The sequence below is a fragment of the Trifolium pratense genome, linkage group LG5, assembly GCF_020283565.1.
Source record: "Trifolium pratense cultivar HEN17-A07 linkage group LG5, ARS_RC_1.1, whole genome shotgun sequence".
Taxonomy (NCBI): Eukaryota; Viridiplantae; Streptophyta; class Magnoliopsida; order Fabales; family Fabaceae; genus Trifolium; species Trifolium pratense.
Genome location: NC_060063.1, coordinates 42,290,722 through 42,351,669, shown reverse-complemented (window position 1 = coordinate 42,351,669; position 60,948 = coordinate 42,290,722). Strand labels below are relative to the sequence as shown.

The following is a 60,948-nucleotide window of genomic DNA, read 5'->3' as shown; positions in this document are numbered from 1 at the left end:
TTGTCCAGCGTCGCGTTCATATTCGAGGACGTGTTGATGAGATCCTCGAATTTTCTTTTTATTGATCCGACGGTGTGCTTGTCCATGTGACCGCCGGATATGACGAGTGAGTCTGTGAAGTAGTTCCCCGTGGTAAGCGTAGGACTAGTATGGGTGTCCCCAAAACCGCTGGGGATAGCAAAATCTTCTGGCCGGGAGACGCTCATAGCTATCTGCTTGGCGTTGTTCTTCCCGGCTGGTTGGGGAGGTACTTCCTCGACCGCGCGTGTCTCCGCGGCCTCTGGTCGAGGGTCGTTGTTTCTTTTCACGAACTGTCTTAGTTGTCCGTTTCTGATCATGATTTCAATAGCATCCTTCAGTTGGATGCAGTCGTCGGTCCTGTGACCATAACTTTTGTGGTATCTGCAATACCTATTTTTGTCTTGGCCCGGCTTCAAGGGGGTTGGCTTTGGTTGCTTCACATTTGCTCTGTCGAACTCAGAGATGTGAACCTCAGCGAATATCTCTCCCCGTGATTTGACGAGGGGGGTGTAGGTGGCGAATGTGCTTGGAGGGCCACGAGGCTCTCGTCTTTCGCCCCTCCTTCTGTCTCTGCCCCTCTCACCACCCCGATCGCCGCCTCTACCATGGCCCCTGTCGTCGCCCCTATCATCGCTCCTATGGGAGGACTCGCGGGCAGGGTGGCTGCTTCCAGGTCGGGCAAGGCGGGCGACATCAGCTGCCTGGACCTCCTCGTACTCGATGTACTTTTGAGCCTTTAGGAGGAGGTCGTCCCAGGTGGGTGGTTTCTCTATGCCCACAGCTTTAGCAAAATCGCTGCCCGGGCGAAGGCCTCTCTGCAGCAAGTACTTCTTCATGTCGTCGGTTGTTTCGACCTGCACGGCCTCTTTGTTGAATCTCTCGACGAAGTTGCGGAGAGTTTCGTCTTCAGCTTGGTATATGGCCTCCAAGGCGTGCACAGTCTTTGGGTGCTTGCGGGAAGCAGTGAAGTGTCTGCAAAACTGTTCAGTAAGATCCCTCCATGAATGGATGGATTGAGGGGGCAGGCTTTGGTACCATGCCATTGCTCCCTTCCTCAGCGTGGTTGGGAACAGTCTGCACCTAATGGCACCGCTAATGTTCCTGAAATCCAGATTAGCGTTGACATTAGCTATGTGGTCATCGGGGTCTGTCAAACCGTCGTACGCGGGGAGCGTAGGGGGTCTCTCGAAGCCCTTTGGAACACGCTTCCTTAGAATGTCGGCGGACAAGGGGCATCGGGGATCACCCTCGTCGCTCCCGTTGGGAGAATGGTCCTCGGAAGACCGGGGAGAATAGTCGCCGGGCATGGGCGTTGGACTGCAAGATTTCCGAGGACGATAGCTGCCCGACGCGCCATGCTTGGCCATGTTCGCCAACCCTTGAGGTGAATGGCGGCGCGGAGCTTCGTGTTTTCCTTTCTTGCCCGGGGAGAGCCTACCCTCGCGATGTGGAGGAGTGCGATCCCTCTTCCGAGGAGTAACTTCGACCCTCTCTAAGTCGGGGCGTCGATGTTTGACGGCCGCCGGTCGAGGAGGGGAAGGAGTAGCCTGGTGTCTCCGCGGGGGAGAGTTGGTCTTTCTGCGACGCCGGCTTTTCTCCAGCGCGGCGATTCTTTCGCTCTGTTCGTCCAGTCGACGATTTTGAGCCTGCATGGCCTCCGTTGTTTGTTTGAGGGCAGCGATCAAGGCTGCGACCTCAGAGTTGGCCAAGACGGCGGGCTGGTCGGCGTTGTTTGCCGGAGCTTCTTGTTTCAACTGCGGGCGTTTGCCCAATCGACGATCGGTTAGGTTCTCGACGTCTTCTTCATCGGAAGAGAGTGAGGTTTCCCGTCCGTCGCGGGAGTCGATTTCTGGACCGCGTGTTACGGTGGTATCGTCGCGCACCGGTGATAGAACGGTGTTACGCTGCGGCGGCGGTGAGGGTGGAACGTTGAGCACGTTCTCGTCGCCGGTATCGGTGTTGAGTTGCTGTGATGAACTAGCCATGGTGAAAGTTGTTGAAGAATGGAATCGGTTTTGATCTTTGTTTCTTTAGGAAAGATTAAAGAAGGGGAGGAACTCAGTCCCCACAGACGGCGCCACTGATCGTACCTGGTGATCAGAAAGGTTGATGGCCGGTCCGTTGAGCAAGCTTCCACACCGAAGGGGGGGTTTGTACCTGCAGGTGCTCCGATGCCTAAGTCAGCAAAGAGAACGAGAGATACAAAGAAGAGAGAGAAAGAAAGTGTAGAATGGTTTAGAATACCTGACTCTCCTGTCTAGGAGAGCTTATATAGTGCCCCCAGCGCTGGGCCAAAGGTTGATCTATTGGGCCGGGATAACCGGCCCAATAGACTCAACTGCCAAGATAGTCCCTGTATCGTAGGGGAAGGCCGTTATTTGCCTCTATCTTGGTTGGAGCCGTTCCGCTATTCGCGGGTAAGGGATAGGCTCGATGACAGGTGTACTTGGATAAAGGAGCACGTGTTAAACGTGCTGCTTAGCTGTTAAGCTAAGGCTGAATGAGTCATCGTGGATGGATAGACGAGCACGTGATTAGCGTGGAGCTAATCCGTTATGTCGAGCAGGACACGTCATTGACTGACGTGTCGGGGAAGTCTCCCCATTTGGGCCATGCCCCAAATGTCGGGCATAAGTGATTGGGCCAGCTCTTGGCCCAGTCCAGAACATAAACAAAATAAAGGAGTTAATATAAATATGTTCCAAGACCAAAAGTAAATTAAAAACAATGCATCACAAAAACCAAAAATGCAACGACCACAAATAAGAACTATAAACTAAAACCTAAACAAATTAATACTAGAAATTACTACCATCAAGCCAAGGTGAAACAACTTGAAATTTATTTGTTCTTCCTCTCCCCATTTTCAATAGCATTGAGGAGAACAATAGCAGCTTCATCCCTCATCAGACGTATTCCATTCATTTTTTCCATTCTAAACTCAATACTCCTCACATTAAACCTATCTTCTTCTCCATCTTCCCAGTCACACTTCACCTTTACCTTAAACTTCACCATCTCCGTATAACACATCCTCGGCATCACCGTCTCGTACACCGCCTTAACTAATCTTTTCGCCTTAGGGTTTCTTTTGTTAGTTGTAAATGAAACAACAGGTTTACAACTAGTACGAAACAAGCTCCCTGCACGCTTTATATTTGGTTCCATAACCACACAACTCAACCTCAACTTTTCTTCCAAGTATTCCACACACCCATGTTTCTTTACCTTAACAAAATCCACATTGCCACCAGAATTTACTTCACAAAATGTAGGCCACCAATAATCATATTTTTTTATGGTTATTTTTTGGATTTGAAAAAATGTTCTAAAAGGTTTTTGTTCTCCCAGTAAATATATATCAACAGCATAGCATAGAGATGTATCTTGAGGAGGAGGAGGGGGATTATTACGATAGCGAATGGAAGGGAATGCATCGTAGAAGAAGGAACGATGACCACCGGGGAATTTGGAGATGGCCTGAGAGATGGAAATTACTTTATCAGACAGATCAGTCAGCAAGGAAGGCCACCTGGAGGTGCAAATTTTTCGCCATTGATCGTCGTAGTTGTTGTTTTTGCAGATCAAGCTGTGGAATTCGGAAGAGACCGATGATATAGAGAGTATGGATTTGGCGTCGAGGCGTGAAAGGATGTGTGTAAGAATGGTGTCTGGAGGTAACCTACTGAAATAGTTCATGATTGATGGAAGAAGAAGATGGACAAATATGTTGAGGAGGCGGTTTAGGGTTTGAAGCTAAGATACTAGCAGATTTATAGGGTTTGACATAACTGCTTACAAGTTGCAATATCATGTCACATTGTGGCTTTTGTTAATTTATTTATTTTATTTTTTTTGCAAATTCAAGATCTGATTTGAACAGTTTTTATTTTTTTTGCAAATAACTTTGTTTACATTTTTTATTTTTGCAAATTCATGATCGATTTGAACAGTTTTTATACAAAAGATTTAGACATAAAAAAATATATTAAACAAAGAAGTCAATTTTGTTAGGGTTGGCTCAACATTGGGAGGCCTAAGACAAAATAAAAAATGGGACATATTGAAATTTCATAATAGTATTTCAGCAAAATTATTAAATTTTATTATCAATGTTATTTTTTATACATTTTAAAAACAAATTAAATTATTTATTAAATTAATATAATCAATTTTATTTTGTATTTTCTTAATTCATAATAGATTCAATTAATTTATTTAATCTTTGGTGAGAGAATATTTATTTTAGATAAAATTTTATTAATTTTAGTTTTGAAAATAGTAGAACATGAGGATTTTTAACAAAAATATGAAGAATATGAGGCCATTATATTAAGTAACTCAGTAAGTCCACGTATAGTTTTCTAGGATCACTTGCCAACGCGATCTCATATGTCTCTTCGATGGAGAGAGTGTTTTTCGTTGTTGAAGGTGACAACTTTCGTTTGGCAACTGTTGTTGGATAGAATCCGCATGCGTGTCAATTTACAACGACGGGGAGGGAGTAGTGCTACCTATTGAGGGCTGTGTGTTGTGCGGTTGTAATGCAAAAAATTCAGTTCATCTATTTCTCCACTGTCCGTTTTCATCGAAGGTGTAGTATAAGATCAATGTGGTTTTAATCCTACCCCCAAACCTTTTCACATTACCGAATTATTTGTGGGGATTGGGGTTTCGGAAAAAACTGTGGAAAATATTGATTTGGAATGCGGTTCTTTGGTCTTTATGGCGTAGGCGAAACTCCAGCATTTTTGAAGGTCAAGATTACAAAGAAGTTGTAGAGGAATCTAAGTCAACTGATCATTTATTCGTTACATGTAACTATATGTCACTTGTCTGGTGTGTTATATCCTTACCCACTCACTCACACATTCCCTATATATTTTGAGCATAACGATGACACATACTCTAAAAATATTTAAATATGCAGCACTTATTTCAAAATGTGAGCATCAGAAAAAGGATCTTCTGAATATTGGGTAGCTGTCGTTAAACTCGGCAAAATACTTATGAAATGGGAGGGTTCCCTGAAAATATAGCTAAAAAGGCTATTTCAATAGCGGCGAATGTAAACAAAATGAAGGACTAAAATACATAAATATGTTCCAAGACCAAAAATATAAATTAAAAACAATGCATCACAAAAACACAAAATGCAACGACCTCAAATAAGAAATATAAAATAGTATAAAACTAAAACCTAAACAAATTAATACTATAAATTACTACCATCCATCCAAAGTGAAATAACTTTTATTTCTTCTTCCTCTCCCCATTTTCAATAGCATTGAGCAGAACTTTGGCAGCATCCTCCTCCTTCAAACGTTTAGCAATCATGTCCATCATTCTATCTCTCTATCTCTTACACACAAATTACTTCTTTTTCCCATTTAAATCCAAACGTTATCGGCTTATGTTGAAAAATTGGAGAATTCGAATAGGATCGTTTAAGGAAAAATATAAGCTTGTGTTAAATTTGTCAAAAAAAAAAGTTTATGTTGAATCTAGTACTGTTGAAGAAGAGGAAGAAGAAGACCTTTGATTTATAGGTTGAAAGAGAATTCTAACAGTCTCTATATCAAAACAAGAAGAAAAATATGTTTTTGGGTTCAATTTTGTTTTTTTGGATTTCCCTCTTTGCATTTTATTTTTGAATTTGGTCCTTTGAAGTTAATGACTGGGCATCATCTTTGACATATCACCATCGCTTGTCACGTCATACGCTGCCACATTAACCCTTGTTTGCCACATATGCATTGTTTAAACAGACTTTGACGGGACCAAAATCAAAATAATTTGCATATTCAGAGATTTTTTTAAACAAAAAAAAAAAACTAAAACCAATAACTCGCGAATTTACGTAAAAAAATTAATCATTTAAGCCTTAAAAAATATATATAGGTAACATATATGATTCTTTCATCACAGTTTTATTTGTCTGGCCATGAAGTCAAAAAGCCTAGAAGCTATTCACTTCGGTCTAAGCAAAATAAAGCATATAAATAATTAAACCTTGTTAGTCATTATACCGAACAGTGAGCAGCATAATAAGGCTGCACATTAGAACATCTCTAATAAAGGTATTTAAAAGAGTTTCATAGATTAATGATACCGTACCTTATTTTTTCATTATTGAAGTTTCATGACGTGACATATAGGGTATCAAAATTGATGATACCGGTACCTTAAATAAGGTACCGTATCATCAATTTAATATTACTATGAGCTTCCATATATGTCAAAATATTACCGTTAACATTGAATGACAAGATCTTTTTCTTTTTTTTTATATAGGGAAGTTTTTTCTTTGTTACCTTTCATTTCATAAGTTTTCATTCAATTTTGTTTTTTCAACAACAATGTAGAAAGGATTTTTTTCTTCTTGTAGTTGGATGTTAATTTAATGATATTTCATATTATTTTATGAGTTATGATCCGTTGACACCAGGTGTCAAACTTTAATTTGACACCAAATCTCAACCATCTATATTTTTTAATCAAAAGCTAATAATAGTTTCCTATATTAACTCATGTGCATATCTATTTAGGATATTTCTTATTTTTAGGTTGCATAAAAATTTGATTTATTGTTCTACCAAAAAAAAATTGATTTTTTTTAAACATAAGAGCCTAAGCCCGTTTTTATTTTTTTATTATTTGTTGTTATTCTCCCCAACATTACCTTTGTGTTTTCATTCCCATGGTGTCTGAATTGAGTTTAGGAATCACATATAAGTTATAAATCATCGAAAGCAGGTGCATATATGAATCATCAATCATGGTATATATGAGTATAAAAATTCAAGTTATGGTTTTAGTATAGAAAATCCTTTTAATTAAATTGAGTTGGTAGTCGGTTATTTACCTGCATAATTTGCAATTGACATTGATTTTGGCAGTTAACCAAAGGGGAATGAAAACGCAAGAAGCATAGTAACGATGGGGATAACAACATTTTTTTTTTAGAACAACAAATCAATTTTTTTTAGAACAATAAATCAATTTATTTTTTTTACTAAATAAATCAAATTTTTATGCAACCTAAAAATAGACGGTTAAGATTTGGTGTCAAATTAAAGTTTGACACCTGATGTCAACGGATTGTCAACGGATTGTCAACGGATTCTAACTCTTATACACAATTTTTATTTGTTTTGTTCTCAAGTTATTTTTTTTTTCTATCAAATGGATCCTAATATATATAATAATAAAAATTAATTATTATATTTTTCATTATATATTTCCCGTCATATTTATGCATTTTTCACCATTTTTTATTTATTGTCATGTATTTTTCATTATATTTAATTATTACTTTATCTATCTGCGTATTTATTAAATTAAATCATTTTTATTTTTATTTAGACAATAAAAAAAATATATAGAAGGGATCACTTGTTATTAATGTATGATACTCAAAAAGTGGTATCACCATTAGAGCAAAATATGTATGAGTTGCATAAATATTACATGACATTGTAGGGACCATTTATTATTAATGTATGATACACAAAGTTGTATCACCATTGGAGATGCTCTTAAATCAAAGACGGTGCATAAGCATCAAAAGCGGAGCATGAAACTTAACCTGAACCCAAACGCAAGCAGCAACGACATAATCTTATGTAGAACAACCAGATCACGAAGATAAGCCACAGACGCAATCCAAAAAGAAAAACGCTGCAACGCGACGGAATATTTCTTGTTGTTTTGTGTGTGTTTCTATGTGTAATTTGTTGTTGTTTTGAGGTTCATTTGCGGTTCTGTTTTATTCCTGAGATAAGCAGTGTAGGAGCCTTTATTTTTGCTGGGTTTGTTACCACGTTTATAGTGGTTTGTTACCTTGTTTACCCAAATACATCTTGTGTTTTGGTGACTGTTTTTAATAAAATTATTGCTGATTAAAAAAAAAAACTTAAAATTAATTTAAAACAGATAATAAATATATATAATTTAGCCTAGAAACCACAAACAACAATAAATTAAAAACAAAGAACATCACAAAAACCAACAAATATAAAATAAAATGTAAACAAATACGGTAAATTACCATCAGACCAAAGGTGAAACAACTTGAAATTTATTTCTTCTTCCTCTCCCCATTTTCAATAGCATTGAGCAGAACTTTGGCAGCATCCTCCTCCTTCACAAGTTTTCCATTCATGTCTTTCATTCTAAACATAATATAACTAACATAGAACCTATCTTCTTCTCCATCTTCCCAGCGGCAATTAACATCCATCTGAAACTTCACCATCTCCGTATAATACTTAAAAAGCCCCGGCATCACCGTCTCATACGTCGCAACAGCCCATCTTTTGCTAGTTGAAACATAAACATCAGGTTTACAACTAGAACTAAACAAGCCCCATGCACGGTTTCTTCTAGGTATTAGATCATATCTAGATGATACAAGCACACAACTTAGCTTCAATTTTTCTTTCAAATATTCCTCACACCCATCTTTCTTTACCGGAATAAATTTCAAATTAGGATATAATGAATAACAAGTATTAGGAAATAATTTAAAAGCATTGCTGCCACCTGTGGATACGTTTTTTTGTTTTTTTTTGTTTTTCTTTGTTGAATGCCGACATGTTTTTATGTTTATGTATTGATATTGAACATTTGCATACAAAGGTTGTCGTTCTTCTTCTTGTTCTCCCTGTAAAAATATATCGATGGCATAGTTGAAATTTGCACGGTGAGGTGGAGGAGGAGGAGGAGTATTAGGATGGTGAATGGAAGGGAATGCGTCGGAGAAGAACGAACGGTAACCATCGGGAAACATGGAGATCATCTTAGAGAGGATTTTCGGACGATACAACAGCAAGCTAGGCCATGTGGAGATGCAAATGTTCCGCCACTGATCCTCGTTGATCAAGGGGAAGAATTCATAGGAGAGTGAGGATAAAGCGATTAGGGTTTCGCCATCGAGGCATGGAAGGATGCATGTATCAATGATGTCTCGAGGTAACCTACTGAAATTGTTCATCATGATAGATTGAATTGAATTGAGGGAGCGGCTAGGTTTTCATGCTAATATATAGCAATGAGAATGGGCCGCCATTTAATTGCCCTAACTGCTTTTACAGAAGAAAAAAATATATATATATTTTTTTTTACTAACTTTTGTTTAACCAAAATAGATACACAAACTCAATCTTAAATCTAGAACAAATCAAAATAATATAAAATATATATGATCTTAACAGATATTCTAATTTATTTTTTACAACAGAAAAATATTAATAATAATAGTAGCCAAATCCAAGAAGTATATACGACACAAGTAACAAGTAATTAAACCTACTATCCCAGAACCATAAAGCCCCCCTTAAAATATTAAACCCGAATCAAAGCAAAAACTAAGAGTTCAAAAAAAAAAAATATATATATATATATATATATATGGGGCTGCTAACTTAGACCCAGTTGGGTCTAAGTTAGCAAGGTGCACCTTTTCAGTTGGACCAAAATACCCATTCTTTTTAATTAATTAACCAAATTACCATCAATGGACGCGGATCCAGTGTCGCGCGCGTACCGCAGTACCATGGTTACAGGCTGTTGATTTCCATCAGACAGCCAAGATCTGATCTCATCAAGACTGTCTGATCAATCAGACAGCCCAGATCATCCGAATCCATCAGATTCCAGCGCGTGCACCACACTGGATTACACCCTGGAGAGAGAAGAATCTACTTTTTAAAAGCAGGACACGTGTCGCTGTCTGATTGGCTGGGCGTGATTTTTTTTCCATTTAATATTTTGAACTCAATTATTTCGTTGTAAATTAATTTTTTATTTATTTTTTTTATACCAAAATTCATAATTTTTTTTCTCTACAAATAGAGACTTGGTTCGTTTGATTTGGACACAGAAAAAAAACCCAATTTTTCACTATCTTAATCTCATTTTTCACTACCTTACATCAACTCACTGAAACCATTCTACCAGCAAAATGGTTTCAGATTACAACTCTCTGAAACCATTGTACCAGATAAATGGTTTCAGAAGCAAACACAATTAATAAATTACTCACTGAAACCATTCTACCAGTAAAATGGTTTCAGAATACAACTATGTGCAACCATTCTACAAGCTAAATGGTTTCAGAAGCAAATAACTAATAATCAACTTACTGAAACCATTCTACCAGCAAAATGGTTTCAGATTACAACTCTCTGAAACCATTGTACCAGATAAATAGTTTCAGAAGCAAACACAATTAATAAATTACTCATTGAAACCATTCTACCAGTAAAATGGTTTCAGAATATAACTATGTGCAACCATTCTACCAGTAAAATGGTTTCAGAAGCAAACATTAGTTTTTAATTACCGTTTTATCTCATTTAATTAACTAAAAATAGTTTCAGGTCTCCAAAAATTTCATAAAATATACCAAAAGTTCCAGAATATTATCTACTATTTTCCTGGTATAATGGTTTCAGTGAGTTGGTTGAGTGGTGCGTGTTAAATTACAACACACAAGTAACGTATTTAGTAGACAAAAAATGAGATTAAGGTAGTGAAAAATTGCGTTTTTTTTTCGGTGTCCAAATCAAACGAACCAAGTCTCTATTTGTAGACAAAAAAAAATTATGAATTTTGGTATAAAAATAAAAAAATAAAAAATTAATTTACAACGAAATAATTGAGTTCAAAGTATTAAATGAACAAAAATCACGCCCAGCCAACCATTGTGTGACACGTGTCCTACTTTTAAAAAGCAAATTTTTCTCTCTCCAGGTTGAAATCCAGTGTGGCGCAGGCGCTGGAATCTGATGGATCAGGATGATCTGGGCTGTCTGATTGATCAGACAGTCTTGATGAGATCAGATCTTGGCTGTCTGATGGAAATCAACGGTCTGTAACCATGGTCCTTCGGTACGCGCGCGACACTGGATCTGCGTCTACTAATGGGTATTTTGGTTAATTAATTAAAAAGAATGGGTATTTTGGTCCAATTAAAAAGGTGCACCTTGCTAACTTAGACCTAACTAGGGTCTAAGTTAGAAAACCCCTATATATATATATATATTTTGATTATCAAAAAAAAAAAAAACTAAGAGTTCAAGGAAAAACAAAGACATAACACAACTCCTATAATAGTGGTTGATGAGTGCTCTAACCTACTGAAATAATTCATGATCGATGGAAAAAGAAGATGGACAAATATGTTGAGGAGGCGGTCTAGGGTTTGAAGCTAACTGCTTACAAGTTGCAATATCATGTCACATTGTGGCTTTTGTTAATTTTTTTTTTTTTTTTTTTTTGTAAATTCAAGATCTGATTTGAACAGTTTTTATTTTTTTTTGCAAATAACTTTGTTTACATTTTTTATTTTTGCAAATTCATGATCGATTTGAACAGTTTTTATAAAAAAGATTTAGACATCAAAAAATATATTAAACAAAAAAGTCAATTTTGTTAGGGTTGGATCAACATTGGGAGGCCTAAGACAAAATAAAAAATGGGACATTTTGAAAGTTCATAATAGTATTTCAGCAAAATTATTAAATTTTATTATCAATGTTATTTTTTATACATTTTAAAAACAAATTAAATTATTTATTAAATTAATATAATCAATTTTATTTTGTATTTTCTTAATTCATAATAGATTCAATTAATTTATTTAATCTTTGGTGAGAGAATATTTATTTTAGATAAAATTTTATTAATTTTAGTTTTGAAAATAGTAGAACATGAGAATTTTTAACAAAAATATGAAGAATATGAGGCCATTATATTAAGTAACTCAGTAAGTCCACGTATAGTTTTCTAGGATCACTTGCCAACGCGATCTCACATGTCTCTTCGATGGAGAGAGTGTTTTTCGTTTTCTATGGAAGAGTATGTTGAGAATAATATGCCTAAATATTTTCTGAAGATCTTATATTTAAATATTATTTAGATTTATATTTAAAATATGATAATATTAGGTTTTATGATTTATATTTCTATTTAGAATATTTAAGATTTGTTTAGAATTTATTATAGGATTAGTTTTGTTTTAAAAATATATGATTTGTTTTTTATGTAGCTCTATATATAGAACCATAAGCATAATGAATAAAACAAGAACTTTAGTATTCTTCATATAACCCTATATTTGAGGAGAGTTTTCTCCCTAAATTTATATCTCACCAAATTCCGCAATACAAAAACACAAAAAATCATATTAGTGGCATCCGAGCCAACGTTCATAAGGACCTGTGAAGATGGATTTTTCAAAGGTTGCTCCTCCGATCTTTGATGGAGAAGACTATGATCTTTGGGCGGTGAGAATGGAGGCATTCTTAGATGCTCTAGATCTATCGGAAACTGTGGAGGATGATTACGATGTTTCTTCGTTACCAAAAGATCCCACAGCAGAACAGATGAAAACTCATAAAGAAAGAAAAACCAAGAGGGCAAAGGCAAATACTTGTTTGTTTGCAAGTGTCTCACAAACCGTCTTTATTAAAATCATGACTCTCAAAAACACCAAAAGAAAGTTGGGATTACCTAAAAGAAGAATATAAAGGAGATGAAAGGATTCGAAGCATGCAAGTTATGAATTTATTGAGAGAGTTCGAGTTGCAAAGAATGAAGGAGGATGAAACAATCAAGACATACGCTGATAAATTATTGGGTATTGCTAATAAGGTACGATTACTAGGCACTCAATTTTCTGATTCCAGAATTGTGGAAAAACTCCTTGTAACGGTACCTGAAAGATATGAAGTCTCTATAGCCGCTTTGGAGAACACAAAAGATTTGAGTAAAATCACTCTGCCAGAAGTGTTACATGCATTGCATGCACAAGAACAAAGAAGACTTATGAGGGAAGAAAGAACTATAGATGGTATATGTCTAGCAAAAGGTTTTGGAAAGAAATACCAACACAAACCATGTCCTCATTGCAAAAAGGATAATCACTCACCAAAGAATTGTTGGTGGAGGCCTGATGCAAAATGTGAAAAATGTGGTAAATTAGGTCATATAATGAAGGTATCACAACAACAACAAGGAGATGTTAACATTGCTCATGAACAATATGAAGAAGACCAGGAACTACTACTTGCAATCTCAGGTTTTACAACCAACAAACCGTCAAAAGAATGGCTCATTGCCAGTGGTTGCACAAACCATATGACTTATGATCGAGATCTTTTCAAAGAGCTCAATAAAACTTCTATTTCCAAAGTCAGAATTGGGAATGGAGAACAAATTGCAGTAGAAGGCATTGGAATAATTTCAATTAAAACTCATGCAGGTATGAAACAAATTTCCAATGTTTTATATGTTCCTGAAATTAATCAGAATCTTTTAAGTGTTGCTCAGTTGTTGGAGAAAAATTATAAAGTGATATTTGAACATAAAAGTTGTGTGATTAAGGATCAAAACAATAAGGAAGTGATCACATCTCAGATTAAAGGCAAAAGATTTGTTTTAGATTTAATGAAGAATGATCATATTATTGAAGAGAAAAAAGAACTTAAATTCAAAGAAGATCGCGAAGATTCAGGTATTTTGAAGAAATTTCAAGTTAAGGAGGAGAATAAATATGCTTGTGAAAAATCACCTAAAAGTCATAACAAATGCAATGTTTCTACCATGAAGTCCACAAGGCACAAAGATGCTAAAGCTTACGATAAGAAGAAGAATCAAAACAAGAAGAATAATTTTTCAAGAAGCTCAGATTGGATACGCACAAAAGATATTCAGTCAAGGAGGAGTGTTGAGAATAATATGCCTAAATATCTTCTGAAGATCTTATATTTAAATATTATTTAGATTTATATTTAAAATATGATAATATTAGGTTTTATGATTTATATTTCTATTTAGAATATTTAAGATTTGTTTAGAATTTATTATAGGATTAGTTTTGTTTTAAAAATATATGATTTGTTTTTTATGTAGCTCTATATATAGAGCCATAAGCATAATTAATAAAACAAGAACTTTAGTATTCTTCATATAACCCTATATTTGAGGAGAGTTTTCTCCCTAAATTTATATCTCACCAAATTCCGCAATACAAAAACACAAAAAATCATATCAGAGTAATGCACCGTCGAAGGTGACAACTTTCGTTTGGCAACTGTTGTTGGATAGAATCCGCATGCGTGTCAATTTACAACGACGGGGAGGGAGTAGTGCTACCTATTGAGGGCTGTGTGTTGTGCGGTTGTAATGCAAAAAATTCAGTTCATCTATTTCTCCACTGTCCGTTTTCATCGAAGGTGTAGTATAAGATCAATGTGGTTTTAATCCTACCCCCAAACCTTTTCACATTATCGAATTATTTGTGGGGATTGGGGTTTCGGAAAAAACTGTGGAAAATATTGATTTGGAATGCGGTTCTTTGGTCTTTATGGCGTAGGCGAAACTCCAGCATTTTTGAAGGTCAAGATTACAAGGAGGTTGTAGAGGAATCTAAGTCAACTGATCATTTATTCGTTACATGTAACTATATGTCACTTGTCTGGTGTGTGTTATATCCTTACCCACTCACTCACACATTCCCTATATATTTTGAGCATAACGATGACACATACTCTAAAAATATTTAAATATGCAGCACTTATTTCAAAATGTGAGCATCAGAAAAAGGATCTTATGAATATTGGGTAGCTGTCGTTAAACTCGGCAAAATACTTATGAAATGGGAGGGTTCCCTGAAAATATAGCTAAAAAGGCTATTTCAATAGCAGCGAATGTAAACAAAATGAAGGACTAAAATACATAAATATGTTCCAAGACCAAAAATATAAATTAAAAACAATGCATCACAAAAACACAAATTGCAACGACCTCAAATAAGAAATATAAAATAGTATAAAACTAAAACCTAAACAAATCTATATATATAAATCCTAGATAGTTCTCCTACCACTAATCCTAACCCTAATTATATCAATCAATCATAGCCTTTAGATCATTTCTTTTTGTGGATAAATCAAGAGTTAGATAATAAGTGAAACAATCACATCTTTTAATATTTTTAGTGTCAAGCCTTTTGATTGACATTCCCACTATAATAAAAACGGTTTTGTGAATTAATTATTTTATAATATACATGTCTTATATCCCTCCTCATACATATATGGGCATGTGAAATTTCTATTTGGAAGGGTTATTAGTGTTGTAGAAGAATGATATATTTCTGAAATTTTATGATTTTATTGTATCTTTCTTTTTCTTTGTATTTAACGAGTGAGACTATATTGTTGATTTTGCAAGTATATATAGATTTTGATGCTCTTTATTCTATTTTAACACTTTATCATAGTCATTGTATAACCCTTCTACCCAACCCTCTTTCTCATCCTTATTTCTTCATTTCTTTCCCTTTTAATATTCAATATTTATTTTTTTTCTTAGCATTCTTATTGTCTAATTTGTGATATTTCTGTAGTGGGACTTTGCATGATATTTACGAAACACTACAAATAAATTGTTTGAAATGCAATTACAAATATAATTCATATTGTTAATATTTTTAATTAAGTTTTATTGCTAATATTATTTTGATAACATCTATTGTTTCAATTATTAATTTACTATTTATACAAATAATATTTTGACGCTTCATTATAAAACAACGCATAATGTCCGTGCATCGCACACTATTACATTTACCAAGATCGATGCTCCACACATTCCATTGAACCATTTTGACTTTATGCCATTCCAAGATATTTTGAATTCAACTAAAGAAGAAAAAATAGTTGGTAATGATTATTAGCTTTCGTTTTAATTTAAATCTCATATATTGATTGATATTTTAATCTAAATAATATGTCTCTATTTTAATTGTTTTAGATGTTATTGTGCATTTGATTGAAAGAAGTGAATTCAACACTATTATAATATAAAATACCGCATAACACCCGTGCATCCCACGGGTGTGGGACTAGTTAATACTATAAATTACTACCATCCATCCAAAGTGAAATAACTTTTATTTCTTCTTCATCTCTGAAGGTGTGAAAACACAAGAAGGGGGGGTTGAATTGTGTTTTAGCTAAGTTAAAACTTTTTCAAGTTCTTAACTCAACTAAGTTAGCAGCGGATAAATAACACAAATAATAACAAGAGAGAGAGAGAGATCACACAAGCAATTTATACTGGTTCCTCTCACAAAACGAGAGTAGTCCAGTCCCCTTGCACTTCCAAGGGATTTCACTATAATCACACAAGATTACACCTGCTCAAGCACACAAGCAAGAGACTTCTCAACAATGCTCAAGCACACAAGCTTAAGACTTCACACTTAAACACACAAGTTTAAGTTTCACACTTAAGCACACAAGCTTAAGTTTTCTCAAGTAATAGTAAAGTATATGAAAATATACAAATGCTCTTAGATGAACCTAAAGAGAGCAAATACAAATAGTACAGAGTATTTGACTAAAGTGCAAAAACACTTAACAGAGGTTCAGAGCTTGTATATCACAGAGTTCAGAGTTTGTTCAGCGCACGTTCAATTCTTGATAAATTGTTGTTTGTTGTAGCTGAATCTTCTAGTATATATACTACTAGAAAAGAGTCGTTGCAAAAAGAACCGTTGGAGTTGATAAACTTTTGTCTTCAAGCAGTCTGTCTTGATGCAGTTTGGTTGTATCCAAAACTAAGAAAGAGTTTCAGTTACTTTGACTACTGCAGAGTGGACTTTCCTTATTCAGCTAACAAAACTGAAGACCCACGTTCTCAAGATAGGACAGACAAAACAGAGGTAGCTGAACTGATCAGGCTTGAAAGGTCCTTTTCTTCATTGGTAGAAGAGTTGACTAACAAAGGGAATCTTCACAGCTTTCAAAGAGATCTCCAGAGGTTGATGAAGCTTGTAGACAGACATAAAGTTCTGAAGACTTCATCCTCTGAAGGTTGTAACCTCTGAAGTTCAACATCTTCTGAGCGCTTGTGAACTTCTGAATTCACATCCTCTGAACTTCACTCAGAGCTTATATGATGCTTATATCTGCGCACTTAAAATAAATTTTTAGTCCTTCCAATTTGTTAATTAATACTTTGTTATCATCAAAACCTTTATATATTTAGGGGCAAACATTTTTAAATCAATTTTGTTCCAACAATCTCCCCCTTTTTGATGATGACAAACATTAGTATTAATTGACAATTGTTGTTAAATTAACTTATCATGTTTCTCTTAGGTTTATGAGGTTTGCAAGCTCCCCCTAAGATTGATACTTCATAAAGTCTGAGCATTATGTTTTATCCATGATATTTTAATTTAGTATAAGATTAAGATGGTTTGAAATAAAACAAATTTCATATCTTTCTTCAGAGTGAGAGGTTTGCAAGCTCTCCCCCTAAGTCTCATAAGGCTAAGTTAAAATTGCACTCTTAACTTATCCTTACTTATGAAATTTATTTTAGTTTCAACTAACTTAGTCTCCGCATTAAAGTACGTAAAACAACTTAAAAGTAACAACTTTTAACTTAACAGATAAAAGCGAGATAAAAGGCGTGGTTTCAGTTTTGGAACTTATCAATTAATGCGTAACTACTCCCCCTTTTGTCATTATCAAAAAGTAAAACAAAGTTATATAACCAAGACAGTCAAAGAAAAAGAGTGGTTGTTACAAAGGTGAATTAATTTCAAAAACGAAAACCAACGCGCTCAAGGTTTTATAAACACTACAAGAAAACTGTCTTAAAGCGTCTGCCAAAATGAGACTCTAAAGGGCAAAAAACGGACGCTACAAGCGTTTTAGCGTCTACTTAGCGTCTACATCGTGGCAGACTCTTAAATGCCTGAAGCTAACAGTTGCGTCTAGTAGACGCTAGCTTAGAGTCCGCTTTAATAGACACTACGTTGAAGCTAGTGAACTGTATATAAGGCAGACGCTACTAGAGTCCGCTTTAGGTTGACGCCACTAATATATTTTGTTGTTATAAAACGTCACTTGTAGAGTCCGCTTGGCAGACGCTAATTTATTTATTTTTATTTTTTAATATAGAATTTTAATTAGCTAATGGAAAATTAAAATCAACTAACAATTAGTATTTATGTATCTAAAATATAAATTCATCAATTCTTAACAGGACCATCTATTTCTCATAAAATGCAACAAAAAGTTCTACATCCATAAAAATATATATCCCACAAAACATACAACACCAAAATATCCCACAAAATATATAACCTATCAAAATAGCTCTTAGACTTGACTTCAAAATAACCCACAAAGTCTACACACCTAAGGTTTACAACCAAGTGTCCGGTACCATAACACCTACCCCGAGACTTACCCCCAGAAACAGTTTTCCATATTTAAATTTTCTGTGATCATCACCCTCTTGAGTGTCACCAGTAGCACCACCATCAGTTTGTGCCATTTGGGTCAGATGTTCCCGATATTCATCCTATAAATCAACATGAGACCAACATCAATAAATTTCAAGAGAATTTATATATATGTGAAAACTACAAACTGTGTTGACACACATTCATATAAGAGAAAATGAACAATATGTTGACACACAATTCAGTTAAGTTAAAAAAAAAACTATTGACCAGGTTCCAGATAACAGTCCTGACTCTTAACCAAACCAAAAGAGATCAACTTAGAGTAAGGAGCTACAAAATCAGTTAAGTTGATTTGTTGCATGAATAGATTCCTTTTAAGTATATAAAAGTACTTTAGGCAACCTAATTTGATTGATGTAGCAGTAGAATCTATTTTTTACTATGAAAGAGAAGCAGCCACTTGGAGGTTCTGCTAGCAACAGAAACTATAAGCAAACATTATAAACACACTGGTTCAGTTACAGTTTGGTTCCAGTTATTATAACAATGGTTCAGTTAATAAACTGTTTTTATAAACACAGTTTGGTTCTCAAACTTTATTATAAAGGTTCAGTTCAGTTTGGTTCAGTGTTTTGGTTTTTTTGAACACCCCTACTTAGAGATCAACTTTAACCAATATATTTAATAAGAATATTCTTTATTGATGTTGATAACTATCTTCAGAGAACACAAGGTGATAGGATTAGTGTGGAATGAAAAACCACCAAGATGTGAATATTTTACAAAATGAATCTTTTACCTACCTCACCCCATTTCAGTGGATATGTTGGTGGAGCTGCTGGTTTTACCATACATGTTGGTCGATGCAGATTGAGTAGACGTATTATAATCAGAATATGACCGAAAAACTAGTTAATAAATTAGAGAAGTGCTTAAGACTGATATAATCAATAAGCAAAAACTAGTGAATGCAATTGCCCTCCCACCAAACCTCCAACTTACAAAGAACCCAACCAACAAACACATTACTATCACTATCAAATGCATAATAACGGGACACCAAACAACACAGCAAAAGCAAAATAACAGATGAGACACAAATTTTCATTTTCATAAGTTACTATACAAAAGAGGAGTGTTTGAACTTACTTTAGAACATATATATATAGATGTCAATAACTTGCAAATCAGCACATGCCATGCCTTTCCTATGTAAACCATGACTCTCTGCAAATACAAATCATAACAGATATTAATTTTACAGCATATAATATACACAACATTGATTATGCATAAAAAGGTCCCGACCATGATTTTCTTACTTCCTTCAATTGGGCATCTCTTTTGACACTAACATGATTTATCTTACGTGTATACTTCCATAAAAACTAAAAAGAGTGGTTTCTCTTACTGCTAATAAAATTTTATCAGCACTTCTTTTTGGAGAAACAAATCCAGAAAATAAGGTTAAAGTAGAGAAATATATGAATTAGATAATAACAAAAAATAAATATCAGAGGATTAAATTTGCAAACCTAGAGGAATAGAAATGCAACAGCAGGTTCTTGAAGCACATAAGAACATAAAACTGAAGATTAATGAATAGAATACATTGCAAAAGGGTTCTTGAAGCATATAAGAACATAAAATACTTACCCTAGCAGACTTGTAAAGAAAAGCCATAAGATACTTTGGCATAACTTCATCCATAGAAATTCCAATTCATTCGGTGAACACATAGATCTATCACAGTATCAAATTGATTTAATCAAATTAACCGAACATAAAGAGCGAGTTACAAGAAAAATAATCAAGTGAATAAACAGGGAGATAGAGAAGGGAGAAAATAAAATAGAATTAGCCATTTTGTTAACATTTTCTTTCAATTGATTTCATAACCAAGATTTGGTCTAAAACATGACACTACACAACTCCAATGCAATTACACCACATAACATAGTAAGAGACATGTTTGGCCTAGTAGTAAGTAAGCTTATTTTTACCATATCAATATATAAAGAATACTAATACAGTGAGAAGGAAAAAGAGAGAGAGGCCTAGAATAGAGACATTGCAAAATGAAGTTTGGCAATAGCCTCACAACTGAATGATGAAAGAAGGTATCCTTACAAATGGGAACCAAGTTGAATTCTTCATCCATTTTCATTTTGTGATTCATGTTTTCACCACAACAGCCACAATCCATATCCACTCAATAAACCTACACAAGAGAAAAATTGGGTCAAAAAGACAACTATAAATGAATAACAACTCTTGTGATCAACACCAAACTAGTATAGTCACATAAGCATAGTCACATAGTGTGTGTGAGTACAAACTAGTAACGTTGCAAGAAACAAATACAAATGGAGATAAATGGTGAGATAAGAGTATCAAAGTTCAAGAGGGTTTGTGTGTTTTGTGTGAGTAGTCCCGGCAAGAAAAGTAGCTATCAAGATGCTGCCATTCAACTTGGAAACAAATTGGTATATACTTTATTCATTTTCTCCCCTGTTTTTTTTATGTTCTACAAAAAGGATTTCTTTTTCTTATTTCTTTTTTTATAGTTATTAGTTGCTGTTCAAATATTTAAACTTTATGAAAAGACATATTCAATATTTCAGTTGGGTCAATTCCTTATGTTCATAACATGTTTGTTGATAGTTCTAACTTAAAAAAACTATGTCTTTCTTTCTTTTGGTTAACTTAGTTTCTAACATAACACAGAAATTAACTAACTCATCCAAACAACTAGCTTAAATTCAACACAAAGATTAAATTCAACATAATAACTTAAATTCAACACAAAGATTAAATTCAATACAGTATAGAAGAATACCTAACAACAAAACAACAAGCTTTTTTAAAATAGCAACCAAGTACAACTATACAAGTGGTACTTAGAAGAGTCACAATACAGAATACATGGAAACAGAAGGGAATCCAAACATGCACTAACTCAAAATTAAAAGAACAAGAGTTAAGGAACTAACTTGTTGACTGTGAGAGCTTCTTCGATGGCGGAATGGACGGCGGAAGTGAACGGCGTAAGTGGACGGCGAAGTGATTGTTCTTCAACGGAATGAACGCGGAATAGGGTTAAGGTTCAGGAACGGCGAAGATGTTTTGTTTGTGTTCTTTGAGATTTGGGGGAAAAAAAGGAAAATTATTTTAAGACATATAATAAATTAAATGATATAATTATTTATGACTAGAGTCCGCCTCAGCAGATTCTAAGATGAGGGATTTCTTTATTTTTACTTAGCGTCTCAGTAGTGTCTCTGAAAGCAGACACTAATTATAATTATTCAATTAAAATAAAGATTTAAAAAATAAAACCAGTAGCGTCTACCAATTAGACTTAAAGCGGACTCTAGTAACGTCTGTGTCGGGGCAGACGCTAAATAATTTGAAGCTAATCAGCAGTTTTGTTGTAGTGTAAAAAGGTGAACGAGTTAACATGCCTTCTTCACGGAAAAACAAGAGTAAACAAGCGAAGCAAGAGAAGGTAGGAATAATGAAAAGATTTAGTTTACGCATCGCAGAGTTTAAGAGAAAGAAGAACGAAGAAAAACGCGAAGACGATGAGAAGGATAAAGAAGATAACAAGATACCACAAGATGCTGAAATAATAATCATCTCATCAGATTCTGAGGCTGAGGAGAATGAAGATGATGCTGACTATGTTGAGTTCTTGGCTAGCTATGTTCCAGAAGAGGAACAAGAGGAAGAAGAACAAGAGCAAAACCCAGATCCCATAGAAATTTCATCAGAGGATGCTGAGGAGAAATCAGAGATTTCTTCTGAGTTTTATCCATCTGATTAGGATTAGGTTGTCTTTTTCTTTTTCGTTTCACCAATGTACTCAACATGGTTAGATCATGAATAAAAAATTTTCGTTTTTAAAAGCATTGTGTGTTCTTGTGTTCTTAGTTATCAAGAAAATATAAATTTCATAAAATAAGTAATCAAGCAAAGCATAAACAAAATCTTGAAATAGATAAACCAAAAAAAAATTGTTCAGAAGGTAAACAAGGAAATAAAGAAAACTTAAAACAAGTGCATAGAATCCTAGGGTTTCTTAAGATAGGCTAAGAGCTGGTCGAATTTGTCATTCAAGGATCCCACATTGGAAACTAAACCATCCACCTTGGTTTCCAATGTCTCTTGAGCAGCTCTTTGACGTTCTAAACCTTCTTGCTGTTCCCTCAGGGCTTCTTGAAATATCTGCAACTGATTAGCCATCACAGGAGCTTGATCTTCAATCATAGGTGCTTGTTCTTCAGCCAAAGGTGCCTTGCCTTTATCAGAGGGTTCACCTTCCTCTGGGTAATCAATCATCAGCACATCCTCTTGATTCTGAGAAGCCAACACATCATCTTCTGAAATATCCTCTTGTTGCAACTCATTTGCCAACTGGGCAACTCTTGCAGCAGCTTCTTCTAACCTTTCATTCTCAATCCGTTGATCCTCAAGATTTTTCAAAAGAGTAGAATCAACCCAGCAATCAGTGAATGCAGACAGACGCCTTACAGCAGCAGCTATAGCGACAAGCTTAGCACGCTCATGCTCTTCATGATTGAAAGTAGTAATCCTCTTCAACTCAGCCCTAGCCAAACTGTTCCTCATGAAGCTTATACCATCCAGATCCCTCTTACTAACAACGGCCTTAATCTCTTCAGCAGCAACATCCAAAGCATTGCAAATCCTTGCCTTAATGCTTGACACTTCCAAGTCCACATCAGAAGGACAAACTAGAAACATGTCCTTAAGCAAAGATAATCTAACTAAGTCTTCATGAAACTGAGTGGATAGATTACCAAAAGGGTTGGATGATGAGGGTGAAGGATTGGGAATGGTAGAGAGAGTAGGTGTTTCAGTAGCAGGGTTGTCAATAATCACAACTTCTGCCTCTGAAGGCTTGGGGGCACAAGTATGAATACGCTCAGGAGAAGCATATTCAGCACTTGGGTTAGGATGGGGTTCAGGGGTTGGTTCAGATGATGAAATGTCAGAAGTTGATTCAGGGTAAATATGTTCAGGAGATGGTTCAGGAGATTTATGTTCAGGGGTTGGTTCGGGATGTGGAGAGGATTCTTTTGTGGGAGAGGTTGGTTTGGTGTCAGGAATAGGTGAGTTTGGTTCAGCATTTGGAATATCTGGTTGAGGTTCAGATGGTGGAGTGTCAGGTTGAGGTTGAGGTTGAGGTGATTTAGGTTTAGGAGGTGAGCTAGATTTGTGTTGAGTTTCATGAGAAGGAGGGTGATTATTGAGAGGGTCAGGGCTCAGATGTTTTTCTAGTTCAGATAGGGGGTTATCAGAGGTTGGAATATCAGAGGTTGGTAAAATAGTTCTGAGAGGTTTGGTGTAACCTATTCCAATCTCATTTTCATTAAAGACATATGTAGTAGACTTACCTTTATCTTTAGAAACAGGAACAGGTCTTCTACGAAGTCTTTCAGCAAGTGTCTCTTCATCAGACTCAGTCTCATCTTCAGACGTAGATCCTTCAGATGAACTGTCTACTTCAACAATAACAGGCTCTTTTGAAGCTCCTTCAGCAGCCTTGGTAGCAGATTCTTCATGCTTCCTCTTAGTCCTTTGCTCAGCCATAGATTGTTCAACTTTAACTTTCTTCTGAGCCAAAAGATCTGGCTTAGGTAGATCATCTTGAGCTTCAGCCTTTCTCTTTGGTTTCCTCTTAGGATTGTACAGATTTGCAGGAGCAGGAGGAACCATACTTCTATCAACAACAAAACCTTCTTGTCTGAGCACTTCTAAATAGTCCTGAATTACATGCTCAGCATCAGCTTCAGAAATAACAGGGTAGCCTTCAACATACAGACGATTTTCAAGCCTAACAGACAATTCTTTAGGAGGAGCAACAGGCTTAGATGCAATCAAACGCATCTTGGATAGAAAACTAGCATTCAGAATCTCTGGATAAAACTTCTTCTGAACTAGTTCTGGGTGGAACTTCTGCAGGTTCTGAATCACGTGACCTTGATAGAGAAGATCTGACAACAATCTGGGATAAACTATAGTAGTTTTCCTCTGAGACTTACTCGCAAAAATTGCTTCACAAATTCGTTCAAAAAAGTAATCTCCAAGATTAACTCTCTTCCTTGTCAGAAGGAAATATAACAAATGACGATGCGTCCAGGAGATTGTATCAGTCCCTCCAACTCTTGGACTGATAGAAGCAAGGATTATCTTGAACAAAACTCTGCACTCGTCAGTCAATCCTTTTACTTTCCCTTTCAGTTTGAAGTCAGTGCAGATGAGATGCAGAAGATCATCTCTATATCTGGTATCCTTTTCAAAAACATCTAACTCTATCCCAGAGTTAGGTAGACCAAGAAGAGCATTGAAATGAATTGGTGAGAAAGCCATATTCATCCCACAGATGTTAGACCTAATCTGAACACCTGTAAATTCCAGCAAGCCCATTTCCTTCCTAGTTTTACCCTTTAGACTAGGATTCCTCTCAATAGCAGCAATTTCTTCCTTCTTTGCTTCATGTTTATCAAACACTCTTGCTTTCATCCAAAATTTCTTAAGCAAGTCCGGGTAGATGGGACCGTTAAGCATGTCGAAGTACTTATCCCATCCTTGTGATGTAAAGTACTGCTTAACTTCAAAGCCGTTTGCAGAAAGACTATCAAAGTCCACAATCTTCTCAGACAGAAACGTGAGTTCAGATTCTGGAAACTCCATCTCGTTCCCAACAATCTGAAGATTCTTGAACATAAACGGTGGAATCTTTGATGAAGAAGATGACGAAGGTCCAGCCATGTTGGAGATTAGGGTAGGGTTTGGAAAACTAACGAGAGAGAAAGAAATTGTGTTGGAGGTTTAGAGAGAATATGAAAGTGTAGGTTGTGAAAGTGAATAGTGTGCAAGTGTATTGTGTAAGTTTATTTAAATGAGTACAGTTAACATGAAAATAGCAAATTTGGGAAGTTACGCTAATTGACAGAAAGTTGAATACCAAAAATCATCATTAACCACCCACTACCTGACACACGTAGACCACGTGCAAAAGTTTACTCGGTAACTGCTATTTTAATGGACAACTGTTCAGCAGTGAATACTAAACGTTTCCCACTTAAATAGATCAGAGCCTCTGAGTTATTTAAAATTCTCTATCAGAGTTAAGTACCTCAGAGCTTGTGTTTCAGATGTTCTGAATCATAAGTTCTGATATACACAACCTCTTATACTTTAAAAACCAAAAAAAATTTTCATTCAGAGATTGAAAACATGTTCAGATGTTTCTTTATAAAATCAAATCTTTCAACAGATAAGGCTTTAGTAAATATGTCAGCCCATTGATTTTCAGTATCAACAAACTTAATATCTATAATGCCTCTCTGAACATAATCTCTGATAAAATGGTGTTTAATTTCAATATGTTTGGCTCTAGAGTGTAGAATAGGATTTTTAGATAAATGAATGGCTGCAGTATTATCACAATATAAAGGAATATTGTTACTGCTTACCTGATAATCTTCTAACTGATATTTTAGCCAGAGTAGTTGTGTGCAACACTTAGCTGCTGAAATGTATTCTGCTTCTGCTGTAGACAAAGCTATAGTAGTTTGTCTCTTACTAGCCCAGGAGATAAGGTTTTCACCAACAAATTGACAATTGCCACTTGTGGATTTTCTTTCAATTTTATCCCCAGCATAGTCAGCATCACAGAATCCATTTAGCACATAATCATTGGATTTCTTATAGAGAAGTCCAAGATTAGTTGTTCCTTTCAGATACCTAAAGATTCTCTTTACAGCTGTAAGATGAGATTCTCTAGGATCTGACTGGAATCTTGCACATAAGCAAACACTGAATAAAATATCTGGTCTAGAGGCTGTCAGATAGAGTAAGGAACCAATCATACCTCTGTAGATCTTTTGATCTACCTTTCCTTCATCATCTGACTTGCCCATGTTGGTAGTTGGATGCATAGGAGTATTCATAATCTTGCAGTCATCTAGATTGAATTTCTTCAGAAGTTCTTTAGTGTATTTTGATTGATGAACATAAGTTCCTTCCTTCTTCTGATTGATTTGAATTCCAAGAAAGAATTTCAACTCTCCCATCATGCTCATTTCAAATTCATCCTGCATTATCTTAGAAAAATTCTTGCACAAAGCAGCATTAGTTGAACCAAAAATAATATCATCAACATAAATTTGAATGATTAAGATGTCTTCTTTGGTTGTTTTTCTAAAGAGTGTGCAGTCAACCTTTCCTTTTTCAAAACCTTTTTCAAGAAGGAAATTACTGAGTCTATCATACCAAGCTCTTGGAGCTTGTTTCAGACCATACAGTGATTTCTTCAGTTTAAAAACATGTTCTGGGTTTGAGACATCTTCAAAAACCAGGAGGTTGTTTAACATACACTTCTTCAGAAATGAAACCATTTAAGAAGGCACTTTTAACATCCATCTGATACAAGGTTATTCCATGATTAACAGCATAAGATAGAAGTAACCTGATTGCTTCAAGTCTAGCAACTGGTGCAAAAGTTTCAGTATAGTCAATCCCCTCTTGTTGACTATAACCTTGTGCAACCAATCTAGCTTTGTTTCTTACCACTTCACCTTGTTCATTCAGCTTGTTTCTGAATACCCATTTTGTTCCAATAATGTTCTTGTGTGAAGGTTTAGGCACTAGAGTCCACACATCATTCCTTTGGAATTGATTCAGCTCTTCTTGCATTGCCACAATCCAAGCATCATCCTTCAGAGCTTCATCAATCTTTGAAGGTTCCATCATTGAGATAAGACCAACTAATTGAAGGTGTGAAAACACAAGAAGGGGGGGGTTGAATTGTGTTTTAGCTAAGTTAAAACTTTTTCAAGTTCTTAACTCAACTATGTTAGCAGCGGAAAAGTAACCCAATAAATAACAAGTTAAAGAGATAGAGAGAGAGATCACACAAGCAATTTATACTGGTTCCTCTCACAAAACGAGAGTAGTCCAGTCCCCTTGCACTTCCAAGGGAGTTCACTATAATCACACAAGATTACACCTGCTCAAGCACACAAGCAAGAGACTTCTCAACAATGCTCAAGCACACAAGCTTAAGACTTCACACTTAAGCACACAAGCTTAAGTCTCACACTTAAGCACACAAGCTTAAGTTACACACGTAACAATAAAGTATATAAAAATATACAAGTGCTCTTAGATGAACCTAAAGAGAGCAAATACAAGTATTACAGAGTATTTGGCTAAAGTGCAAAAACACTTGAGAAAGGTTCAGAGCTTGTATATCACAGAGTTCAGAGTTTGTTCAGCGCACGTTCAATTCTTGATAATTGTTATATGTTGCAGCTGATCCTTCTAGTATATATACCACTAGAAAAGAGTCGTTGCAAAAAGAACCGTTGGAGTTGATAATCTTTTGTCTCCTAGCAGTCTGTCTTGATGCAGTTTGGTTGTATCCAAAACTAAGAAAGAGTTTCAGGTACTTTGACTACTGCAGAGTGGACTTTCCTTATTCAGCTAACAAAACTGAAGACCCGCGTTCTCAAGATAGGACAGACAAAACAGAGGTAGCTGAACTGATCAGGCTTGAAAGGTCCTTTTCTTCATTGGTAGAAGAGTTGACTAGCAAAGGGAATCTTCACAGCTTTCAAAGAGATCTTCAGAGTTTGATGAAGCTTGTAGACAGACAAGAAGTTCTGAAGTCTTCATCCTCTGAACGTTGTAACCTCTGAAGTCCAACATCTTCTGAGCGCTTGTGAACTTCTGAATTCACATCCTCTGAACTTCACTCAGGACTTATATGATGCTTATATCTGCACACTTAAAATAAATTTTTAGTCCTTCCAATTGTTTATTAATACTTTGTTATCATCAAAACCTTTATAGATTTAGGGGCAAACATTTTTAAATCAATTTTGTTCCAACAATCTCCCCCTTTTTGATGATGACAAACATAAGTATTAATTGACAATTGTTGTTAAATTAACTTATCATGTTTCTCTTAGGTTTATGAGGTTTGCAAGCTCCCCCTAAGATTGATACTCCATAAAGTCTGAACTTTATGTTTTATCCATGATATTTAATTTAGTATAAGATTAAGATGTTTTGAAATAAAACAAATTTCATATCTTTCTTCAGAGTGAGAGGTTTGCAAGCTCTCCCCCTAAGTCTCATAAGGCTAAGTTAAAATTGCACTCTTAACTTATCCTTACTTATGAAATTTATTTCAGTTTCAACTAACTTAGTCTCCACCTTGAAATACGTAAAACAACTTAAAAGTAACAACTTTTAATTTAACAGATAAAAGCGAGATAAAAGGCGTGGTTTCAGTTTTGGAACATATCAATTAATGCGTAACTACTCCCCCTTTTGTCATTATCAAAAAGTAAAACAAAGTTATATAACCAAGACAGTCAAAGAAAGAAGAGTGGTTGTTACAAAGGTGAATTAATTTCAAAAAACAAAAACCAACGCGCTCAAGGGTTTATAAAAAGGAACAAGCTAACATGCCTTCTTCACGTAAAAACAAGAATAAACAAGTGAAGCAAGAGAAAGTTGGAATAATGAAAAGATTTAGTTTACGCATCGCAGAGTTTAAGAGAAAGAAGAACGAAGAGAAACGCGAAGACGAAGAGAAGGATAAGAAAAACAACAAGAAACCACAAGATGCTGAGATAATAATCATCTCATCAGACTCTGAAGCTGAAGAGAATGAAGATGATGCTGACTATGTGGAGTTCTTGGCTGGCTATGTTCCAGAAGAGGAACAAGAAGAAGAAGAACAAGAGCAAAACCCAGATCCCATTGAAATTTCATCAGAGGATGCTGAGGAGAAATCAGAGATTTCTTCTGAGTTTTATCCATCTGATTAGGATTAGGTTGTCTTTTTCTTTTTCTTTTTACCAATGTACTCTACATTATCAGATCATTAATAAAAATTTTCGTTTTTAAAAGCATTGTGTGTTCTTGTGTTCTTATGATCCTATATAAAAAAATAACAAGTGAACATGAAAAAGTAATCAAGCAAAACATAAACAAAACAACTTGAAATAGATAAACCCAAAAAAAATTGTTCAGAAGATAAACAGGGAAATAAAGAAAATTTAAAAACAAGTGCATAGAATCCTAGGGTTTCTTAAGATAGGCTAAGAGTTGGTCGAATTTGTCATTCAAAGATCCCACATTGGAAACTAAACCATCCACCTTGGTTTCCAATGTCTCTTGAGCAGCTCTTTGACGTTCTAGACCTTCTTGCTGTTCCCTCAGGGCTTCTTGAAAAATCTGCAACTGATCTGCCATAGCAGGAGCTTGATCTTCAATCACAGGTTCTGGTTCTTCAATCAAAGGTGCCTTTCCTTTATCAGAGGGTTCACCTTCCTCTGGATAGTCTATCATTAGCACATCCTCTTGATCCTGAGAAGCAAGTACATCCAGTACATCATCTTCTGTGGCATCCTCATGATGTAGCTCATTTGCCAACTCAGCAACTCTAGCAGCAGCTTCTTCTAGACGTTCAGTCTCAATCCTCTGATCCTCAAGACGTTGCAGAAGAGTAGAATCAACCCAGCAATCTTTGAATTCAGACATACGCCTCACAGCAGCAGCTATAGCAACAAGCTTAGCACGCTCATGCTCTTCATGATTGAATGGCGTTAACCTTTTCAACTCAGCCCTAGCCAGATTGTTCCTCATGAAGCTTATACCTTCCAGATCCCGCTTACCAATAACAGCCTTAACCTTTGCAGCAGCAACATCCAAAGCATTGCAAATCCTTGCCTTAATGCTTGATACTTCGAGGTCCACATCAGAAGGACAAACTAAGAACCTGTCCTTTATTGTAGATAATCTAAGCAAGTCTTCATGAAATTGAGTGGATAGATTTCTAAAAGTGTTGGATGATGAGGGTGAAGGATTGGGAATGGTAGAGAGAGTAGGTGTTTCAGTAGCAGGCTTGGGAGCACAAGTGTGAATACGCTCAGGAGAAGCATGTTCAGCACTTGGGTTAGGATGGGGTTCAGGGGTTGGTTCAGGTGATGAAATGTCAGAAGTTGATTCAGGGTGAATATGTTCAGGAGATGGTTCAGGGGATTTATGTTCAGGGTTTGGTTCAGGAGATTTGTGTGGAGAAGGTTGTTTTGTAGGAGAGGTTGGTTCAGAATGTGGAATATCAGGTTGAGGTTCAGATGGTGGAATGTTAGGTTGAGGTTCAGGTTGAGGTGATGTAGGTTTAGGAGGTGAGCTAGATTTGTGTTGAGTTTCATGAGAGGGAGGGTGATTATTTAAAGGGTCAGGACTCAGATGTTTTTCGAGTTCAGATAGGGGGTTATCAGAGGTTGGGTTATCAGAGGTTGGTAAAACAGTTCTGAGAGGTTTGGTGTAACCTAATCCAATCTCATTTTCATTGAAGACATACTCAGTAGACTTACCTTTATCTTTAGGAGTAGGAACAGGTCTTTTCCTCAAACGAGTAGCAAGAGTCTCCTCATCAGATTCAGTCTCATCTTCTGACGTAGATCCTTCAGATGAACTGTCTGAACTATCTTCCTCAATAACAATAGGCTTTTTGGAAGCTCCTTCAGCAGCCTTGTTTGCAGATTCTTCATGCTTCCTCTTAGTCCTTTGCTCAACAATAGCTTTTTCTACCTTAATCTTCTTCTGAACCAGAAGATCTGGCTTAGGAAGATCAGCTTGAGCTTCAGCCTTTCTCTTTGGTTTCCTCTTAGGGTTATACAGATTTACAGGAGCAGGAGGAACCATACTCCTATCAACAACAAATCCTTCTTCTCTGAGCACTTCCAAGTAGCCTTGAATTACATGCTCAGCATCAGCTTCAGATATAAGTGGGTAGCCATCCACATACAGACGATCCTCAAGCCTAACAGTGAACTCTTGTGGGGGAGCAACAGGCTTAGATGCAATCAAACGCATCTTGGACAGAAAGTTAGCATTCAGAATTTCTGGATAAAACCTCTTCTCAACCAATTCAGGGTGGAATTTCCTCAAGTTCTGAACAACATGACCTTGATGCAGAAGGTCAGACAACAGCCTAGGATAAACTATAGTAGTTTTCCTCTGAGATTTACTTGCAAAAATGGCTTCACAAATACGTTCAAAGAAATAATCTCCAAGATTAACCTTCTTTTCAGTCAGAAGAAAATACAGCAGATGACGATGAGTCCAGGAGATTGTATCAGTTCCACCAACCCTTGGACTGATAGCTGCTAGGATGATCTTGAAGAGAACTCTACATTCATCAGTCAAACCCTTTACTTTCCCTTTTAAAGAGAAATCAGTGCAAATGAGATGCAGAAGATCATCCCTGTATCTTGTATCCTTTTCAAACACATCTAACTCTATCCCAGAGTTAGGTAGACCAAGAAGAGCATTGAGATGGATAGGCGAGATTGCCATGTTCATCCCACAGATATTTGACCTAATCTGTACACCTGTGTAATCCAGCAAACCCATTTCCTTCCTAGTTTTACCCTTCAGACTAGGATTCCTCTCAATAGCAGCAAGCTCTTCCTTCTTAGCTTCATGCTTATCAAATACCTTTGCTTTCATCCAAAATTTCTTCAACAAATCTGGATAAATGGGACCATTAAGCATGTCGAAGTACTTATCCCATCCCTGAGCGATAAAGTACTTTTTAACATCAAACCCATTAGCTTGTAGACCATCGAAATCAACCATCTTCTCTGAAAGAAAAGTAAGTTCAGATTCTGGGAATTCCATCTCGTTCCCAACAATCTGAAGGTTCTTGAATATGAACGGTGGAATCCTTTTTGAAGAAGAAGACGAAGCACCAGCCATTGTTGGAGATTAGGGTGAGGTTTGGAAAGACTAACGAGAGAGAAAGAAAGTTTGTGTTGGTGGTTTAGAGAGAATATGAAAGTGTAGGTTGTGAAAGTGAATAGTGTGCAAGTGTATTGTGTAAGTTTATTTAAATGAGTACAGTTAACACGAAAATAGCAAATTTGGGAAGTTACGCTAATTGACAGAAAGTTGAATACCAAAAATCATCATTAACCACCCACTACCTGACACACGTAGACCACGTGCAGAAATTTACTCGGCAACTGCTATTTTAATGGACAACTGTTCAGCAGTGAATACTAAACGTTTCCCACTAAAATAGTTCAGAGCCTCTGAGTTATTTAAAAATTCTCTATCAGAGTCAAGTACTTCAGAGCTTATGTTTCAGATGTTCTGAATCATAAGTTCTGATATACATAACCTCTTACACTTTAAGTGCCAAAAAAAATTTTCATTCAGAGATTGAAAACATGTTCAGATGTTTCTTTATAAAATCAAATCTTTCAACAGATAAGGCTTTAGTAAATATGTCAGCCCATTGATTTTCAGTATCAACAAACTTAATATCTATAATGCCTCTCTGAACATAATCTCTGATAAAATGGTGTTTAATTTCAATATGTTTGGCTCTAGAGTGTAGAATAGGATTTTTAGATAAATGAATGGCTGCAGTATTATCACAATATAAAGGAATATTTTTACTGCTTACCTGATAATCTTCTAACTGATATTTTAACCAGAGTAGTTGTGTGCAACACTTAGCTGCTGAAATGTATTCTGCTTCTGCTGTAGACAAAGCTATAGTAGTTTGTCTCTTACTAGCCCAGGAGATAAGGTTTTCACCAACAAATTGACAATTGCCACTTGTGGATTTTCTTTCAATTTTATCTCCAGCATAGTCAGCATCACAGAATCCATTTAGCACATAATCATTGGATTTCTTATAGAGAAGTCCAAGATTAGTTGTTCCTTTCAGATACCTAAAGATTCTCTTTACAGCAGTAAGATGAGATTCTCTGGGATCTGACTGGAATCTTGCACATAAGCAAACACTGAATAAAATATCTGGTCTAGAGGCTGTCAGATAGAGTAAGGAACCAATCATACCTCTGTAGACCTTTTGATCTACCTTTCCTTCATCATCTGACTTGCCCATGTTAGTAGTTGGATGCATAGGAGTATTCATAATCTTGCAGTCATCTAGATTGAATTTCTTCAGAAGTTCTTTAGTGTATTTTGATTGATGAACATAAGTTCCTTCCTTCTTCTGATTGATTTGAATTCCAAGAAAGAACTTCAACTCTCCCATCATGCTCATTTCAAATTCATCCTGCATTATCTTAGAAAAATTCTTGCACAAAGCAGCATTAGTTGAACCAAAAATAATATCATCAACATAAATTTGAATAATTAAAATGTCTTCTTTGGTTGTTTTTCTAAAGAGTGTGCAGTCAACCTTTCCTTTTTCAAAACCTTTTTCAAGAAGGAAATTACTGAGTCTATCATACCAAGCTCTTGGAGCTTGTTTCAGACCATACAGTGATTTCTTCAGTTTAAAAACATGTTCTGGGTTTGAGATATCTTCAAAACCAGGAGGTTGCTTAACATACACTTCTTCAGAAATGAAACCATTTAAGAAGGCACTTTTAACATCCATCTGATATAAGGTTATTCCATGATTAACAGCATAAGATAGAAGTAACCTGATTGCTTCAAGTCTAGCAACTGGTGCAAAGGTTTCAGTATAGTCAATCCCCTCTTGTTGACTATAACCTTGTGCAACCAATCTAGCCTTGTTCCTTACCACTTCACCTTGTTCATTCAGCTTGTTTCTGAATACCCATTTTGTTCCAATAATGTTCTTGTGTGAAGGTTTAGGCACTAGAGTCCATACATCATTCCTTTGGAATTGATTCAGCTCTTCTTGCATTGCTACAATCCAAGCATCATCCTTCAGAGCTTCATCAATCTTTGAGGGTTCCATCATTGAGATAAGACCAACTAATGATTCCTCATTTCTCAGTTGAGATCTTGTCTTTCTTGGACTGTCCTTGTTGCCTAATATCAGTTCCTCTGGATGTGATGACTTGTATTTGAAAGTATTTCTTGGGGGCTCATCATCTTCAGACTCATCAACATCAGGTTCAGCAGATGCTTCTGTTCTTGGTTGTTCAGAGTCTGTAGGAACTATTGTGTTCAGAGGTACTTCAGAGAATGGATGTTCTGAGTAGTTTGGAATATCTGAATATTGATCCTCTGATACCTGAAATCTAGACAAACCTTCCACAAGCTCTGACACTTGGTCAGGCTCTTTGTCATCAAATTTGACATGCATACTTTCTTCCACAGTGTGTGTTTCAGAAATATACAGTCTGTATGCTTTTGAGCGTTCAGAATATCCTATAAAGATACCCTTATAACCTCTAGCATCAAATTTCTTTAGATGGACTTTGTTGTTTAAGATGTAACATGTACATCCAAACTGATGAAAATAAGAAATATCAGGTTTTCTTCCTTTGAACAATTCATAAGCAGTTTTGTTCAACTTAGATCTGATATAGATTCTATTTTGAACATAACATGCTGTGTTTACAGCTTCTGCCCATAAAAACTTTGCTACATTTGTTTCATGCATCATGGTTCTGGCCATTTCTTGCAGAGTTCTATTCTTCCTTTCTACAACCCCATTTTGTTGAGGAGTTCTAGGAGAAGAGAATTCATGCAGAATGCCATATTTTTCACAAAAGTTTTCAAAAGGTTCATTTTCAAATTCTCCACCATGATCACTTCTAACTTTTAAAATAGTGTAGCCTTTTTCATTTTGAATTTGTTTGCAGAAGATGCTAAACTCATCATAAGCTTCATCTTTTGATCTTAGGAATTTTACCCAAGTCCATCTACTGTAATCATCAACAATTACTAATCCATACTTCTTTCCATTGATTGAAGCAGTGTTAACTGGCCCAAAAAGATCAATGTGAAGAAGTTCCAATGGTCTTGAGGTAGAGACAATGTTCTTAGGTTTAAAAGATGATTTTGTAATCTTTCCTTTTTGACATGAGCCACAAAGTGTGTTTGAGTGATATTTAATTTTTGGTAAACCTCTGACAAGGTCAAGCTTACTAAGCTTAGAGATTAACCTCCAGTTAGCATGGCCTAACCTTTTATGCCAGATCCATTTTTCTTCACTCAAGGTCAAAAGACACATCACTTTTTGTTCATTCAAATCAGAAAGATTAACTTTATAAATATTGTTCTTTCTCAGACCTTTGAATATAATGGAGTTATCAGATTGTTTAGACACAGTACATGATTCCTTATTAAAGACAACTACATAACCATTGTCGCAAAATTGACTTATGCTCAATAGATTATGTTTAAGTCCATCAACTAACCAAACATCATTAATAGATAGGGAGGAATTACCTACTGTACCTGTACCTATTATCTTTCCTTTCTGATTTCCTCCAAAGCCAACAGAACCTCCTTCTTTCATGGTTAGCTTAGAAAACAGTTGCTTGTCACCAGTCATGTGCCTTGAACACCCACTATCCAGATGTCATACCCCAAATTTTGCCCGCCTTTTACTATCATATGGATTGTTTTTCGCATTTATTTTCAAATATGTGAATTAGTCGATTTGGTAGTAAAAAGAGTGTGCATAGAGTTTCAAGCGCGATGTTGTGTGTTTGAGTCCCACTAATGTCTTTTTTATAAATATTTCACTTTGTTTAAGTTTTTATTACTAACTTTCTTGAAAAAATCCAAAAAAATATGTTTAGTGTTTATTTTATTTATTTTTTTTTTTTATTACTATCATTATTGTTATTATTATTATTATTAGTAACAAAAATCAAACAAAAAAAGAAATAAAAGACAACAATAAACAACACGCAGTCAGCAACAACACAGCTTGCGGTGGCATCCATATCCATTCTTGATTCAAGCTTCCTTTTTCATTTTACTTCCAATTCAAGCCAAATTTTAATCAATGAAATTGAAGGGAATTTAAGGGGCTGTCTTTTACCTTTCTTGAGGAACCAAACCTTAATCCTTTGGGTATAAATAACACAAGAAAAATGAGAGCAAGGGAGAGGAAATTACACGCAAAAAAGAGAGAAAAACCAAAAGAAAAGAAAAAATAAGCAACAAAAGAACAACACTGTTGTTACAGTGTTGCATCGCCTTATTCCTCCCCTGTTTCACTTCCACTCATCATCTCCACAAAATCACCACTACCATATTCACTACTCCATCCCCCACCTGCAACAAACCACCACAGTAAACACTTCCATCACAAAATTATCGCCACTTTCTTCCATACCACCAACCATCTCAAAAACACAATAAACCACAAACCTCCACCATCAACCTATTCATCAAACCATCAAAATCCTTCTCATAAAAAATAGAGAGCAAGAGAGAAAGGAAACAAAACTGAAAAAAGAACAAAGATCGAAGGAGAAGGAAGAGGATCAAAAATCCGCAGCTACCGTGAACCTTCGCCGAACCTCCATCATTTCCGGCAGAGCACAAGAGCCACACCGCAGCATACCGGCTGCACCACTCTGTCGCAGCCGCACGCACCACCGTGGTCTTTCTCTCTCCGTCCGCTTCACTCTCTCGGTTCGGTCTCTCTATCTCTCACGCCTGTTTTCATTCTTTTTACTCTGTTTCTTTTATCAATTGTTATCAATTATTATTATTATTATTATTATTATTATTATTATTATTATTACTATTATTATTATTATTATTATTATTATTATTATTATTATTATTATTATTATTGTTGTTTTATCATATCAGTTGGATTGTTTTAGTGGCATGAGTTTCTAAACATGTGATTGACACCCTTAAATCTGCTAATAACAACAAAAGACAATTAAAACAAGTACTATAACAACAAGTTTTATTTTATGAGATCAATTTGAAGTAAAACATTGTTTTTTTTTTAATAAAATAAATTTGGATTAAAAGGGGACCGGCGGATGTACATCCGCTCATCTCTCAAATGATCGAACGCTGGCCATGCGCCTTGCCTATCGGTTGTTTGTCTTCCACAACTTAAAATCAATCTCAACTCATCAAACTTCACTCTTTTCGCGTTCATACACGCTCAATTTTTTTTTCCTCAAACGGGTATCATCTCCCAGGCACGAGTCTTTTCCTTTTTTTTTAGTCAAACAAAGTTTTTTGCCAAAGCGCATTAAAAAGTTTTCATAAATAAAATCAACCAACACACAAGCATTTTCTACCAGAACTACGGGGCTTTGAGTTTCCCATCGCACCAGGGAATACGTAGGAGCAGGATTCAACATCTTGTCGAGCCCACTAATAAAAAACTAACATTTTTCCCCACTTGTAAATAATTTCAATAATTAATAAAAGCAAGCAAATAAATTAAAACACTCTTTTAACCCTAAAATTAACGAGAAGGTTCCCGTTGAGTACAACGGATGTGAGGGGTGCTAATACCTTCCCCTCGGATAATCGACTCCCGAACCCGAAAATGGTTGCGACGACCATCTTTCGATCGTTTTAAGGTTTTATCGATATTTTCCTTTTCCTTTGGGAATAAATAAAGTTCGGTGGCGACTTTACTGTCTAAGCGAGCGTTTTTCGCCCGCGCATTTTTCCACCCGCTTCAGCTGGCGACTTCACTGGGGACATAAGAGAGTCAAGCCCATTCTTGTTAGTCTTAGGATTGATTGTTTTCCGTTTGTTTGCTTGCTTTTCTTGTGTTTCATTATTTTCCATTTGGTCTTGCTTTTATGTTTTATTTGTTTTAATTTCATTTATTTATGTTGTATATATATCAATTGTGGGTTATGATTTGTTGTTTGAGAAAAGCTCTACACCCGAGCTTGAGAAAAAACTTAAGTTAAGTAAGGAGTAAGTAGTATGGGCCCATGGGATGTACATCCCAATCGGCGATATACGAAAACTCCGCCTAGAGTAGATTTGTTCAAAAAGTCCGTCTGGAATTGGCTAGCCCATCCTCTTGGCGGAATTTTGGACATGGTCGATGACTCTAGGGACCTTGTATAGAACCCAATGACTCCATTTAAGGGACACCCTTCGGATTGGCTAGCCCAATCTCGTAGGGAAATCCTGAATGAGGGCCGCGACCTCGGCGTTCGCCCTTGAACAAAAACCCTAGAACCTACATGTGAGGGGATTGGGTAGTAAAGATTTAGAACCAGCCTATTTTAGGGAGCCCCCTATTTAGGCTATGTAATCAATTTCCAATCACCCTACAAATTGGACCTTGGGGTCACACCCTAACCTTCTTTTGTCTCATCATGGCATGTCATTAAAATCTTTTAGCATGCCTTGAAAAAAATTCTTTTTTTGCATACTCATGCATTTTCATGCATCTGCATACATGCATCTGCATTCCCAAAACATGAAGTTCATCTATCTCACACCTTCATCCTCACCCGACCATGATTCCGCTAGCAGATTTCCCAATACTCAAAGCAAATTTAAAGCATGTCTCAAGAGACTATGGAAGAACTCCAAAAAGGTCAAAGACTGTTAAGAGATGAGGTCAACCAGTTGAAGACCCAAATGAGCTTGGTCATACAAATCCTACTAGGAAAAGAAGACAATCCTCCATCGGATCTGCTACAGGCCTGTCCAGCGCCTCAAACACCGCAACCATGGATGCTTCCCAAGTATCAACAACAGCAAAATGGATACCAACAGAAGAATCAGTCTGGACCTAGAAATAACTCTAAAGGAAAGAATGTGCACTTTGATCCGGTACCCATACCATATGGTCAAATCTTGTCGTACCTAATCCAAAAGGGGATGGTGAAGCCAAGATCTCTTCCCCCGGTAGCACTGCCATATCCACCTCATTTTGATGCAAATGCTAGATGTGAATACCATGCTGGATCACTCGGGCATAACCTTGAAAAGTGTAGGGCATTCAAATACAAGGTTCAGGAGCTCATCGATCGCAAACTGCTAACCTTCAAGGAGGAATCCCATGGTCACCCCTCACCTTGACAAGTCCGAGAACGTCAAGGGGCATCTTCAAAGTCAATGGATCAACAAGGAGGCTCATCCCTAGAGTCATTAGACTTGCTATTTTTAGTTGTAGTTTCTTTCTTGCTAAGAATTGTTTGTTTTTAAATTTGTACTCTTGACTAGTATTTTTAATAAAATAAGCATGCATGTTTTTGGAATCCATCTTATCATATTCACTCTCTTCTTATATCATCACTCGATTTTCCATTTCACTTCTCGTATGTTAACAAACTTGGGAGGAGAATGACGAAATAAAATAACTGAATTTGCTGACATATGCTTTTATTAGTAAGACCTAACTGATGATGTAAGGCATTGTTTCACCTCCCAAACACTGGAGATATAAGGAGATAATACGTAGTCAACCCCTTTGAGCCCGAAGTTGGTATTCTTTCTATTTATAAAAAAAAAAACCCACAATCTTAACCAGGGGCAGGGTAGTTTTTCAATTAATTTGATGATGCACCATAATGCAAGAGACTTAGTCCATCTAATCACTCCAATAAGGGGTTTAAGCATATCAATTACCTCGTGCACATGAAGGAAACAATAAGAGGACAAACAAACAGTTGATATGGCAGTCACAACCTTCTCAAATCAAAAGTAAAATCTCACAAGAGTTGTTCCAAAAAAAAAAAAAAAAAAAGAGCCCGCTAAGTAAATATGAATGAATGAAGAAAAATTGAAAAGAGACTTAGGCAAAAGTTAGGGCATCCTGATGGACCACAGATTCAAAAGAAATGGTCCATGCAAAAGTAAAGGATTAAAAGAAAAAAAAATGGAACAAGCTTGAAAAAAAAAAAGTGATTGTCACCTCAAAAACTTCATTCGTGCTTCGATCATTGTATCTACCTCGGCCATCATAGCTACCAAAATTCTCTTGCCAACTGAATGCATCCATTGAGTTAATTGAAATTAGGAATGGAGGACATCAAAGGAGAACGGGTGGGATAAGATAAAATTTTGAGCCTGATAGTCCTTTTTTCAAAAACCGTGAACCAGACCACGTTATAACCCTCAAAAGACCTAATTGAAGCTAGGTTAACTATGAAAGCATAATCAGCAAAATTGTTGTTAAACTGACTCCTCATGTTTGTGAATCATTGCTAATCATTTTCTTTCTATCATGTTCCTTGTAGCATTATCCGATTTCAAAAAAAACTTGCATGTGAGTTGCATTAAAATTACTTTTCAAAAGAAACAATTTAACTAACAAATCAATACTTAGCATTGAGGAAATTTCAACAATGGTCTGATTAAAAGGTGAATCATTTCAAGACACTCCTAACAAAGGGCAGATCACCTAGGGGTCCTGCTAATCAAGAGTACATCCTTATAATCAAGGGGCAGATTATCCAAAAATCTGGCTGATTGAGGCCAAAATATTTCTAAGGATGGATCAAATCTTCAAAGCTCCAGTTAATCAAGGGCACACTTTTCAACATCAAATATTGGGGGCAGTCTGGGTCAATGATTTAATCTAGGGCATGCCGTTCAAGGATTCGAATTCCGGGTAACATGTGTTTATCACCCCAGGGATGAAGAAGAGTCTTCGCTCACAGTTTGATGTAGCCAAAATACAAGGCCCAAAGAAAAGAGATGTAAAAAAAAATGCTCGCTAAGTCGAAAACCCAAGAGGGCGACTTAGGCAATAGAGAGCGTCCCGGTGGATCGAAAACCTGAAAAGGCGGTCCAGGCAAAAATTAGGGGCACCAAAAAAGGAAATATTCTCCCGGTGGACTGAAAACTCGAAAGAGCGGTCCAGGCAAAAATTAGGGATGTTTTCAAAAATATATATATATATAAAGAGAAAAACAAAAAGGGCAAAATGAGCTACAACAGGGGCAATTCCTCTTCATATTTTCAAGTTGCTCAACTAAACTTGGTCGTGCATCAACAATCATTGAGTTCAACACGAGTGTCGGGGAATCATGCTAGCAAAAAAAACCTTCTCAACCTATTCATTCCCCACCATGGGGAAACTTTTCAAAACATTTAAACCATAACCATGCATCTTGCATCATTCATACTTACATTACTCTAGAATCCAAATCACGCATCATACTGCATCCATTATCTCTTATGAGTCGAGCTTAAATTTCTCTAGCAGCGAATAATGCATCAAATTGCATCCATTATGACATGTCTTAACATATCATTCATGCATTTGGCCATCATGCTTGCATTTCAAAACCTCCAAAATTTCCAATAAAAGTGGAACCACTTTCAAACTAGAAGCCCAAATCTTCATTGGCAAACCAGAAGCTCAATTTTCATTGGCAAATCAAAAGTCCAATCTTCATTGGCGAATCAAAGCCCAATATCCATAAACATCAACTAAGCCCAACAACAATTGGCATCCCTAAAGCCTGGTTTTTGTCGGCATTTCATGCATCGATCACACATTTCACATAACATACATTCATATCATGCATCAAAAGTGCATCAACAAAATACCTTGCATCCAAAAAATCATGCACATATGGCATAAACAAGCATTTTGTGACCACTCAAGGGAGTCCAGTTAGTTCTTTGTCAAAAGTCCATTGCTACCATCAAGAGGGGTTCTTGTCCAAGGGTGACTCGTTAGTTTCCCCAGTAAACAAACAATCAATCAATCCTAGTCTGGTTCATACACCAATGACATCATACCCTTGTTTGGTTCATACACTGGTGAGCATGAAAATTTACTATTGTCTGGTTCATACCCCTACGACAATATATCCTTGTTCGGTTCATACATCGACGACAATCAACCTTTGCCCGACTTATACGCGTATGGAAATTCCAGGGGCCCATCTTCCAAGTCTTATCAAATTCCAATCTTCGTTGGAAAACTAAAGCCCAATGTTCATCGGCTACCAATCTTCATTGGTAATCCAAAGTCCAGTCTTCGCTGGCAAATCCTAAAACCAATCTTCGTTGGTAATCCAAAGCCCAGCCTTTGTTGGCAATTCCTAAAACCAATCTTCGTTGGTAATCAAAGTCTAGTCTTCGCTAGCATTTTCCAGAACCAATCTTCGTTGGTAATCAAAGTTCAGTCTTCGCTGGCATTTTCCAGAACCAATCTTCGTTGGTAATCAAAGTCCAGTCTTCGCTGGCATTTTCCAGAACCAATCTTCGTTGGTAATCAAAGTCTAGTCTTCGCTAGCATTTTCCAGAACCAATCTTCGTTAGTAATCAAAAGTCCAGTCTTCGTTGGCATTTTCCAAAACCAAAAGTCCGATCTTATGCGGCGGACAAATCAAGTTTGATCTTATACAGTAAACCAAAAGTCCGATCTTATGCGGCAAACAAATCAAGTTTGATCTTATACAGCAAATCAAAAGTTCGATCATATATGGCAAACCAGAGTCCTTCCTAATTTGATGTTTAAGAGTTCCATCCTTATTTGGCGTTTCCAGAGTCCTACCCAATTCGAGAGTTGCGGAATCTTACCCTATGTCGAATTTTCAGAGTCCTACCCTATTTGGTTTTTTCAGAGTCCCGCCCTATTTGGAATCTTGGAGTCCTACCCTAATTGGAATTTTAGAGTCCTACCCTATTCGATTTTTTCAGAGTCCCATCCTTATCTGGCCATTCCAGAGTCTCATACTATTTGGTTTTTCGGAGTCCCATCCATATTTGAAATTTTCGGAGGCCCACACTATTTGGTTTTTTTCGGAGTCCCATCCATATTTGTAATTTTCGGAGGCCCACACTATTTGGTTTTTTCGGAGTCCCATCCATATTTGAGAGGCCCACACTATTTGGTTATTTCGGAGTCCCAACCATATTTGAAATTTTTGGAGGCCCACACTATTTAGTTTTTTCGGAGTCCCATCCATATTTGTAATTTTCGGAGGCCCACACTATTTGGTTTATTTTCGGAGTCCCATCCTATTTGGTTTTTTTTCGGAGGCCCACACTATTTGGTTTTTTTTCGGAGTCTCATCCTTATTTGACATTTTTGGAGTCTTACCCTATTTAGCATTTTCAGAGTCCCATCCTTATTCGGTATTTTCAGAATCCCATCCTTATTTTGGTGTTTTCGGAGTCCCATCTTTATTCTCGGAGTCCTACCTTATTTAGTAACTTAGAGTCCCATCCTCGTTTAGCTGGTAATTTAGAGTCACATCTTCGCTGACCGTTTAAAGTCCCGTTTTGGTTGGCAATTTAGATTTCCATCATCGTTGGTAATTATGAGTCTCATCCTCGCCATCAATTTAGAGCTCCATCTTCATCCACCTTCCCGGACAAAATCCGGGGTCTTCTTGTATTTAACTATCTTTTATCACTATAATGTGATTAAAGATATTTAAATAGGGGCAGCTGTCATACCCCAAATTTTGCCCGCCTTTTACTATCATATGGATTGTTTTTCGCATTTATTTTCAAATATGTGAATTAGTCGATTTGGTAGTAAAAAGAGTGTGCATAGAGTTTCAAGCGCGATGTTGTGTGTTTGAGTCCCACTAATGTCTTTTTTATAAATATTTCACTTTGTTTAAGTTTTTATTACTAACTTTCTTGAAAAAATCCAAAAAAATATGTTTAGTGTTTATTTATTTATTTTTTTTTTTTTTTATTACTATCATTATTGTTATTATTATTATTATTAGTAACAAAAATCAAACAAAAAAAGAAATAAAAGACAACAATAAACAACACGCAGTCAGCAACAACACAGCTTGCGGTGGCATCCATATCCATTCTTGATTCAAGCTTCCTTTTTCATTTTACTTCCAATTCAAGCCAAATTTTAATCAATGAAATTGAAGGGAATTTAAGGGGCTGTCTTTTACCTTTCTTGAGGAACCAAACCTTAATCCTTTGGGTATAAATAACACAAGAAAAATGAGAGCAAGGGAGAGGAAATTACACGCAAAAAAGAGAGAAAAACCAAAAGAAAAGAAAAAATAAGCAACAAAAGAACAACACTGTTGTTACAGTGTTGCATCGCCTTATTCCTCCCCTGTTTCACTTCCACTCATCATCTCCACAAAATCACCACTACCATATTCACTACTCCATCCCCCACCTGCAACAAACCACCACAGTAAACACTTCCATCACAAAATTATCGCCACTTTCTTCCATACCACCAACCATCTCAAAAACACAATAAACCACAAACCTCCACCATCAACCTATTCATCAAACCATCAAAATCCTTCTCATAAAAAATAGAGAGCAAGAGAGAAAGGAAACAAAACTGAAAAAAGAACAAAGATCGAAGGAGAAGGAAGAGGATCAAAAATCCGCAGCTACCGTGAACCTTCGCCGAACCTCCATCATTTCCGGCAGAGCACAAGAGCCACACCGCAGCATACCGGCTGCACCACTCTGTCGCAGCCGCACGCACCACCGTGGTCTTTCTCTCTCCGTCCGCTTCACTCTCTCGGTTCGGTCTCTCTATCTCTCACGCCTGTTTTCATTCTTTTTACTCTGTTTCTTTTATCAATTGTTATCAATTATTATTATTATTATTATTATTATTATTATTATTATTACTATTATTATTATTATTATTATTATTATTATTATTATTATTATTATTATTATTATTGTTGTTTTATCATATCAGTTGGATTGTTTTAGTGGCATGAGTTTCTAAACATGTGATTGACACCCTTAAATCTGCTAATAACAACAAAAGACAATTAAAACAAGTACTATAACAACAAGTTTTATTTTATGAGATCAATTTGAAGTAAAACATTGTTTTTTTTTTAATAAAATAAATTTGGATTAAAAGGGGACCGGCGGATGTACATCCGCTCATCTCTCAAATGATCGAACGCTGGCCATGCGCCTTGCCTATCGGTTGTTTGTCTTCCACAACTTAAAATCAATCTCAACTCATCAAACTTCACTCTTTTCGCGTTCATACACGCTCAATTTTTTTTTCCTCAAACGGGTATCATCTCCCAGGCACGAGTCTTTTCCTTTTTTTTTAGTCAAACAAAGTTTTTTGCCAAAGCGCATTAAAAAGTTTTCATAAATAAAATCAACCAACACACAAGCATTTTCTACCAGAACTACGGGGCTTTGAGTTTCCCATCGCACCAGGGAATACGTAGGAGCAGGATTCAACATCTTGTCGAGCCCACTAATAAAAAACTAACATTTTTCCCCACTTGTAAATAATTTCAATAATTAATAAAAGCAAGCAAATAAATTAAAACACTCTTTTAACCCTAAAATTAACGAGAAGGTTCCCGTTGAGTACAACGGATGTGAGGGGTGCTAATACCTTCCCCTCGGATAATCGACTCCCGAACCCGAAAATGGTTGCGACGACCATCTTTCGATCGTTTTAAGGTTTTATCGATATTTTCCTTTTCCTTTGGGAATAAATAAAGTTCGGTGGCGACTTTACTGTCTAAGCGAGCGTTTTTCGCCCGCGCATTTTTCCACCCGCTTCACCAGATACCATGAATGATTCATGATACTTCTTTGAGTGATAGGCTGTATGAGAAACAACTTTAATCACTACGGTGGAACTCTTTATCACAGTTAATGATAAAGTCATCCCAATATTCTTCCTCTTCATTTATCAAGTTCTGATTGTTAACTTGAGAACTTGTCAGCCATTGGTCAAGGACATAAGCTCTTCTTCCTTTGCATAGGACTTGTTTCCATACTCTAGGTAGGACATATCCTTTCCTAGTTGGTAAATCTGAATGATACATAATTTCTGCTTTTGGTACCCATCTTCTGGGTCCACGCTTGTTAGTCCACAAATGTTTACTGTGTTGTTGAGTGTGAGAGAAAGATTTTGGTTTGGAATAATAACTCTTTTGAAAATGTTTCTTAGTTTGAGTTCTGTTATTATTCCAGGACTTGGATTGTTTATGCTCCCAGAGTTTGTATTTATCACCAGTCCATTGATTTGACTGGTTATATTTACTGACTCTAGAATCATAAATAACCTTAGTCCTATGTTGCCTCTGAGGTTTGAGGTTTGACTTTCTTTTAAAAACCTCTGAGCTTTTAGGTTGACTTTTCTCATGAACTAGAATTCCTCTGGTTCCAGAAGTTGAAGCATCAGATTTTGAAACTTTCAGAACATCTGAACTAATACTGTCAAGTTCTGAACAGCTTTTATCTTCTGAGCTTTTCTTCCCAGATCCTGAGGAACTTGGTTCCTCTGAGTTGTCATTTCCCAAATCTCTCAGATTATTATCCTCATCTTCCAGAGTACCAAATTTCTTTCCTTCTTCACTCTGAGGTACAACATAGTAAACCCAAGATTTTCCAACCTTTTTGGGATAGGTCTTTAGCTTTGAATATGTTCTACCATATTCATAGCCAAGTCCCTCTCCTCTATGTCTCATGACATTATAAACAAGATTAGCAGCTTTGCTCTTACCAAGGTTGAGATGCACAAACTGTTGAAGAGCCATTTCTTGCTCATCAGTAGGTTTGTGACACACAGCACAACCCTTTTCAAGATCATTTACTCTATTCAGAGTTTCTTGATATAGACCTTGAAAATGTTCTGCTTGTTCAGTCAGAGTGTTAAGGTTATCTTGTAAAACTTTTTGTTTACTTAACACTCTGAGATGTTTCTCAATGACCTTGTTAAGTGCAGTTATAAGTTGAGATTTAGAACAGTCAGAAAATACCTCATCAGTTACTTCTGAATCTGATTCTGATTCATCGTCTGAGTCTACATCTGAGTCAGTTGAAGCCATCAGGGCTAGATTTGCTTCTTCTTCTTCCTCAACTTCTTCCTCAGATGATAGCTCTTCAAAGGTAGCCATCAGACTCTTTCTCAATTTACTCTTGAATTGTTGCTTCTTTGAGCTGTATCTTTTGCTTTTGTCTTTAGCAGACATTTCTGGACAATCAGCAATAAAGTGTCCAGGCTTCTTACAGTTGAAGCAATTCTTCTGATCATCCTTTTTGCTGACAAAATTTCTGGAGCTGTTACCTCCTCTGAAATTTCTTTTGTTAAATCTGTTCCATTGCTGAAACTTGGTGAATAAAGCAAACTCATCCTCATTCATCTCATCCTCTTGACCATCAGCAGAAGATTCTTCTTCAATATCAAGAAGCTGAGTCTTAAGAGCCTTAGAAGTAGTCTTAGTTGACTGTAAAGCCACTGACTTAGACTTCTTCTTAGTTTCTGAGTCAGCATCCAGAACCATCTCATGGCTTCTGAGATTGCTTATCAGAGCTTCAAGACTCAGAGTCTTGAGATTTTGAGCTTCCTCTATTGCAGTGACCTTAGGTCTCCAAGCAATAGGAAGACTTCTCAGAATCTTCTGAACATGGTCATAGGTTGAATAACTTCTCTTAAGAGCTTTAAGACCAGATACAAGGATTTGAAACCTTGTAAACATAGTCTCAATGTTTTCATCTTGTTGCATAGTGAAAAGTTCATATTGCCTTATCAAAAGACTAGCTTTAGCCTCTTGAACCTTTTCATTACCATCATAGGTAGCACACATAGAATCAAAGATAGATTTAGCAGTAGACTTGTTCTCTATTCTGACATAATCCTCATGTCTAATAGCACCAACAACAATGTCCTTTACTCTATGATGTTTTGTGTAGATTTTTAGGTTAGCTGGTGTGAGTAACTTTCTATTCTCCATGGACAACCTACCATGTTCATCCAAGTTTTCAAAAGTTACTCCCAACTCAACCAAATCCCACAACTCATGATCAATAGCAGTAATATTGCTATACAGTCTCTCTTTCCACCACTCAAATAATGAAGCATCACCATTGAATATAGGGGCTTTTCTGTTGCCACTATGTTCATGTGATTCATTACTTAAGTAGTCATAACCAAAAGCATTTCTAGGACCACCACCAGCACCACTGGCATTACCGGCTTCACCGGTTGTTCTAGTACTACTATCATCTCCTCCAGACATAGTGTTCTCACAAGATCTTTACTGTCTCACTGTTAAGTGAAAGTAACAGACCAGGTGCTCTGATGCCAATTGAAGGTGTGAAAACACAAGAAGGGGGGGGTTGAATTGTGTTTTAGCTAAGTTAAAACTTTTTCAAGTTCTTAACTCAACTATGTTAGCAGCGGAAAAGTAACCCAATAAATAACAAGTTAAAGAGATAGAGAGAGAGATCACACAAGCAATTTATACTGGTTCCTCTCACAAAACGAGAGTAGTCCAGTCCCCTTGCACTTCCAAGGGAGTTCACTATAATCACACAAGATTACACCTGCTCAAGCACACAAGCAAGAGACTTCTCAACAATGCTCAAGCACACAAGCTTAAGACTTCACACTTAAGCACACAAGCTTAAGTCTCACACTTAAGCACACAAGCTTAAGTTACACACGTAACAATAAAGTATATAAAAATATACAAGTGCTCTTAGATGAACCTAAAGAGAGCAAATACAAGTATTACAGAGTATTTGGCTAAAGTGCAAAAACACTTGAGAAAGGTTCAGAGCTTGTATATCACAGAGTTCAGAGTTTGTTCAGCGCACGTTCAATTCTTGATAATTGTTATATGTTGCAGCTGATCCTTCTAGTATATATACCACTAGAAAAGAGTCGTTGCAAAAAGAACCGTTGGAGTTGATAATCTTTTGTCTCCTAGCAGTCTGTCTTGATGCAGTTTGGTTGTATCCAAAACTAAGAAAGAGTTTCAGGTACTTTGACTACTGCAGAGTGGACTTTCCTTATTCAGCTAACAAAACTGAAGACCCACGTTCTCAAGATAGGACAGACAAAACAGAGGTAGCTGAACTGATCAGGCTTGAAAGGTCCTTTTCTTCATTGGTAGAAGAGTTGACTAGCAAAGGGAATCTTCACAGCTTTCAAAGAGATCTTCAGAGTTTGATGAAGCTTGTAGACAGACAAGAAGTTCTGAAGTCTTCATCCTCTGAACGTTGTAACCTCTGAAGTCCAACATCTTCTGAGCGCTTGTGAACTTCTGAATTCACATCCTCTGAACTTCACTCAGGACTTATATGATGCTTATATCTGCACACTTAAAATAAATTTTTAGTCCTTCCAATTGTTTATTAATACTTTGTTATCATCAAAACCTTTATAGATTTAGGGGCAAACATTTTTAAATCAATTTTGTTCCAACACTAATGATTCCTCATTTCTCAGTTGAGATCTTGTCTTCCTTGGACTATCCTTGTTGCCTAATATCAGTTCCTCTGGATGTGATGATTTGTATTTGAAAGTATTTCTTGGGGGCTCATCATCTTCAGACTCATCAACATCAGGTTCAGCAGATGCTTCAGTTCTTGGTTGTTCAGAGTCTGTAGGAACTATTGTGTTCAGAGGTACTTCAGAGAATGGATGTTCTGAGTAGTTTGGAATATCTGAATATTGATCCTCTGATACCTGAAATCTAGACAAACCTTCCACAAGCTCTGACACTTGGTCAGGCTCTTTGTCATCAAATTTGACATGCATACTTTCTTCCACAGTGTGTGTTTCAGAAATATACAGTCTGTATGCTTTTGAGCGCTCAGAGTATCCTATAAAGATACCCTTATAGCCTCTAGCATCAAATTTCTTTAGATGGACTTTGTTATTTAAGATGTAACACGTACATCCAAACTGATGAAAATAAGAAATATCAGGTTTTCTTCCTTTGAACAATTCATAAGCAGTTTTGTTCAACTTAGATCTGATATAGATTCTATTTTGAACATAACATGCTGTGTTTACAGCTTCTGCCCATAAAAACTTTGCTACATTTGTTTCATGCATCATGGTTCTGGCCATTTCTTGCAGAGTTCTATTCTTCCTTTCTACCACCCCATTTTGTTGAGGAGTTCTAGGAGAAGAGAATTCATGCAGAATGCCATATTTTTCACAAAAGTTTTCAAAAGGTTCATTTTCAAATTCTCCACCATGATCACTTCTAACTTTTAAAATAGTGTAGCCTTTTTCATTTTGAATTTGTTTGCAGAAGATGCTAAACTCATCATAAGCTTCATCTTTTGTTCTTAGGAATTTTACCCAAGTCCATCTACTGTAATCATCAACAATTACTAATCCATACTTCTTTCCATTGATAGAGGCAGTTTGAACTGGCCCAAAGAGATCAATGTGAAGAAGTTCCAATGGTCTTGAGGTAGAGACAATGTTCTTAGGCTTAAAAGAAGATTTTGTAATCTTTCCTTTTTGACATGAACCACAAAGTGTGTTTGAGTGATATTTGATTTTAGGTAAACCTCTGACAAGGTCAAGCTTGCTAAGCTTAGAGATTAACCTCCAGTTAGCATGGCCTAACCTCTTATGCCAGATCCATTTTTCTTCACTCAAGGTCAAAAGACACATCACTTTTTGTTCATTCAAATCAGAAAGATTAATTTTATAAACATTGTTCTTTCTCAGACCTTTGAATATAATGGAATTATCAGATTGTTTGGTTACAGTACATGATTCCTTATTAAAAATGACTACATAACCATTGTCGCAAAATTGACTTATGCTCAATAGATTATGCTTAAGTCCATCAACTAACCAAACATCATTAATAGATAGGGAAGAATTACCTACTGTACCTGTACCTATTATCTTTCCCTTTTGATTACCTCCAAAGCCAACAGATCCTCCTTCTTTCATAGTCAGCTTAGAAAATAGTTGTTTGTCACCAGTCATATGCCTTGAACATCCACTATCCAGATACCATGAGTGTTTCATGATATTTCTTTGAGTGGCAGGCTGTATGAGAAACAACTTTAATCATTGCGATAGAACTCTTCATCACAGTTAATGATAAAGTCATCCCAATATTCTTCCTCTTCATTTATCAAGTTCTGATTGTTAACTTGAGAACTTGTCAGCCATTGGTCTAGGACATAAGCCCTTCTTCCCTTGCATAAGACTTGTTTCCACACACTAGGTAGGACATATCCTTTCCTAGTTGGTAAATCTGAATGGTACATAATTTCAGCTTTTGGTACCCATCTTCTGGGTCCACGCTTGTTAGTCCACAAATGCTTATTATGTTGTCTAGTGTTGGAGAAAGATCTTGGTTTGGAATAATAACCTTTTTGAAATCTTTTCTTTGTTTGAAATCTGTTATTATTCCAAGATTTGGATTGTTTATGATTCCAGGGTTTGTATTTATCATCAATCCCATGTTCTGATTGATTATATCTACTTACTCTAGAATCATAAATAATCTGAGTCTTGTACATCATCTGAGATTTGGAGTTTGAATTTTTTCTTTTAAAAACTTCTGATCTTTTAGATTGACTAGCTTCAGGTACTGAAGTTCCTTTGGATTCAGAATTTGAAGTTTCAGATGTTGAAGCTTTCAGAACTTCTGACCTGATGTTCTCAGGTTCTGAACAGCTTCTATCTTCTGAACTTTTCTTTCCAGATCCTGAGAAACTAGGTTCCTCTGAGCTGTCAGCTTCTAAATCACTCAGATCATTTTTGTTATTTTCAACATTACCAAGATTCTTTTCCTCTTCACTTTGTGGAACAACATAATAAACCCAAGATTTTCCAACCTTTTTGGCAGAGGTCTTCAGCTTTGAATATGTTCTACCATATTCATAGCCAAGTCCCTCTCCTCTATGTCTCATGACATTAAAAACAAGATTAGCAGCTTTGCTCTTACCAAGGTTGAGATGCACAAACTGTTGAAGAGCTATTTCCTGCTCATCAATGGGTTTGTGACAAACAGCACAACCCTTTTCAAAGTCATTTACTCTATTCAGAGTTTCTTGATATAGACCTTGAAAATGTTCTGCTTGTTCAGTCAGAGTGTTAAGCTTTTCTTGAAAAACTTTTTGTTTACTCAACACTCTGAGATGTTTCTCAATGACCTTGTTAAGTGCAGTTATAAGTTGAGATTTAGAGCAGTCAGAAAATACCTCATCAGTTACTTCAGAATCTGATTCTGATTCTGATTCATCGTCTGAGTCTATATCTGAGTCAGTTGAAGCCATCAGGGCTAGATTTGCCTCTTCTTCTTCCTCAACTTCTTCCTCAGATGATAGCTCTTCAAAGGTAGCCATCAGACTCTTTCTCAATTTACTCTTGAATTGTTGCTTCTTTGAGCTGTATCTTTTGCTTTTGTCTTTAGCAGACATTTCTGGACAATCAGCAATAAAGTGTCCTGGCTTCTTACAGTTGAAACAGTTCTTCTGATCATCCTTTTTGCTGACAAAATTTCTGGAGCTGTTACCTCTGAAATTTCTTTTGTTAAATCTGTTCCATTGCTGAAACTTGGTGAATAAAGCAAACTCATCCTCATTCATCTCATCCTCTTGACCATCAGCAGAAGATTCTTCTTCAATATCAAGAAGCTGAGTCTTAAGAGCCTTAGAAGTAGTCTTAGTTGACTGTAAAGCCACTGACTTAGACTTCTTCTTAGTTTCTGAGTCAGCATCCAGAACCATCTCATGGCTTCTGAGATTGCTTATCAGAGCTTCAAGACTCAGAGTCTTGAGATTTTGAGCTTCCTCTATTGCAGTGACCTTAGGTCTCCAAGCAATAGGAAGACTTCTCAGAATCTTCTGAACATGATCATAGGTTGAATAACTTCTCTTAAGAGCTTTAAGACCAGATACAAGGATTTGAAACCTTGTAAACATAGTCTCAATGTTTTCATCTTGTTGCATAGTGAAAAGTTCATATTGTCTTATCAAAAGACTAGCTTTAGCCTCTTGAACCTTTTCATTACCATCATAGGTAGCACACATAGAATCAAAGATAGATTTAGCAGTAGACTTGTTCTCTATTCTGACATAATCCTCATGTCTAATAGCACCAACAACAATGTCCTTTACTCTATGATGCTTAGTGTAGATTTTTAAGTTAGCTGGTGTGAGTAACTTTCTATGCTCAATGGACAATCTTCCATGTTCATTTAAGTTTTCAAAAGTTACTCCCAACTCAACCAAATCCCACAACTCATGATCAATAGCAGTAATATTGCTATACAATCTCTCTTTCCACCACTCAAATAATGATGCATCACCATTGAATATAGGGGCTTTTCTGTTGCCACTATGTTCATGTGATTCATTACTCAAGTAGTCAAAACCAAACGCATTTCTAGGACCACCACCAGCTCCACTGGCCTCTTCACCGGTTGTTCTAGTGCTACTATCGTCTCCTCCAGACATAGTGTTCTCACAAGATCTTTACTGTCTCACTGTTAAGTGAAAGTAACAGACCAGAGCTCTAGATACCAATTGAAGGTGTGAAAACACAAGAAGGGGGGGTTGAATTGTGTTTTAGCTAAGTTAAAACTTTTTCAAGTTCTTAACTCAACTAAGTTAGCAGCGGATAAATAACACAAATAATAACAAGAGAGAGAGAGAGATCACACAAGCAATTTATACTGGTTCCTCTCACAAAACGAGAGTAGTCCAGTCCCCTTGCACTTCCAAGGGATTTCACTATAATCACACAAGATTACACCTGCTCAAGCACACAAGCAAGAGACTTCTCAACAATGCTCAAGCACACAAGCTTAAGACTTCACACTTAAACACACAAGTTTAAGTTTCACACTTAAGCACACAAGCTTAAGTTTTCTCAAGTAATAGTAAAGTATATGAAAATATACAAATGCTCTTAGATGAACCTAAAGAGAGCAAATACAAATAGTACAGAGTATTTGACTAAAGTGCAAAAACACTTAATAGAGGTTCAGAGCTTGTATATCACAGAGTTCAGAGTTTGTTCAGCGCACGTTCAATTCTTGATAAATTGTTGTTTGTTGTAGCTGAATCTTCTAGTATATATACTACTAGAAAAGAGTCGTTGCAAAAAGAACCGTTGGAGTTGATAAACTTTTGTCTTCAAGCAGTCTGTCTTGATGCAGTTTGGTTGTATCCAAAACTAAGAAAGAGTTTCAGTTACTTTGACTACTGCAGAGTGGACTTTCCTTATTCAGCTAACAAAACTGAAGACCCACGTTCTCAAGATAGGACAGACAAAACAGAGGTAGCTGAACTGATCAGGCTTGAAAGGTCCTTTTCTTCATTGGTAGAAGAGTTGACTAACAAAGGGAATCTTCACAGCTTTCAAAGAGATCTCCAGAGGTTGATGAAGCTTGTAGACAGACATAAAGTTCTGAAGACTTCATCCTCTGAAGGTTGTAACCTCTGAAGTTCAACATCTTCTGAGCGCTTGTGAACTTCTGAATTCACATCCTCTGAACTTCACTCAGAGCTTATATGATGCTTATATCTGCGCACTTAAAATAAATTTTTAGTCCTTCCAATTTGTTAATTAATACTTTGTTATCATCAAAACCTTTATATATTTAGGGGCAAACATTTTTAAATCAATTTTGTTCCAACAATCTCCCCATTTTCAATAGCATTGAGCAGAACTTTGGCAGCATCCTCCTCCTTCAAACGTTTAGCAATCATGTCCATCATTCTATCTCTCTATCTCTTACACACAAATTACTTCTTTTTCCCATTTAAATCCAAACGTTATCGGCTTATGTTGAAAAATTGGAGAATTCGAATAGGATCATTTAAGGAAAAATATAAGCTTATGTTAAATTTGTCAACAAAAAAAAGTTTATGTTGAATCTAGTACTGTTGAAGAAGAGGAAGAAGAAGACCTTTGATTTATAGGTTGAAAGAGAATTCTAATAGTCTCTATATCAAAACAAGAAGAAAAATATGTTTTTGGGTTCAATTTTGTTTTTTTGGATTTCCCTCTTTGCATTTTATTTTTGAATTTGGTCCTTTGAAGTTAATGACTGGGCATCATCTTTGACACATCACCATTGCTTGTCACGTCATATGCTGCCACATCAACCCTTGTTTGCCACATATGCATTGTTTAAACAGACTTTGACGGGACCAAAACCAAAATAATTTGCATATTCAGGGATTTTTTTAAACAAAAAAAAAAACTAAAACCAATAACTCGCGAACTTTTTTAAGCCTTAAAAAATATATATAGGTAACATATATGATTCTTTCATCACAGTTTTATTTGTCTGGCCATGAAGTCAAAAAAGCCTAGAAGCTATTCACTTCGGTCTAAGCAAAATAAAGCATATAAATAATTAAACCTTGTTAGTCATTATACCGAACAGTGAGCAGCATAAGGCTGAGCATTAGAACATCTCTAATAAAGGTATTTAAAAGAGTTTCATAGATTAATGATACCGTATCTTATTTTTTTATCATTGAAGTTTCATGACGTGACATATAGGGTATCAAAATTGATGATACCGGTACCTTAAATAAGGTACCGTATCATCAATTTAATATTACTATGAGCTTCCATATATGTCAAAATATTACCGTTAACATTGAATGACAAGATCTTTTTCTTTTTTTTTATATAGGGAAGTTTTTTCTTTGTTACCTTTCATTTCATAAGTTTTCATTCAATTTTGTTTTTTCAACAACAATGTAGAAAGGATTTTTTTCTTCTTGTAGTTGGATGTTAATTTAATGATATTTCATATTATTTTATGAGTTATGATCCGTTGACACCAGGTGTCAAACTTTAATTTGACACCAAATCTCAACCATCTATATTTTTTTAATCAAAAGCTAATAATAGTTTCCTATATTAACTCATGTGCATATCTATTTAGGATATTTCTTATTTTTAGGTTGCATAAAAATTTGATTTATTGTTCTACCAAAAAAAAATTGATTTTTTTTAAACATAAGAGCCTAAGCCCGTTTTTATTTTTTTATTATTTGTTGTTATTCTCCCCAACATTACCTTTGTGTTTTCATTCCCATGGTGTCTGAATTGAGTTTAGGAATCACATATAAGTAATAAATCATCGAAAGCAGGTGCATATATGAATCATCAATCATGGTATATATTAGTATAAAAATTCAAGTTATGGTTTTAGTATAGAAAATCTTTTTAATTAAATTGAGTTGGTAGTCGGTTATTTACCTGCATAATTTGCAATTGACATTGATTTCGGCAGTTAACCAAAGGGGAATGAAAACGCAACAAGCATAGTAACGATGGGGATAACAACAATTTTTTTTTTAGAACAACAAATCAATTTTTTTTAGAACAATAAATCAATTTATTTTTTTTACTAAATAAATCAAATTTTTATGCAACCTAAAAATAAGGAATCTCCTAAATAGATACACATACACACTTCAGATAATATTGGAAACTTTTATTAGCCTTTGATTAAAAAAAATAGACGGTTAAGATTTGGTGTCAAATTAAAGTTTGACACCTGATGTCAACGGATTCTAACTCTTATTTTATATATTACACAATTTTTATTTGTTTTGTTCTCAAGTTATATTTTATTTTTTTTCTATCAAATGGATCCTAATATATATAATAATAAAAATTAATTATTATATTTTTCATTATATATTTTCCGTCATATTTATGCATTTTTCACCATTTTTTATTTATTGTCATGTATTTTTCATTATATTTAATTATTACTTTATTTATCTGCGTATTTATTAAATTAAATAATTTTTATTTTTATTTAGACAATAAAAAAAATATATAGAAGGAATCACTTGTTATTAATGTATGATACTCAAAAAGTGGTATCACCATTGGAGCAAAATATGTATGAGTTGCATAAATATTACATGACATTGTAGGAACCATTTATTATTAATGTATGATACACAAAGTTGTATCACCATTGGAGATGCTCTTAAATCAAAGACGGTGCATAAGCATCAAAAGCGGAGCATAAAACTTAACCTGAACCCAAACGCAAGCAGCAACGACATAATAATCTTATGTAGAACAACCGGATCAAGAAGATAAGCCACGGACGCGATCCAAAAAGAAAAACGCTGCAACGCGACGGAATAAGGTGACAATCAAAGTTAGAAAAGAAAAAAAAAAAAAAAAAAGCCAACTACCTCTGCGAACAACTAAATTCAAAACAAAACACATAATGGCAGCAACATGAAGGGCTAAAATCACACCAGTGCGAAAAGTTTTGAAGAGATATATTTGTGACTTAAAGAGACTAAAATAAAATATAAAAAGGAATCAAACTTAAAATTAATTTAAAACAGATAAATATATATAATTTAGCCTAGAAACCACAAACAACAATAAATTAAAAACAAAGAACATCACAAAAACCAACAAATATAAAATAAAATGTAAACAAATACGGTAAATTACCATCAGACCAAAGGTGAAACAACTTGAAATTTATTTCTTCTTCCTCTCCCCATTTTCAATAGCATTGAGCAGAACTTTGGCAGCATCCTCCTCCTTCACAAGTTTTCCATTCATGTCTTTCATTCTAAACATAATATAACTAACATAGAACCTATCTTCTTCTCCATCTTCCCAGCGGCAATTAACATCCATCTGAAACTTCACCATCTCCGTATAATACTTAAAAAGCCCCGGCATCACCGTCTCATACGTCGCAACAGCCCATCTTTTGCTAGTTGAAACATAAACATCAGGTTTACAACTAGAACTAAACAAGCCCCATGCACGGTTTCTTCTAGGTATTAGATCATATCTAGATGATACAAGCACACAACTTAGCTTCAATTTTTCTTTCAAATATTCCTCACACCCATCTTTCTTTACCGGAATAAATTTCAAATTAGGATATAATGAATAACAAGTATTAGGAAATAATTTAAAAGCATTGCTGCCACCTGTGGATATGTTTTTTTGTTTTTTTTTGTTTTTCTTTTTTGAATGCCGACATGTTTTTATGTTTATGTATTGATATTGAACATTTGCATACAAAGGTAGTCGTTCTTCTTCTTGTTCTCCCTGTAAAAATATATCAATGGCATAGTTGAAATTTGCACGGTGAGGTGGAGGAGGAGGAGGAGTATTAGGATGGTGAATGGAAGGGAATGCGTCGGAGAAGAACGAACGGTAACCATAGGGAAACATGGAGATCATCTTAGAGAGGATTTTCGGACTATACAACAGCAAGCTAGGCCATGTGGAGATGCAAATGTTCCGCCACTGATCCTCGTTGATCAAGGGGAAGAATTCATAAGAGACCGAGGATAAAGCGATTAGGGTTTCGCCGTCGAGGCATGGAAGGATGCATGTATCAATGATGTCTCGAGGTAACCTACTGAAATAGTTCATGATAGATTGAATTGAATTGAGGGAGCGGCTAGGTTTTCATGCTAATATATAACAATGAGAATGGGCCGCCATTTAATTGCCCTAACTGCTTTTACAGAAGAAAAAAAAAATATTCTTTTTTTTTTTACTAACTTTTGTTTAACCAAAATAGATACACAAACTCAATCTTAAATCTAGAACAAATCAAAATAATATAAAATATATATGATCTTAACAGATATTCTAATTTATTTTTTACAACAGAAAAATATTAATAATAATAGTAGCCAAATCCAAGAAGTATATACGACACTAGTAACAAGTAATTAAACCTACTACACTCACCATTTTTTGTAAAAAAAATACTCTTAATTCCTCTACACTCGTTCAACACTTCGTTTTCTCTCTCCGGCAAAAAAAAAAGTTCAAGAAATTAATGCACATTAGACGTGGATTGATCGACCCAAACAAAGGCCTAAACGCGAAATTGTTTAGACCGAACAATTTAAGCTGAAATTATACATTGTTAACGCTACTTATTTTGCCCAATTATTATCATAGTGGACATATGACATATGATACTATTACTATACCATGTTAAGGTATAGCTGATGAAAACAAACAAGAGCGTTTTTCAATTCAACCGAAACTCCGAAGTCTAATCTAACTGTTCTTCAATTGTTTATACGAAACGGTCACGTTCCAAGCAGATAGTTGGATTGGTGAGCTAAAAAACACAAGGTCCAAGATACGAACCCTGCAAACTAATACAGTCACTAACTTACTAATATTTGTCTGTCAATATATACGGATTTATCACATACCTAAAGAACCAAAAAAATTAATCGTCAAAGCGAGTTATAATAATCTGAGCATAAGCTATGTATTTTTTTTGGTTTTTTCAATGAAAATTGAATTATATACAGGATTGGTAATTTTGAATGTGATAAACTGATAATGTACCTAGCTGGGGGGAGGCACAAAAAATTTAATTACTTATTGACATCTCTACAACTACCTCCCAAATGAAAATATAATATGCAACTCAAATGCTCTTTTGAAACAAAAATCAGCTTCTTAGCTTCTGCCACTTCTATTTGTTTTTTGGATTTTATCTTACCATTTATTTCTGTACAGCAAAGACATGAATCCTCATCCTTCGGATAAGGTGATATAGATCAAGAGACGTTAGTACTAGTCTCAAACATAAAGAATCTCACCATGAGTCACCCAACTTTCAAATTTATCGGTATATTTTCCATCTTTTTTGAGGTCTCCTTCGCTACGCCTCCTCTCCTGAAATACATTGAAAGCAAAATCGTGATTACCAATTGGTTGCAGCCTAGAAAAGAATGAACTAAGATCTTAATTTGCGGCTTATAGAACAAGCGCGTATGTATAAGCTTACATGAGCTATTTCTATAGCAAAAGATAAAATAAATAAAAAACAATTGTATATTTTATTTGTTTTCATAAGCTATTTTGGAGAACTTATGAAAAAAGTCGCAAGTTGTTTTTATAAGTTCTCCCAAATAGTTTCAAAAAACTTATACTAATAGATAAGCTTGAATAGGCCAATCCAAACATGAACTAGAGAGCTTATGGACATGCCATAAGTTTTTTGTTTCCATAAGTTCTCTCAAGCAGTCTAACAAGTGTTTATGTAAATAAACTGGAATAAATAAATCCAAACAGGCCCCGAGCTTAAAAATGTTCATGAAGATGTTAAATTAAGCGCTTACGAAAAAAAATCAAGAACAATAAGCTAAAGGTCTTTACACCTAGGGCTAGTTTGGATAAACAACTTATTTAAGTGTATAAGCTATTTTAATAACAAAAGAAAAAGTCATGTCAAACTATGTTTATAAAAGCCATTTTCATAAGCTATCCTGGAGAGTTTATGAAAATAAGTTCAAAACAGCTTAAGGACATATCATAAGCTATTTCCACAAACTCTCCCAAACAGTCTCACAAGTGCCTATGTCAATAGATAAAGTCAAAATAAACTAATTGAAACAGACCCTAGTGTTGTCACACCGTTACATACTTAAATTTTGAAAACATGAAACAAAGTGAAATTATAATAGTTAAAACTGAAATAAACCAAAAAAAAAATATGAAACCAAACAATCCTAAGTTCCTCCATTGTCGAACCTAGGAAAACAAAATATAGATCACAATATTTTGCCAATAAATTTGCATTGTCAAGTAGATGTTCCAACATAATAAGTCTTACTCATAAGCCTTAAATCCAGAAAGAACCTAATGTTTCTTAAATGGACTACATTAAATATTTTTTGTTTTCTTCTTAATTAACTTTAACTCATTAATATTTCCTCGATGAAAGGAAGTTATGTTGTTCCATATTGATTCTAGAACTAAGAATATATACTGACCTTCAAGATAGGTCCAGATTCACTTGCAGGCACTTCAGTCATTAGTTCATTCACAATATTGTCCGAAGAAATGCTGACTGACCTGTAACATCAACAATATTGGCATCAATCGCCGAATTTTGAAAATTCGTAAACCAATCCCTAACTCAAGAATTAGGTTTTTACTCCATAATATTAAAATTAAGCTACTTAAATGTTAGCTCCTTCCTGATTCATTTCTATGCTCCAAAAATGGCCTCCATTTGAGGATTCAGTTCAGCATAAAACCCTAGACTAATTTATGACAATCCACACAAAAATTGCTTAAGGAGGATTAAGTCCTTGTTTGGATAAACAACTTAATTAAGCGATTATAACATAAACGTTTATCATAGAAGTGTGAAGTGCTTGTGTAGTAGCTATTTCTATAA

At 35.8% G+C, this 60,948-nt stretch overlaps 4 protein-coding genes and 1 long non-coding RNA gene across 9 annotated transcripts in view; all 5 read right to left on the bottom strand.

Annotated features, from left to right (window-relative positions):
- Positions 1-2,862: 2,862 nt before the first annotated feature.
- Positions 2,863-3,720, bottom strand: LOC123886706 (F-box protein At2g27310-like). The gene has a single exon (XM_045935997.1). It carries the CDS (start codon positions 3,718-3,720, stop codon positions 2,863-2,865), a length of 858 nt encoding a protein of 285 aa, XP_045791953.1.
- A 4,381-nt stretch (positions 3,721-8,101) lies between these two features.
- LOC123886705 (F-box protein At2g27310-like) lies at positions 8,102-9,019 on the bottom strand. Its single transcript, XM_045935996.1, has one exon. It carries the CDS (start codon positions 9,017-9,019, stop codon positions 8,102-8,104), a length of 918 nt encoding a protein of 305 aa, XP_045791952.1.
- Positions 9,020-18,080: 9,061 nt separating this feature from the next.
- Positions 18,081-21,481, bottom strand: LOC123887058. Of its 4 annotated transcripts, none has more exons than XR_006801332.1 (6): positions 21,289-21,481; positions 20,426-20,516; positions 19,952-20,038; positions 19,831-19,859; positions 19,099-19,522; positions 18,081-18,411 (listed from the first exon to the last, which is right to left on the bottom strand). It is a non-coding gene; the product is annotated as an uncharacterized LOC123887058 (long non-coding RNA). The 4 variants fall into 4 exon arrangements; XR_006801331.1 differs by lacking the exon at positions 19,831-19,859 and having other exon boundaries at positions 19,099-19,133; positions 19,445-19,522; positions 21,289-21,478; XR_006801330.1 differs by lacking the exon at positions 19,831-19,859 and having other exon boundaries at positions 21,289-21,480.
- A 35,767-nt stretch (positions 21,482-57,248) lies between these two features.
- Positions 57,249-58,163, bottom strand: LOC123886704 (F-box protein At2g27310-like). The gene has a single exon (XM_045935994.1). The coding sequence runs from the start codon at positions 58,161-58,163 to the stop codon at positions 57,249-57,251; it is 915 nt and encodes a 304-aa protein (XP_045791950.1).
- Positions 58,164-59,011: 848 nt separating this feature from the next.
- The window catches only part of LOC123883350 (phosphoinositide phosphatase SAC2-like), a 10,461-nt gene continuing 8,524 nt past the window's right edge, over positions 59,012-60,948 (bottom strand). For both annotated transcript variants that reach the window (XM_045932123.1, XM_045932125.1), the window contains exons 15-16: positions 60,539-60,620; positions 59,012-59,438 (exon numbers count right to left, since the gene is read on the bottom strand). In XM_045932123.1, coding sequence (XP_045788079.1) covers positions 59,343-59,438; positions 60,539-60,620 — 178 coding nt within the window. In that variant the 3' untranslated portion in view covers positions 59,012-59,342. The remainder of the gene's footprint in view (positions 59,439-60,538; positions 60,621-60,948) is intronic.

What these genes read in the sequence shown, in the direction of transcription:
- LOC123886706 (XM_045935997.1), bottom strand. Translation starts at nt 3,720, where the DNA reads ATGAACTATTTCAGTAGGTTACCTCCAGACACCATTCTTACACACATC.
- LOC123886705 (XM_045935996.1), bottom strand. Translation starts at nt 9,019, where the DNA reads ATGATGAACAATTTCAGTAGGTTACCTCGAGACATCATTGATACATGC.
- LOC123886704 (XM_045935994.1), bottom strand. Translation starts at nt 58,163, where the DNA reads ATGAACTATTTCAGTAGGTTACCTCGAGACATCATTGATACATGCATC.